Source organism: Anolis carolinensis, chromosome 6, assembly GCF_035594765.1.
Source record: "Anolis carolinensis isolate JA03-04 chromosome 6, rAnoCar3.1.pri, whole genome shotgun sequence".
Lineage (NCBI taxonomy): Eukaryota > Metazoa > Chordata > Lepidosauria > Squamata > Dactyloidae > Anolis > Anolis carolinensis.
The window spans coordinates 33,359,197-33,430,820 of NC_085846.1; the positions used below are offsets into that span (position 1 = coordinate 33,359,197).

At 42.0% G+C, this 71,624-nt stretch overlaps 2 protein-coding genes across 4 annotated transcripts; both read right to left on the reverse strand.

The window, feature by feature from the left end:
- Positions 1 to 3,381: 3,381 nt before the first annotated feature.
- On the reverse strand, positions 3,382 to 17,089 carry psmd3 (proteasome 26S subunit, non-ATPase 3). Its single transcript, XM_003222447.4, has 12 exons — positions 16,762 to 17,089; positions 13,259 to 13,449; positions 12,784 to 12,921; positions 11,711 to 11,847; positions 11,408 to 11,598; positions 8,581 to 8,684; positions 8,332 to 8,446; positions 7,029 to 7,148; positions 6,779 to 6,882; positions 5,695 to 5,850; positions 5,132 to 5,182; positions 3,382 to 3,907 (listed from the first exon to the last, which is right to left on the reverse strand). Exons 1-12 carry the CDS (start codon positions 16,946 to 16,948, stop codon positions 3,830 to 3,832), a joined length of 1,572 nt encoding a protein of 523 aa, XP_003222495.1. The 5' UTR covers positions 16,949 to 17,089; the 3' UTR covers positions 3,382 to 3,829.
- Positions 17,090 to 18,230: 1,141 nt separating this feature from the next.
- On the reverse strand, positions 18,231 to 56,148 carry LOC103279239 (gasdermin-A). Of its 3 annotated transcripts, none has more exons than XM_062983996.1 (12): positions 56,031 to 56,147; positions 33,789 to 34,025; positions 30,269 to 30,452; positions 28,772 to 28,937; positions 28,570 to 28,663; positions 27,598 to 27,657; positions 25,624 to 25,674; positions 25,119 to 25,151; positions 23,798 to 23,943; positions 22,250 to 22,400; positions 21,777 to 21,850; positions 18,231 to 19,968 (listed from the first exon to the last, which is right to left on the reverse strand). In XM_062983996.1, exons 1-12 carry the CDS (start codon positions 56,101 to 56,103, stop codon positions 19,738 to 19,740), a joined length of 1,500 nt encoding a protein of 499 aa, XP_062840066.1. In that variant the 5' UTR covers positions 56,104 to 56,147; the 3' UTR covers positions 18,231 to 19,737. The 3 variants fall into 3 exon arrangements, with proteins under 3 accessions (XP_062840066.1, XP_008111551.1, XP_062840067.1); XM_008113344.3 differs by lacking the exon at positions 56,031 to 56,147 and adding an exon at positions 37,890 to 38,060; XM_062983997.1 differs by lacking the exon at positions 25,624 to 25,674 and having other exon boundaries at positions 56,031 to 56,148.
- Between the last annotated feature and the right edge of the window lie 15,476 nt (positions 56,149 to 71,624).

The window sequence follows — 71,624 nt, forward strand, 5'->3', positions numbered from 1 at the left end:
CCTCCCACCAGAACTGCTTTTGGGAGGGGCGGGATACCAATCCATTGCCAGTCCTTATAGAAACTAACTTGGGGAAATAGTATTTTTTTCTTCTTTCTTTTAGGAACTCTTGATATTACCCCAGTTCAGTGATTTGTAATGTTAGTCCATAAATTTCAGAATGCCATCTCATCACTTTGCTCTGTACAAGGTGTAACTCTAAGAGCAAAACACTCTTTAGAGGTGGAAAAAAATGCTTGCATGCTCAGTGCAGCATATAGATGAATGCAAACAATTCATTTAGCCACTGTGCAATTTCACCTTCTTTTTTAGCACACCTTTCACTCCTTTGAAATTAGCCCTTTTCCTGGTCAGTTTAATGCTTCTGATTAATGTAAAATAATTTTTATTGTCTTACTGTTTATATTTGTCAAACAATGCACTCCTTTCTCTTTCATATTCCCTATTATCTATCAGGCCTTGTGTTCTTTTTCATTCCTTTTATTTGGGCAAGACTTCCATTTTCTGTAGGAAGTTCTCGTCTTTTATGCTTCCTTTGTTCTGCTTGTTAACCACCCCAGCATCCGCTTGCACTTGATGGTGCTTTTCCGGTGGTATACATTCCAATGCAGCATTTACTATTGTGGTTTTCAATGACCTCCAAGTCTTCAGGGGAATTTTTACGTCCCTTCCATTCAACTTCCTCTTAGCCATCCTTCTCAGGATTCTTTCCTCTTTTGAAATCAAATGTGATTGCCTTGTGCTTTCTGGGCTGTTTTTGACTCCATGAGGTTGTGAAGGCAGGGGGATGACTGATTCTTTCAGTTCTTTCATTCAATTCCACAACTCATTCATCTTTTTCTGTGTTCTATACGGCAATTACATTTGAGAGCACCTCCTCTCCAGTTGGTTCCATGGTCAACGGTTGATGTGGGTTAATTTACATTCAGTTATAAAGTATTTGGAGGCCACAGGTCATTAGATCTCTCCATTCCCAATTCTGTGATGGGAAGGAAAAAGGGAGTCCAAAGATTCATAGAATCCAACGTCAACCCTTTTTTTGTGATATGCCCCTAGAACTGACTTGAGGGCTCAAGCTGATCTTGGAGATAGTATAATTTATGTCCCTTTTACTAGACACACAAGAAGGCAAAAGATATATAATTTAATTGCCCTTAGGAAGTCAAATATTTTAAAGGATATGCTATCCTTGCGCAGAGACTATCCTATTTTAAAAAAACTAGATGAAAAGTATTTTGCCCTTCTTGGACATACAGGCTAGCACAAGCATGGTCAAACTATGGCCCTCCAGGTGTTTTGGACTTCAACTCCCAGAAATTTCAGCCAGCTTACCGGCTGTTATGAATTGAAGTCCAAAACAGCTGGAGGCTCAAAGTTTGCCCATGTTGGGCTACCACCTTGTTCATAAATTGGACTCTTGGAAAGTCACATTTATTGTTCATAACTCAAGCCTACTTTATCAACCAAGCAGAGCCCTAGGCAAAGAGTTTCTGAGATTCTAGTAAACAAAGGAGATATAGGCAGCCATCAAACTTACAAACGACTCATAGTTAAGAATAGAGGTGAGAGTACAGGAAATAAGAGAAATCTATCCTTAGGAAAGACAATTAATTCTTGGAAGAGTTATCATGGGGAAAAGGTGTCTCCACTGAAGCTTTCTCACCATTCATTGTTTCCACAACAAGCCAAATTTTTCAAAATCCAATCATTATAGGGACAGAAAGTGAGGTGAAGTCTTCTGAACAGCAGCACAGACAGCAAAATAAACACCACAGGGATGTTAACCCTTCCCTATGCTATCCAGCCTAAGAACAATCCTACAGAACCTATCTTGTTTGTAACTTGGGGGCTGCCTGTATACAGAGAGACGTTGCAGCAGGGTCCCAAGGAGTCTCTCCAGCTATTTGTTCTCAATGCACCCCATACCCAGGAAAGCTCTAGATATCATTTCCCAGCATTGCCATCTGCAGCACTTCAGAAACTCTACAGTTGGGACCCTAGCAGGATGAAAAGATAATTTTTGGAGGGTGGTACTGTCAGACTAAGTATGAAGATAGATTTCCATCATCACAGCAGCCTTCAAGAACACAAACAAATTAGAGCAAGATTGGAAAGAGAGACACCTAAAGTGGAATATATTTACAAATTCCAATCCATTAGTAGAGGTTTGAAAAGAGATAATGATTTCTTGGCACATTACATATATTACTATATAGGTTCTCACAACAACAAATTCACTTCAGCTACATTTCTATGAAAAATTGACTTTTGGGAAGCAGATTTATTGCTTTCATAGCTCTATACTAAGCAGCTGCTTGAATTAATTGTATCAGCTTCCACAGATGATCACCTTGAAGTGTTCTTATGGTATCAAAGTAGATCAAAAGATGGCTTAAATCTGAAGTGCCATTGCTGAACACCTTTTGCCACTTCTGAAGCTCTGTAGCACATCTCAAAATCTCCAGAAATGTTTGGTCTCAAAATGATCTCAAGCAAACCAAAACTGTGCATAAACAACATGGTTTACTTCCCCCCACATGACTCCATTAAATCTTTAAACTAGGCTACCAAGTGGTTGAAGTGGGAATTAGCAATAATGCAATGTCACTTTCAGTATGTCATCGATGTGCGCAAAAACTGAGCTGAATTCCACAGAGCTATCTCACCCTTGATGCCAAACAAAGAGCTGGTTGCCTTCATCATGAGTAGTAAGATGTAGTGAAGCCCATGGTTTGCTTTGTCATTTCTAACCAAAGCCTTGAGCACATGAAGAGCTTGACAATGTCACTTAACCCCTCCCCCCCCCCCCGCACCAAATGTTCATGAGAAAATGTAACAATCATGGAGCAAGATGGCAGGAACTCATCTAGGGCAGTAATTGGTTAAACAGGCAGAAATAAAGGAAGAGCAAAAAGGTGGCTCTTCTGATGTGAATAAGGACTTTATTAAAACTGATGAAATTCATAAATTATCAAAAGGACTGAAGAATAAGGTGGCTATGTTTGCAAATGACATTCTAGATTTTGAAAATCAGGTCTATGAAAAAAATGGTTTGCTGCCCATATTCATTTCTATTTTAAAGATTCCATTTTTATTACTTCAAATGTTTTTGTACATATTACAACAGAAAGTATTCTGCTGCCTGGAATTTTGGACATTTCTTACCAAAGCACATGTAGTTTATTGGAGATGGGGTCTTTCCTGCAAATGTATCAGCTACTTACAGCAATAATGAATTTTTACCTGCCACCACTGTATCCAATTATTCTTTTGTACATCAAAACTTCAGGCATTTTACTAATATTCGTCGAGTTCCCACCTTTCGGAGCTTTTCATGTGTCAGAGTGCTGCTCTTGTATTAACATTCTGGACAAAAAGGCATTCCATTTTCCCCAAACTTTTATTTAAAAGCCCTAAACAAAGTTTGACAAAACATTTCCAAGTGGAATTACTCCACCAGGTGGACTGAAAGAGGTATACCACCAGAACTGCCACTCCCCACCCAACCCATCCCTTTGTTTACTGAAAAATCAGAAAGGGACAACAAGAGGGGATGCATTCAGCCCCTTATGGGGACATTTAAACTTGAAATCCACAATGTGGGCTTCAGTTGAATAGGACCACCATCCCTTTAATCAGAGTGGGTGCGTTCTCTCTTTCAGACCAGCTAAAGGGTGGTCGGATTGTTTTCTGTTTTTTTTGTGCCACCCTCAACATGCAGGATATAGAAATAAAGGCAAGTTCTGGGTTTTAACCAGTAGACCACGGTTTGTATTGAGCAAGAAACCAAAAAAAACCAAAAAAAATAAATGCAGCAATCCCCAGAGCATCAAGGGAAACCGTCATCATCGTCCTCGGCCATTTCCTTCGCAAATTCTAGGTCCTGCTGCTCACGCTCCCGGCGCTCCTGTGAAACAAAAGTAGCCATATGGTTTAGTGCAACATCTTTGGCATGAAACAAAACTGAGCTGTCCAATAGGCTGGGATTAAAGACACTTCCCTAAGCAGGGTTGAATTTCTACAGGACAATTTGAACAAGCACCAAGTCGTTCAGAGCCACTGACTTCAAATCAGGCTAGATGATGAATGAGAGATCTCCCAGTCATCCTGTTATTAACAGTTCTGCTCAGGTCTTGCAAGCTCAATGAATGTCCATATACTTGTGTGGAAATATGGTTAAGAGCTGGTTCTAAGTAGCCATTCCTCTCTTTTAAAATTGCTTAAGTAGCATATAATGACAGAGAGCAATTTAAAAACTAATGGCAGTGATGTTTCTGCAGAAATATCATGGAAACACTTTCTATGTGGTTGAGCTACCCTACACTAGAAAACAGCAACTGTGCTACTGTCAGTATACATTTGGGCTATCCAGGACCCAAGATTATGCTCAACTGTTCAGAACAGGTCAGAATTCATACACAGCCCCTTTCTTTTAGAAATAGGAATTGTTTTTGTTCCCATGCTCAATTTTTATCATTATATAGATCACTAGATTCAACTTTTCTTGGCACAAAAATGTACATTCTTATGCAGAGTGCGAAAAAGTGTGAATAAGATAGTAAAATTTATTTATATACCGCCTTTCTCACCCCTGGGGGAGAATTGGCAGTTTACAACATATTAACGGCAGAAATACAGTGCCCACATACATATAATAGAAAAAAATCATAATAACTAAACACACTAAAATAACTAAAAATACGGCACTGGTTTAAAAGGAACTCTTGGCCCAATAAAATATTTTATGAATCTAAACTATCTGGATAGGATCCAGATTGAGTCACACTCCAAGCAGGCCTGCTGAAATGAATGAGACAGATCAGTCATATTTAACTGAAATGCCTTTGATTTCAGTAGCTCTACATGCAAGTCACTTTGATTCAATTCAATTGTCGGATGAGTTTACCACTCTGTGCTTGAATAGTGCTGAATAGGGTTGTGTAGTGTCTTAAATAAACCGAGACACTGAGACTAGAACAGAGGAAGCCTAGGTAGTACCAGGTATTGCAGAAGTTAGTGGTGACAGAGAGAGACTGAGAGGACTGCTGGTTCATGAGAGGTTTAGAACTTAAATAATAACATCTCAGAGCCAGTTTGGAGCAAGTAGCTTCTTGTCGTCAGAGAAACCTACCTCTGCAGACTCCAGGTCCTTATTATAAGACTTCGGAGGGAACCTCATAGCCTAAAACAGAAAAGGAATTAAAGTAAGTAGAAAAAATGAAGCCACTCTCACAAGACACAAAATCTAGTACTTCTGACTTTACTATTGAAGGCTTCCCTAGCTAGGCTTCTTGCTCAGAACAACAGTAGATTCAGAGGTGCCCGATTTTGGAAAGTTACTTTTGGAATTCAATCTGCAGGATTCCTCAGTCAACATGGTTACTGGTGATACTAGGTAAGGTATTTGGGGGACGGTATTTTTTAAAAAGCAACATTTCTAAACCTCTAATAGTACAATGGCACCTATGCTGTCTATGTTCTTTTTGCATATCTCAGTGATGCCTGCAATATTATTAGATAAGTGTTCTTTAGCCCCACATGTTGGCCAGGTCATCTAGTAGGCTCATGCCTCTAGGTATGAGATTTAAATTCAGAACGTTTTGATTCATAATTTAGATACTACTTTACATTAGTTAAATGCTCCCTTCTTTTCTATCTGCCCGATAATACACCAATGTACACTTGTTCCTTTACCTTGACAGACATATTGTGAATGTCGAGGCAGAAGGAGATACGTTGGTGGAAGGCCAGTTGAGGTTCCCGTGTTGAATAGATGTCTGTCATTTCCTTGGACTGGATGTAGCCCTTCTCATGGTTGATGCTGGCTTCAATCACACCATCCCGAATGGCCTGAGAATCAGAGACAAGCACAGAACCCATTATTTTCCAAAACAACATCTACAGGGGAACAAATGCACATAATATGTCTTATTCAGCATGTGCTGGATGGGGTCACACTCCCCCTAATGACACAGGTTCACAATTTGGATAGCGAGTCTGAGAGATTAATTCTAGAGAAAGGCTCACAGGATGTATGGTTGCAAGCTTATGTTCAGAGCCACTCAGTATGTTATTAGTTCCTATGAGCTGATCCCACATATTAAACATACACAACAGCCTCTGAAACTTTGGGTTTGACGCGAGAGTGGAGTGGAGGGTTTTCTATCATCAAAGGTGTTAAAGGACTACCTTCAAGGGGAGTCTTGCCATTTTCTCATTGGGCCTGGTAACAGACAGTAGATATAGAGCAGTGGTTCTCAACCTGTGGGTAACCAGGTGTTTTGGCCTACAATTCCCAGAAATCTCAGCCAGTTTACCAGCTGTTAGAATTTCTGGGAGTTTAAGGATAAACTATCTGGGGGCCCACAGGTTGAGAACCACTGGCTTTCAGAAAACATGGTAGAGTGATAGGACAGCAGTGAGACTTTATAGCCTGTTTTGCTAAAAGAAACTAAAAAAATTTCTGTTCATACATTTATAGAATCATAAAAACAAAGGGTTGGAAGAGATCACAAGGGTCAACCAATCTGATCCCACCATGCAAGAAATGTAGTCTGGATAATTGGTTTCAGGAAAACAGGATGAAACAGGACTGTGATCTGGAGCATGATGGCCCAAATCCAGACAGCTTGCACTCTCATGAAATGTACAAAGGTAAACTGTCTAATAATTCAGACACAGAACATTAAAAACATAGATAGCAATGGAACTCCCATAGTCTGCCAAAGTGACAGTACAAATGGGAATTCTCATTCAGTCCAACTCTGCAGTCACCTACCTTGGCAACAATGAATTCAGCATCCTCTGGGCTATCCAGCTGCAACTTCTGTGCTATGTCAGCCAAGGAGATCCTTGAATAGGAAAGGCTGATCATGCGAACACCTGCATAAGGGATAAAAAGATAGTCCAACAAGAGTACAAAAAGCATCGATCAGATGTCTGTGATTTTTTGCTTGCTTCTTACTGCAGATTTTGCAGGAGTAGGGAGTTATTTATTGCAAGATTGTAGGGAGCCAAATGCCTCTCACCTGTCTTGATCACATTGTGCCTCAGGCGGATGATGAGTGTGTAAGTCCCATCTGCTTGGAACTTATCGCTAAACTGATCAAGGACTTGGTTGAACTTGGCCAGGTTTCCTGTCCGAACCGCTGGGAGAAGAATGCAAAAGAAAATAGAGGCATTTTTTTGTCACTGGGACTTTAAGATGAGCACAGATTGTCAAAAAGCAATGGGAGAAAACTGGAAGTAGGTTAAAAAGCAGCAAAATAAGAGAAAAGAAGACCAGATGAATTCTTGTTTAAGTATATGCTTATATGAGCAAAGAATACACAGAATCAGAGAACTGGAAGGGACTCAAAGATCTTTCTAGTTCAATCCCTTGTCAAGTAGTATAGACAACTGCTTCTTAAACTATGGGTCCTGACCCCAAATGAGGTCCCCTTAGCTCAATGTTGGTGGCTCCAAAAATTTGACAATAGTAAAAGTTTCTGAACATCACTTAGTGACTGTTTAGACATTTATGCGAATCTGTTGTGCAGTGTTTGCAGCGGACTCGGCAGAAGATGCTTTAGCTGTATTTCATAAAAAGAAATATCAGCCTGTTTAGCAAGGCTTGAAAAAGCTGATTTATTATCAATAAATGTTTATGTTGTATACTTTTGTAGGCCTATATACCTGGGTTTACGTAAAAAAAATCAGACTGAAGGGAGTCCCGAGTGGAAAAGCTTAAGAAGTCCTGACACAGAAAACTAAAGCACCCCCGAAAGACCTCTGCTTATACATTAGAATGCAAGGAAACATGCATGTTGCGACTCCAGGCTAATCCTCTTGTACATTTTACATACTTGGATTGGTTATCTCTGCATGCAGAATGGTTCTATCTATTTTGGTTTACTGATGGTGTTTGGAGAATGATGGAAAAATGGGTGGAATAAATGTACATCACTGCTTTGCCTGCATCCCCAGGACTTTGTATTACTAAAAATAAACACTGTTATACACTGGGGCTAAATGCAATTGCTGGTCCTAACTAGAGTAGAGCCATTCAATGAACTGCTTATGCAGAATCCATTGTTTCAATGGGTCTATTCTATAGGAACTATGTGTATGATTTAAGCCTTCATGCTTAAAATAAGCCACATTTAGAACACCTTTCAAACAAAACTACATGTAAAAATAGAGATGAACAAGATGGACTGTGCTTACACAAGGATTCTGAAATGTATATGGAAAACATAAATGTATTAAAGACTCCTCCACACACTTGCAGTTCATTATCCTTGCCCACTGTTTTCTTTGGATTGTTAAGTAGGGCCCAACTGCACCACTTACCCTGTGTCAAGAGGAAGTAGGGCATGAGGGACCTTTTCAGAGAAGGCTGTCGAAACTGCAGTCTGTCTGGGATCTCACCTAGCAGCAGCTCTACCACAATCAACAGCTTATGGACCTAGAACAGAGGCAAAAGTTGAATGTATTCTGCTACAATGCAGCCCACTATTGTAGAGCAGTGTGTAAATAGCAGATGTACTCCCTTCTAGTGTGAGCTCATAGCGCCACCTGGAGGACAAAACTTCTACTCACTGTCTGTTTGAAGCCAACAGCTGTGTGCTGTGGTGCTTTCCGTAGGGCGTTTGTCATGGTCCTCCGGGCTTCAGAATATTCCAGCTGGATGGCCTTGATGCGCCCTGGAAGGGAAGAGAAGGAGTGAAATGATGGTAATAATCCAAGGGTGTCTGGTGGGTTCTGCCCAAATGGTTTCTGCACTCCAGTACTAAAATTGGAATCTGGAGGGTGAAGACAAAGAGGTTCCTCAAAAAGAGGGTGTTGAGCTAGTGAGTATCATCCAAGCTGATCCTGTCAATCCCTACTTCCTAAGTGGCTTTTTTGAATGAAGCAGAGTGTACCGAGGGTTGGAACATTCAGAGGGATACAGAGATGCTTGTTTATAAAGCTATTGTTCTTCCAACTCTATTGTACACCTTCAAAACATAGAGTGTCTACAAATGTCACTCTCAACTTCTGGAAAAATTCCTTTGAAAAACCCTGCGGACAAATGTCAGCATTTTGGAAGAACCAGAAACCATCCGCACTGAAGCGATGAATCTCTGTCATTAACTTTGCTGGGCCAGGCATGTTTCCCAAAAGCTCGAGCACTACTTCCCAAAGCAGTTACTTTACAATTATCTCCGGAACAGAAAATGGAATATCAGTGAACAACAAAAAAGATTTAAAGATGGGCTTAAAACTAGCCTTAAAATTTTGATCTAAACACTGAGAACAGGAAGCCCTGGTTCTTGAGGATTCTAATTAGACGTCAGCTGTCACCAACAGTGCTATGGATTTTGAAGAGGCATGAAAAGAGGGTGAAAGGGAGAAACGTGCCAAGAGGAAGGAGCATCAAGCAAACCCCTGTCCTCAATGTGAAAGACCATGTGAATCCAGGATAGGTCTCCACAGTCACTTACGAACCCACCACTAGACTCTACCCTTGGAAGTCAATCATACTCAGCCATGAGTGATCACCTATAGTAGTATGTGACTTTTTGGTGCATGCACTGTATGGAAGTTGAAACGTACATTCAAAATGTTACTTTTTTGGTGAGGAGACCCCACAATTGCTAGCCCAAAAATAATGTATTCATATGTACAGTGCACAAGCTAATCACAAATAACTAACAGCTGCCACAATGAGCCAGAATGGTGCAGTGATTTGGGTATTGGACTCAACTTTGGAGACCAGGGTTCAATTCCCCACTTAATAATGGAACCTGACTGGGCTACCTTGAGTGAGTCACACTTTTGGCCACAAAAATTCTGTGATATTTTTGCCTTAGAGTCAGCATAAGTCAGAAATGACTTGAAGGCACACAGCAACAGAACGTCCATAATCCCCAGTCAGCAGAAACATTGGGCTGGGTAATCAAGCAATTTTGTGAGTCCAAAAATGTAATGTTTTCAAACTCAGAGCACAGGATACTTCAACTGCTCAGAGGATGCTAATTTTTGCAAGCCCAAGTCCAACTCATATACTGGCAAATATGAATTGTCCTGGTCAAAGGTACTCTATGACTTTAGTTGAACTGAACTTCTGTTACCCAGTTCTGTCATATATGTTACTGCATGTTAGGCAAAAACACATGAAATGATAAAGAGTTAATTAATCCATTTTTCATTTTTAGTATCTTTTCACTTTTTCCCTTCTTTTTTTTTAAACAACTTCAGCTTCCAGAACCCTCAGTCAATTTATCCAATAGTGAGGAATTCTGCGAGGGCTAGAAGCTATGCAGGCCTGTCCTCAACTATCAATGGGAAATGGAAGGTTCTCCACTACATTCTCTGGAATGCTGGGGATATCACTGCTAAGATGTTAATAAACATTTGCCTCAAATGTACAGGTAGCAGCTCTTTCTTCAAGTAATGTATGCAGAACAAATATTTTAATTTTTAATATACATTTTGTTGTTTTGTTCTGTGATTTTCTTTCAATCCAACATATGGAGTAAAATAACAATAAAATGCATTCTAAACTGAGAGCATTTGCAAGAAACTGCTGAAATAATTAGCACAGAGGAAAGTGTGGGCTGATAAGATGCCTCTACCAACCCTAAGAAGGATTAGAAGGCAGGCATTTTTAGTTACTCCTCTGTAGTCAAGACTATGATTCAATTAAACTTAAATGAAAGACTATTTGGCAAAGCTATACATTAACTGGGATGACCGTGTTAGTAATAGAAAATGGATTAATAAGGGTGGAATCCAGCATTATTTTAAAAAACAAACTCAATGTCTCTAATCTTAGGGCTATATAATATCAAAGATGGAGCAAGTTTGCTTTCTGTTACTTCAGAGACTGGAGCATGGAGTAATGAATGAAAAATACAGGGAAATACAGGAAAACATTTGAAAATACACAGGAAAATAAACATTAGGAAGAACATCCTAATTGTAAGAGCTGTCTGACAGTGGAATATGTTGTCTCAGAGTATGGCTTAGTTTCCTTCTCAGGAGGTTTTTAAGCAGAGGATGGATAATGATAAATCAGGATTGTTTTGATGGTGTGTTTCTGCATGGTAGATGACTGGACTAGATGGCCCTTGGGAGTCTTTTTTTATCTCTATAATTCTATGAAAGTAAGCTTGAAAATGCATGGGCAATGGGTATACTATCTCAAAATCTAAGTACGAGATCATCTGTTCTAAAAATGTCCTGCACAGAAAAAATGCTCCTTCCCTTTTTGCTACAAGAATATTAAATTCAGCAAATAAGCAAGTAATATGGATAAGCGATTTGGATAAAGGTATTTTACTTTTTTGAGCAAAAATTGGACATAGGCAGGACTCAGAACTCAATCTCATGTTTGGCTCAGGTTATCTGGGATCTTGAGAAGGAATTCAGTTCTGTTTCTCACCTGTGTAGTAGAGGTACCTGGCCCATTCATTGTTGTTTGCTTGCTCAGGGAACACTGACTTGGAAACCAGTTTTTCTGCCTGGTCATAGAGGTCATAATGAAGGTAATTTCTCAGCAGAAGATTCAGGAGAGTAGCCTGTCCATCCGCATCATGGCGAAGCGTTGCCGTCCTCAAGCGAGCATGAAGGAAACTTTGAAAAGAGAAGAAATGAAAACAGGACGTGTCAGTAAGAAAGCTTGAAAAAATAATATTGTAGAGGAAATAACAAGATTATGGCAACTCCTGGATGTTGCCAGACCTACCTCCTAACCACATCTAGCTTGTTCAAGAACTCATAGATGCGTGCATGGTAGTAGTAACATTTTGCCACCACCAGATCAAGGGCTCGGCGGTTCTGAAGACTTGTTTTCTGCATCAGATCATCCGAAACCTTCTGGGCCTAGAAGGAGGAGAGAATGAGAATTCATGCTACGACCTTACAAGTACTGATATACAGGGGACCCCTTATTGGGTACTTGGATTTTCTGCCTCATCTACATAAAATTCATCATTTACGTCCCTCACAGATGGAAGCTAGCCAGGCTGCCGAAATTATTCAATGAAACATAGGGAAACTACTAATGTCCAGGGTAACTCATACCAGATCACTGTAACAGATGAACTTGAGAGAGCTCCCCCAACTTGGCACTGAACATACAGTGAACATCAGTTTTAACTGTCCACAAACTGTGTGCATATGAGGAGATATGAATATTTGTAAACATGAAATTTAGTGGAAAGAGCTCATAAAATATTTGGGGCAACAGGTGCACTCAGAGGCCTGGGACCAAGGTCAAAGGTCACTTTGCATAAGACATTATTTTATTAATTTAAAATTGCCCACTTCCTTCCAAGCTTATTTCTACCTACAAAGTACACAGTTGTGTAAATGCATCTCTTACACCTGATATTAGCGCAGGAGTGCACGAACCAAGAAGTACTGCATGAAGATGCTATGGCTATAGTAGTATGACCCTATTGCTGTACATTTTTGTGCTTCCCAGTGCCAAAAATATACTCTCTCCAAAATGTCAACAACATGTGTTTAGCCAACAAGGGTTAAATAACTTCTTGTCATTTTTAAAAAAAACTCTCTGGACTTATAAAAGCTTCTGGAGGACATTTTTTTGTTTGCATCCTCAAATGGGGAATGCATTGAATGTCTCCTTGGGAGCCGATGTGACCCCTTAAGTCCTGAAAGTCATCAATTCTTATCTTAGCATATCATCTACAATTCTGAGTTGGGTTTGTACAGAGTGGGAAGTAATTTGCCAGATTTCTTTCCTACATTCTGCCTTCCTCTACCATCAGCTGGGAGTTGAGAAGGATGTGTTACCTCTTGATAGCGCTTGCTATTCATCAGATGGATGACCAGGAGCAGCTGGAGATAGGCTTCTACCTCTGGCAGAAGAGGAGTGGAAGCTGCCTTGCCTGTGCGGGGTCGGAACTGCAAGTCAGCTTCTGTGTCCATAGGCTACAAAAAAGGTAGGAGAGATGTGATTAGGTCAACGAGAGGCTGTGATCTGGTCAAGGAAAGGCTCTGATCCTTGCCTCTCTGCTTCTTACCAATTCCTCACCAAAGTCTTACAAAAGGCTTCACATTCAGCCTCTGGAGAACCTATGCTGCCCACCTATTACAATTCAAGTTAGTAAGATATGAAATATAATACTGGGAAGTATGCCATTGCTCCTCGAAGGTTCAAGAAGGTCTTCAAAGAGCAGCTGCAGAAGCCAAAAAAAGTATTTTATGAAATGTCAAGCCAGCCTCTGTGAGATTTCCCAGCCACCCCATAAATCCCTCCTGGACTTGCCTCTTCCAGGAAGCTGATAAGGAAGTCTCGCACAGCACTATTAGATGTGAAAAAGCCATTGATGGCCTTCTGGAGCACATTGGGGTTGAGGCGGCGGGAAGTGGATGGCAAGGCTCTCAGGGCACGCAGGACATAGCGTGGTTCCTTCCCAGAGACAGCCTTCTCCAGCTGCTTCACATGTTCCTTGATGTCTGCAATAGCCAAAAAGGAAGAGAAAGTTTAATGCAAACAGGCTGCACTATACTCCACCATCATCAATGTGTTTACCACTGGTTGGGGCAATTAAACATTGCAAGGCATCTTGAACAACAACATTAAACTTAAACTAAGCTAAAACCACAAACCCAATCCTGATCGATGTAAACTTTGTGCAAGAAATCTCCAGACTTTAAAACAACTGCTAAAAAGTTTGTATAGTAATGTAATGAAGTCTGTGTTCACCCTCTTCCTGTTCTAGATGTCATGACATGACTGTCTGAACTGCGGTACAGGCAGGTCAAGGATGAGAAAATAATAAAGTAAAAGAGGAAACGGACATTAGCACTGGGTCTTCCTGGAGGTCTGGGGTGAGATGCTGCAGAAAACACCTTGTCCTGTAGAAATAACAGGGCACTGTGAAATGGTCTTTTACAGACCTTGAAGTACAATGCAGATTTTTTTTAGCAACATATTTAAGAGCATGTAAATTATCGTCATTTGGTTTGCTTATCATTTCTACACTCTTTAATTCTATTATTCCTTTCCACCTAACTCTAAGGAAGGTGTTTTTGGTTCTCAGCTGGTACCTGTCATCAGTAATGGATTGTATGATGGCTAACAAGCTGAAGCTTAATTCAGATAATACAATGTTATTTGCAAATTTTCCATTTCAACCATCTTTAATAATTATCCTTTGAAGAACGCCAAGCTCTCTATGCTATATTTCAGAGGAAAGCATTGGCAAACTGTTGCCAGGCATTTTTTGGCTATGAATATCCTATGAAATCCTATGAAATAAATGGACTTGCTATAAGTTGACAAGTGACTTTAAGGCATACACATACATTCAATTTGATGAGAACTTTGTTCATACTGTTCATACTTTGTTCATACTTTGTTTCTCTCTTCATAACACTCTTCTGTGGCCTATTTGTAGCTTATGCTTTTTTAAAATAAAAGCAAGCTGATAGAGGATTTTCACAACAAAAGCCAAGCAACAAGCAGTACTTAATAGAATAAAACTAGTCTTATAATTAGATACCATGTTACAAAGATTGCTTTTGCAAACAAAGTCTCTTTCTCTCTGGTGTTTGAATTCAATTCAAAATTCAAATGCAAACATTTTGTATTTGAAATTGCACATTGAGCATTTCTTATTTGGAATTCAAAATACTGTATATGCTAGAGTATAAGCCGACCCAAATATAAGCCGAGGCATCTAATTTTACCACAAAAAACTGGGAAAACTTATTGATTCGAGTATAAGACAATGGTGGGAAATGCAGCAGCTACTGGTAAATTTCAAAAACAAAAATAGATACCAATAAAATTACATTCGTTGAGCCATCAGTAGGTTAAATGTTTTTTTAATATTTACATAAAACTGTAATTTACGATAATAAAACTGTCCAACTCTGATTACCTATATACTCTAGTATAAGCTGACCTGAATATAAGACGGCCAGGACCCTTACTTGAGTATAAGTTGAGGGGGACTTTTTCAGTCCTAAAAAAGGCTGAAAAACTTGGCTTATACTCAAGTATATATGGTACTCCAAAACTGCTCATATGTGTGTCTGACACTAAATTACTGTTACTTTATATTGATTCAATAGGCACAAACTTTGTTTTATGCACATTATTAAAATTAAAAATATGGTATGAAAAATTACCTTCAGGCTTATGTATATAAGATGTAGATAGAACATAATAAATTTCATGTTTGGGTGGGTGTCCCATCTTCAAGAAGTATATGCGTGTATCTCAAAATTCAAAATAATAAAAATTAAATAAAAACCCCAAACATTGATCCCAAGCATTTAGAGTAAGGGAAACACAACCTGTGTGATGAAACGGTTCTGGTGAGTCTTAGGAAAGGAACCCCAATACTGCAGTACCATACATTGAGGTTCCCTTTTACAAGTCTGAGAGTTGAAGCGCTAGAGCTCCCTGATTGAAATTCCTAAATACTTCATGAAATTACAAACCCTAGGATTATAAAGTGGAGTTAAAATACTTCAATTGTGCAGTGTGATGCCTCACCTACACTACCATATAATCCAGTTTCTGAATACAGATTATCTGCTTTGAACTGGATTTTATGGTAACAGCGCTCCATGCAATCATGCCGGCCACATGACCTTGGAGGCATCTACAGACAATGCGGGCTCTTCTGCTTAGAAATGGAGATGAACACCAACTACCAGAGGTGGATATGACTAGACTTAATGTCAGGGGAAAACCTTTACACCATGTAAAATATACAAATGTTAAAACAGGATTAAATATGCTGATGCTTTTATGTTAAGCCACTTTGGAGTCTCCTTCAGGGGAAATAAAGCAGAGTATAAAAATATAATAATAATAATAATAATAGAAAAAAGTGGAAGCCAAATATGATGCAGTTTCTTCATGTTTTTATGATACAACCAATTAGGAAATGATATTTATAACCCAGGAATTAAAATCATGTTACATAGTGTCACTGACTGGCATCCCTCTCTTCTATATATATATATATATATATATCCCACTTTATCTCTCCATACGGAGACTCAAAGAGGCTCACAATTAAAAACATTACAATGCAACTTAAAATATACAAAAATACAATAATAAAACAGTATTATCATTGGGTTGATGTGAGTTTTCTGGGCTGTATGACCAGGTTGAAGAAGTATTCTTTCCTGACATTTCGCCCGAAACTATGGCAGGCATTCTCAGAGGTTGTGAGGTCTGCTGAAAACTAGGCAAGTGGGGTTTATGGAATGTCCAGGGTCGAAGAAAGAACTCTTGTCTGCTTGAGACAAGTGTAAATGTTGCAACTGATCACTTTGATTAGTATTGGACAATCTTGCAACTTCAAGCTCTGGCTGTAATCAGGTCCAGCTAACACAAAGGATTCCCCCAGGCAGTAAGCAACCAGACATCAAAGCTACAAGGCTATTCAATGCTAATCAAAGTGATTAATTGTAACATTCACACTTGCCTCAAGCAGACAAGAATTCTTTCTCCCTCCCTTGACATTACTATTGCAATACTGTAATAGCATCCCTTCACGGAGGCAGCCATCTTCCCTCAAAATGCTGTTATGTAGTTAGGGACCGGCTGCCAGGTATCTCACCCCCCCTCCCCTAAGACAATCCCCTCGCCCATAATGTAGTCCCGCCCACCAATTTGAATACCTGACTCCTCTGGCCAATAGGAGCGCCTCGGAATGTTCGGCAGCCACGCCCTCACCTGGGCCATACCACAATAGGATACCCCCCCCCCCCCATTCCTGGAATGGTTCATTCCGTCCTCACCTTCGAGCGTGACGGCGTCCAGCTCGCGCTGCGACTTCTCGGCCGAAGCGGGCTCGGAAGGCGCCGCCGAGGCCTCCTCGTGCATTTCGACGTCGGCGGTCGGCGGCGGGGGCTGCGGGGGCTCTGCGGGCGGGGGTTTGGCCTTCTCCTGCCCGGCGCGGCGCCTCGAGCCGCCTTCCTGCTTCATGGCTGCGCTTCTCACACGCACCGGCTACCACCGTGACAGAGCAACAATCGCGGGGGACGACGGGAAAAGACAGGCAGGCTCAGGGAGTCGACGGCCGAGAGAATAGATAGAGCGCCGAGTGAGTGGCTCGGCTTCCTCCAGGCGAGGAACACCATAGAGATTAGGAAAGATGTTTACGCATCACACGACTTCCGGTTTCCTTTTGTGAGGGGGACTATAGAGGTAGGAAAAGTTGAAAGAGGAACGCCTTCCATGACTTCCGGGTTATTTTGACGTCACAATCCAGCTGCACTGCCCAAGCTAATCCCTCTGCCATGCTACCGTAGAAGTATTATTATTGTGTTGTGGAAGGCTTTCGTAGCCGGAATCACTGGGTTGCTGTGATTTTTCCGGGCTGTATGGCCATGTTCCAGAAGCATTCTTTCCTGACGTTTCGCCTGCATCTATGGCAGACACCCTCAGAGGCGATGAGGTCTGCTGGAAACTAGGCAAGAGGAGTTTATATATCCACGGTGGGAAGAAAAAACTCTTTACTGGGTTGTTGTATGTTTTCCGGGCTGTATGGCCATGTTGTAGAAGTATTCTCTCCTAACGTTTCGCCCACAACCTCTGAGGATGCGTGCCATAGATGTGGGCGAAACGTCAGGAGAGAATACTTCTACAACATGGCCATACAGCCCGGAAAACATACAACAACTCTGTGATCCCGGCCATGAAAGCCTTCGACAACACATTAAACTCTTTACTGTTTGAGGCAAGTGTGAATGTTGCAATTGGCCAGCCTGATTAGCATTGAATAGCCTTGCAGCTTCAAAGCCTGGGCTTAATGGCATAAGTAGTCTGACCCAAACAGTCTAGGGCTTAATGGCGTAACATTAGAAAATGTTGACCATTTCCGCTACCTTGGCAACATCGACACTCAAATACAACAATGCCTGAGTTCTGCGAGTGCAGCATTTTTCTGAATGAAGCAGAGAGTGTTTGAGGATCGGGGCATTCGTAGGGAGACCAAGGTGCTTGTTTATAAATCTGTTGTTCTCCCAACTCTGTTGTTATTATTTATTTCCATCCCACTTTTATCCCGGATTGGGACTCAAAGCAGCACACATGTAAAAAGAAAAAACATAACACACAATTGAACTGCTGTGGCTCAAAACTATGGAACACTGGGAGTTGTAGTTTGACAAGGAACCAGCACCCTTTGGAAGGGAAGGCTAAAAACCTTGTAAAATGAAAACCGCAAAACATCTTCAAAGTTTTAGATAAATGCTAAACAAGTATGTGACACAGGATATTCATGCATTTAATAGAAAAATAATAATAAAACAAATTCAACAAATGGGAAATGCAGGGTACTGGAATCAGAAAGCTCAGCAGAATTGTTAGATGAGACTATGAGATATAAGTTAATTTATCAAATGACCATATTAATTCTAGTATTACAGTTCCTTTATACATTGTCTTAGTGTCAAATCCATTGGAAGTGATTGATATGATTGTGACGTGTGAGATATAGATTCAGGTTGAATATACCTTATTCAAGGTGCTAAGATAAATATTTTGGATTTTTTTCCAGATTCTGGACTACCAATTGCAGGATATATGTATCATAACAACAAATATTGGAGATGGGTCTAAACAAGCATATAAGATATTATGTTTTATGATCATCTTATACATATAGCCTGAAGATAATTTTATACACTACAGTAGAGTCTCACTTATCCAACATAAACGGGCCAGCAGAATGTTGGATAAGCGAATATGTTGGATAATAAGGAGAGATTAAGAAAAAGCCTATTAAACATCAAAATAGGTTATGAATTTACAAATTAAGCACCAAAACATCATGTTATACAACAAATTTGACAGAAAAAGTAGTTCATTACACATTAATGCTATGTAGTAATTACTGTATTTACGAATTTAGCACCAAAAGATCACGATATATTGAAAACACTGACTACAAAAATGTGTTGGATAATCCAGAACGTTGGATAAGCGAGTGTTGGATAAGTGAGACTCTACTGTACTTTAATATTTTGTGCTTGAAACAAAGTAGGCAAACAATAGGAAGCAAATATGTAACTATCACAGAGACCAAAGCAGACAATTTTGAATTTTTTGGATAATGGGATAATCAACCTATACATCAATTTGGAAAACCATAAACATAGAGAATTTTAGAAGGCCTGAAATATGTCTGAAAAGAAGGCTAAAAAGTGCAAAGAGGGTTAGAGAGTAAGGCTGTATATATAGTAGAGTCTCACTTATCCAATATAAACGGGCCGGCAGAATGTTAGATAAGCGAATATGTTGGATAATAAGGAGAGATTAAGGAGAAGCCTATTAAATATCAAATTAGGTTATGATTTTAGAAATTAAGCACCAAAACTTCATGTTATACAACAAATTTGACAGAAAAAGTAGTTCAATATGCAGTAATACTATGTAGTAATTACTGTATTTACGAATTTAGCACCAAAATATCACAATGTATTGAAAACATTGACTACAAAAATGCGTTGGATAATCCAGAATGTTGGATAAGCGAGTGTTGGATAAGTGAGACTCTACTGTACCTGTATGCAGGACAATACAACCCTATCCGTGTTTTGTTCAAAACTAAGCCCCACTGAAGAAGGATTGAAAAAGGTTACTTTTCTGAACTGCAGTTTGCCAAACCTATGTTTTGTGGGAGTTGCAGCCCAAAAGAATTTTTTTCAAGCTTGGAAAAAATTGGACTTTCCCAGATAAATGTGTACAATTTAATCATGCATCATGATTAATTAAGTTGTCTTCTGAGTTAGAAGATTGAGCACATAAAGAACCACATACAATGGCACCAAAGCTTCAGGCTCTCCTGTTCCAGTAAGATGAGCTTCATTTTTCTGAATGGTCACTCCACTCATTTCAATCATTGCTCCTGTTATAATCATCTCCTCTTTAGGTAAGAGCTGGGCATCTGCAGTAAATTTCATTTTGTCGTTGCTTAGAATATTGCCTAAAATGTTCTCAACCTTTGAAAACATAAAAGAAGCAAAATCAAAGCACACAAGTCAAAGTATTCATTGTTTAAAAAACACCATTGTTATTCTCTGGAAAAATTATAGCATACTGCCATGTATCACAATCTGAATATGGAACCTCTTTTCCATAGTTAGCTCTGCCAGTGCCAAGATATTACTCTTGCTGAGAAGCTAGCAACTAGGGGTGTGCAATTCATGTAAACGTACTGTTTTGGTGTCCTGATTTTGGTGCTGCTGCCCCCCCCCCCCCCCATTCCGTTTTTTGGGAGCTGTTTTTCGATCTGGCAGCCAAAAAATCAATTTTCTCAGCGGGAAAATCCAGCCCTTTGGTGGCAATGGGAAAAACTTCCTTTCTGTCATTTTTACGGCTATAGGGATGAAAACGGCTACACTTGGAGGACATGTTTACTACTACCAGCCCTGCCCCCCCCCCAAGTTTCAAAATGTTTCAGTCATGCCCTGACTTTTAGGACATTCTTAAAGTTTCTAGAAAAAAAACACCAAAAAGGTGTCTTGTAGGACGATCTGATTAAGATTCAGTAGTACCTCTCCCTCTCCCTCTGGCTTTTGCTCACCTGAAAGCCTGGACACTTCACCTAGCAGCACCCACACCATGGCTACAACACCTATATATATGTGTGTGTGTGTGTGTAATTATATATAAACTGGATGCGGGGAGGCTCAGACACAGAAGCCACCAGAAAAATATGAGAGAATCAAAGCATCTGGGTTGTTTCCCCTAATATTCTTCAACTAGACCTGGGTTAAGGCGTCAGAGTTAAGAAAACGTTTTTCTGGGGTAGTTTTCTCTAATATCCTTCAACTAGGCCTGGATTACGGTATTCTGTGCACATTCGGGAGAAGCCCTACAAACCACTCTAAACACCTTTGCAGAAGCATACGAGAAGCTCGGACTCCCATTGAATATCGAGAAAACAAAAGTTCTCTTCCAGCAGTCGCCAGCCGATCTCTGCAATGCCAGAAATACAGCTTAATGGTGTAGTGTTAGAAATTTTTTGACTGTTTCTGCTACCACAAAAGTCAACATTGACACTGAAATACAACACAGGCTGAGCTCTGTGAGTACAGCATTCTTCCAAATGAATCAGAAAGTGTTTGAGGATCTGGACATCTGTAGGGATACCAAGGTGCTTGTTTATAAAGCTGTTCTCCCAATCCTGTTATACGCCAGCAAAATATGGACTGTCTACAGACATCACACTCAACCCTTGGAACGATTTCATCAGTGTTGCTTCTGAAAAATCCTGCAAATCTCTTGGGAAGACAGGCAGACAAATGTCAGCATGCTGGAAGAAGCAAAGACCACTAGTACTGAAGCGATGTCCCTCTGCCATCAACTCCCCTGGACTGGCCACGATCACCATCTCCCAAAGTGGTTACTATACTCCCAACTCAAAAATGGAAAATGGAATGTTGGTGGACAGGAAAAGAAATTTAAATATGGGCGTAAAGCCATGTGATCTATTGCGGCATGGAAAAAAGGAAGCAGTGCCCATGTCGTTATGGCCAACTGCAAGAGCTGAAACAGCTCTTTTGAAAAATGGATCTGTGCACAGCCCTTCTAGCAACCATATTATATTTTAGAAAGGCACAGGTATATGAAACTTTATTACATTCATAGACCAAGGCACAGGTATATACAGAAGGCTCATATGAACGGATGCTCTTTCGCATCACACAGTTATAGCACCATAATTCCACTTTAATCAGCATGGCTGCATCCCATGGAACATGTCTGGCAAACATATAGGGATGGTTTGATTAGCGTCCTCACTTACCAGTTCCAGCTGCATGGACACAATATTTTTCCCCACAGATTCTTCCAAGAGCATCAATTGTTGTTCTTGCAGTTCTGAGAAAGAGAGCAAAACAATCAATGGAAGGGAAGGGTTCCATACTAGCACAGAATGGCTGAAGCAGGAAGCTGGCGAGATTATTCTTATTAGCTATAAGTGCAGAAAGAGTCATAGTTTGCTCTAGCATGCTGAGACATGCAAACAAAGCGAAGGCATTATCCAGTGTTCTTTTTCACTGACTTGTTGACCTCTCACAATAGTAACTGGCAGTGATTGGGCAAATCTGTGAGAAACTCTAGGAGAATGTGCCCTGGGTTACTTGCATGCTTTATCATTAAACAGATCTAGATGACCTCCAAGAGGGCAGTGGGAAATTTCAAGCAGTTTGAGATTTGAAATTCAGGACTTATCTGCAAGATCATCATCTGTACAACTGTACAATCTGTACAACTTACCATCTAAGGCTTCAAGAAAATAGACAACTGCCTCTGCAAGTTCAGTGATGATGACTCCACTGCAATCTTGTAGATTCTCCACCAGATTTTGCAATTCTGGCTCGTCTGCCTTCAATTTGCATTGGCCAGAGACTTGAAGCGCCTCCTCCAGCTAATAGTATAAAGAAAAAATTACATGGACTAAATGCAGGGATTTAGTGGCACACAAATGAAAGCATGGGTCACTATGCGATGATATTGGAATGAAGAGCATAGAGGAGTGGGAGTGATATTGAAGATGAATTTGGTTTGGTTCTGTTCTTTAAATCGTTCCTCATGTGAGAGGACTGCTGAAATATGAAATAGACAGCCACTGGCTAGTTTTAAGTTTCCTGCCAAAAAGATTATAAATCGGATAATCGCATAAACATTCCTGCCAATAAGATTCCCTTGAAGGATGTATAAAGGGGCTTCCATGGAATACTATTCTGTAAAAGAGCAGCAATGGCTGCTATGGTGCAGAGAAGAAAATCTGCACATATTTCATCCTCCAATGCAAGAACAAAACAGTTACAAATGTTTTCTCTCCACTGCTCTTTTATTCTTTTTCATGACATGTTTCAAATTGTTTTTAATACTTGCATTTTAATAAAATTATAATGTTAACCCTTAGTCCCAGGTTTAGGGGAAAGGCAGCATTTTTTTTTTTAAAAAAAAAGACTGTGATAGAAACAGTAATACTAATTTTTGCAATTATTCTTTATATATGATGATTTTATTTTATTTTTTACCAAAATTATATTTACTGGACTTTGCATGGAGAAAAACACCATTACCTTAATGCAAAGCATTTTGTGTTAAAAGCACAATGGTTTCAAAATGAAATTGTTCAATTTTAGGCAAAAATTGTTTTTGTGTGTGTGTGTGTGGGGGGGGGGGGTGTTACAAGTTAATTTTTTCGTCCTGAAATGCTCATAGTTAAGGACAGGGAAGATATAGGGAGTGAGAAAAATCTACCTCTAGGAAGAGAAATTCACTCCTGGAAGAGTTATCATGGAGAAAAGGTGTCTCCACTGAAGCTTTATCACCAATCCTGGTTTTCACAACAAGCCACATTTCTCAAAATGCAATTATCACAGGGTCAGAAAATGAAGTGAAATCTTCTGAATAGGAGCAGAAACAGCAAAACAAAATCCACAGGGTTCTTAACCCTTCCCTGTTTTGGAGCAACACTTTAAAAATGTATCTGTTTCAGCTTACATACAAATTCAAACCTATAGAACCTATCTTGTTCATAACATCGGAACTGCCTGAACTGACTGGAGAATAATAGTTTTGTAATCTGGGCTGTGTAACAAGTAATAATGCTCAAGTTTGACAATGAGAAGTGGATATCAATCTTGATTTTTTTCTAAGTATAACATTAAGCTGGGAAGACACTAATGGGAGAGACCCAGAAAGAAATATGGCAAAGGATTTGTGAAGGGAGGGTCAATGTGCTGGAAACAAATGATAAGGAAACCCTTAGGCCCAAAGGAAGGGTCTAACGCACCATGAGATTTTCCTTACCTGGAATGCTAGCTTTTGTAGAAGATCCTTGTTCCTCATTACAGCCACAAAGCCAGATAGAAACAAACCACGCAACTTTGCAGATAAGAATGAGAACTGTTCACATTCCACTTGAACCTCCATCCACATGTTTTCCTTACTGCTCACTGTAGTCACAGATAAAAGGAATAGAAAGCTCAGGATCAGATGCTATAAACCCATTTAAGGAAAATGTACCCCAGAGCTAAATATCTGATATTACTGGTATTATTTCATGCTATTGAAAATACTGTATTTATTTCACCACGCGAACCCAGCATAAAATGTTCTCAGCACAGAGCACAAGCACAAAGAGTTGTCTTACTGGTAAAATTAAATTCCAGATCTTTTAAAATAGGACAGAGTTATTTCTTGTATTGAAATAGGTTAATATTTGATTTAGAAGATCATAGGAGTGTCCAACAGGGCATCTTCAGAGGCTATTGCGGCCACAGATAGCTCTCTCAGTATCCTGTGTTTGACTGACATCATTCACCTTGATCAGTGGTTCCCAACCTATGAGCTGTGGCTCAGCAGTGGCCCATGAGAACAAAAATCCGGTCCGCTAACCTCCTTCCTCTTATTTTATTTTATTTCCACTCCTTTCTCCAGAGCTCCAGATTATTAAATATGGTCTTCTGTGGGCGAACAGATGGTGACTAATGGATGACATATGTTCTGTATCAGAAACTAGAGCTGATGTGGTCTATCCAATGCAATTTTCTGCATCAGCACCCCAGATAACCAAACCGAATCTGAAGTTGACCAAAAACTGATTTGTAACCCTTTTGGTACTAATGTTGGAGATTGGTCCCTGGTCAAAATGGTTCCTGGTCAAGTGGGACCTGGTCAAAAAAAGGTTGGGAACCACTGACCTTGACAGAAATGGGCAAAGTGAATGGCACAAATTCTTAATGTATTCATTTTGAAGCCCATGGATGTTTCAAAATGTTTTAAATCACATCCCCACCACTTCTTGGCACATGACTATCAATACAATGATTTGATGCCACTTGTTAGGGATAGTAAATTATTTTCTGCCTTTGAGTATCAAACTAGAAGATCATTCACAGAAATGATAGCAAAATGTATGCCTTTCCTTTCCCCTGAGCATTTTTAAAAATCTCACCCTACAGAAATATGTATTATTTCAAAATCCCCATATTTCTTGAAATGTTATCGCCATGTGTTGATATGTTCAGTTACAAGCCAAACAATGAACTCAGTTAAAACAGTGGTCTTCAATTGATTCATTTCAGAGCTTGCATTAAACTTTGACTTCTGAAACATGAACTCTACTTACATGTGCAAGTTTCTGGCTCTGGTTTTATTCTTACTATGGAAAAAACAAGCATAATAAGAAAAACAGTCAGGCATATAATTCATGTGATTGGCATTAAAACAGAGTGTGAATAGATCCTACCGAATTTTGGTGGAGCCCAAAGACCTTCTAGTGCAGTATTGCTGAAATGATATTTTTAGCTGTGCACTTTTGGAGTACAAAAAAAAAATGTCCAAAGCACCCATGGACCCCTCCCAAATTGCTTAGTGTGCAGTACAATGGGTTATTTGCTACTTTTTTTTTTTAAAAAAAAACCATCCAATTTTCATCTTAAATGGCTATGGAGGCTGTATTATACTACCACGCCTGAGCTTTATTTCCTTCCCCAGCATAAGAACTGCTCTGTAAATGCCATGGCACCATGAGTGTTGTGGGTCACCTCCCCAACTGAACACATAATGTGAGGTGAAAATCTCCCCCAGCATATCTATGCACTCACACCCCTTCTCTCCCTCCCATCATTTACCTTGGGGAACAGAGTTGTAAATTTTGCCATCACAGACCACAGAACTTGTAGCTAGAGAGAAAAGGAGAGCAGTGAGTTGTGTTGATGTGATGAAGTTTTGGGGAGAGGGAGAGGGAAAAATGGATAGACCCCTACTTCTGTTCACCACCGTGGCAACCGGGTTGTCTCCTGTGGGAGCCACCATATTGACAGCCTGGCAGAGTCCCATCCCGCAGCTTTCCCTCTAAGCCCAACAAAACAGGAAGCCCTGTCCCCTTAAGATAATTTGCAGCAGGGTCCCTTGTTGTTTCTGCTCCCTCCTCACTGGGCATGTGAGTATGCTTCGCTTAGACCTGTCTGGAGGGGTTTCATTCACACATTCCCATTAGACAAAAGGCAAGGAGAGTCATCTGATGTATCTTGTAAGCACCTCCCACAGAGAGGTTTCCTACAGAAAGGAATTTGACTGTTCTATCATTATCTATGTTGTGGTGACATCTAAGTTATTCCTTTATCTCATTGGACTGCTCTAGTGCTGTATTCTACTTTTAATTGCCTTGTTAGGATGCTGAGTTTCATAGTTTAGTGAGGCGCAAGAACTCCCTGGATAAGATTTCACAGCTCCTCTTTATAAACTGCACATTCCAGAATTCCCTGCTAGTTAAAATAGAATCTTCTTTCTAGCATTTGTCCCACACATTTGCTGGGTCTGTGTGCTTGCTTCATGGTCCTATCGGTCGCGTCTCTCATGGTCTTACTTCAGCCATGTTGCATTTCAAACAATCAAGACAACAAGTTTTAGGTCTGTCGCGTGGCTTGGCAACTGCAACTTCCATATTCAGTGCGGTTTTAGCCACTGAACCCTCATCACTTTGTTGCACATGTCCAAACCATCTCAGACGGGATTCCTTCATCTTCTTGGCAATTGGAGCAACTCTGAAGATGGAGTGCACTGTATTGTTTGGAATCCTATCCTTCACAGTAACACCCATTGACCACCTGAACATCCACATTTCCACAGTGTGCTTAGTGGTTGGCCAGCACTCAATGACATAAAGAGTGACTGGTATCACCACTGTCATGTAGATTTTCGATTCTAGGTGGATTGGGATCTTCTTATCACACATTACACCTGTTGTTCCACTTCATCCATGTGGCATTTACACGTTCATGAGCATCCGACAGTGCATTGCCGGTGGAGGTGATCTTTGAGCTGAGATATTTAAAGCTGGTCACTTTGTTGAGTGACCAGTGTCATTGATATTGATGGAGCCGTCCTCTACCATTGGTCCACATTCCATGTACTCAGTTTCAGGTAGTTAAAATGGAATATAGTGCTACTGATAAGGATATCAGGTAGCTGTGGATCTTGACTAAAAAGAGTGTGTGAGAAGTATCAACTGGTTTAGAATCCAGCAGTGATAATATTGATGAAAGCTATCCCAAGTCATCATGTTGTTCTTATGTGTTAAAGACTTCAATTAGCTACCAATATGTTTCCAGGTGTAATTTTAAATGGTGGCTTCTATTTTTCATTAACTAGGTCCAGATCAAATTAGCTTTAAGATACCACATATTTATTTATTTCTTTATTTTTCAAACTTATATGCTGCCACTCCCCTAGGGCTCGGGGCGGCTTACAAGAACCGGCTAAAATCAACAATTTAAAAACATCTTAAAAACATCTTTAAATATGAACTCCTATGGAAATTGGCTTCAACTACTTTCATTTCAGACTAAAATGACAAATGGGACTACCATTTATATGGCCTTCCCACCTTCTCATTTCATTAAATTGTTTTAAATTTTGAAATGCCTTTTGTCTGGGGCAAAAATCTACAATACTGGTTTAAGGAATCAGATAAAACATGACATTTGTCTCTCTGATGTGTTTCTGGAAGAATGCTGGCACTGTAAAACCACTTCTATTAATGTGTGAATGATATTGAGAAATAAAATATTGAATATTAAATCAATTTTCTATATTTTGCTTACCTGTTTTGATACCCGAAGAAAACCAAGTTCCTGATTTTTCATCTGAATAGTAGGAAATACCTGAGAAAAACCAAAAACAATTTTCATAACTGTAATTAATATGAGTTTTGAAAATGAACATTTGAGTACATACATTGCTAATAGCCTTCTTAATTTGAAAATGACACCAGGGCAGGAGTAACATCCAAAAATAGGTTTAAATCTATTAAGCTCTTATGTGGGACCAGAAGCAAGTACAATTGAAATCAATTGGATTTACTTCTGTGTAGACAGCATGATTAGGTATTTTAGTATGACCATTTTATTGCTTTATTGGTACAGGGCAATGGATGTCAATGGCTCTACAAGCCTGTTTTGTGACAAATTACAAGCTCTTGGGTGAAAAATCAGCAATATTGTCAGAGAGTAAGGGATTCCTCCAGATCAGAAAGTAAAAACAGGTGGCTTGAGAAAGGGTATATGAATTGGTCCTTCACATTCTCACTCCTACTCATACATCATACCTAAAGGCACCTTATTATATCTCTCTTTTTCATTTTGGGAAATCATTTCCTATTGCAAACTACCCTTCAATTTCAAGGACCTGCTGAATTTTTATACCTCCCCTTGATTTCCTAATTAAGTGACATCTAACGATGTTCCTGACTGTCCTGGGACCCCCATGAGAGTCTTGTTTTTGAGCATTCCTACAGCAATGCTTTGCTAACTTTCTCATATATGCAAGTAAGCAGCAGTGTTTGCCACCCCCCCCCCCACCCAATGAGCATTGAAATGAACCAAATGTTTCTTGTCACATAGAAAGGATAAGCATTTGTCAAAAAACAAAACAAAAAAAACACCGTTGTGCCCTCATGTCCCCTCCAAAGTTATTTGCAATGAATTAATTCCAAGTTCTGGTCAAACTCAGGATTAACATAAAAGAAAAGAGATTCTTCTGTTAAGGATCAGTTTGTAAATAAACATATCTATTACCTAATGATTCCTTTGCTACTTGTAATTTCTTGGCCCTAAATGCCAGAATGCAAGATTTTGGGATATGAATTGCCTTCTTACTCTTGCTGGAACCCTAGAAGATAAAAAAATCCACCCTGGATCAACTACAAGAAATGTGAAAGGAGACATTTTGTTAATTTCCTTGAAAATTGTGAACAATGGCAAGCAGTTCAGCTCTGACCTTCAGCCCCATTTTGACATAGGCTTCGTAAAAGATGCTGCCTTCCATTTCACTGGATTCCTCAAAGTGTGCTTCTTCCACAGCCTCTATTGCTTCAGTCACAATGTATAGGTTGTAGTCATGCTTCTTTGATTGTTTAATGAACTCATGATCCATGTTGATTTTTCTGAAGCAGAAAACACAGACATCCATCATCCAAAATTATAAGCAACAGCACAAGATCACAACATCAAGAACAATGGTTATATAAAAGCTAAAGGCAAGAGTTCCACAATTTGCCTGGTGTTACTGAATGGAATTCTTGGCCATCAAGGATTTGGATTCTAGTATCAAAGTATTAAAAAAACCCACACTATTTTACTATAGCTTTTTCAGATTTATATTTCAATTAGCACATTACAGATAGATAGATCTCCAACCACTTTATCATGCACTTTTAATATTCAATTTGTGCAATCTTGCTATGTTAATAATTATAATAATGATAATTTCCAATTGAAATGCAATTAATTTGTTCCCCCAAAAACTCCTCCAATTTTTTTTGTTACGTGTTTTTAAATACACATCACGAATCTCATCAATAAAAGTATTCACTCAAGCAGAACAGACTTTTATTTTAGATGTTAGAAACACTAACCTTAATTTAAATTGTCAGATAACATTCAAAACTATCTATTATGAAAATTGATAAGGGGGAAATGCTCAAAGATAGGCAGTGCTTGGTTCCATCCAGCCACTGTGGCAAGGAAACACATTTGAGGCAACAGAATGTACATTGGCCAGTGTAAGAGCAAGGCAAAACCAGAACATTGATATGGAACAGTAAACAAAAAAAATCAACTTTAAAATGGTTGAAGCACATCTGAGGCAACAAAATGTGTTTTGGCCAGTATGAGAGCAAGGCACAACTAGAACATTCATATGCAACAGGAAACAAAGAAGGATCAACTTTAAAATGGTTGAACCCTCCCTCTCTTGCTCTTTCTCCCTCTTCATGAAGTTGGGATAAAAACCACACAAAAGCAAGTTCCTCAAAGCGGACAGCAATCTTCCAAGGTAGGCAATATGATAGCGGGCAGCGGTATCCCAAAGTGGATGAGACCACGAGACAGACATACAAGGCATGGAGGCTGCTTCCTAGAAGCCTTGTGCTCTTGTATGAGCGCTCCCTCTGCATCAAAACCCTGCTCGTATGTAAATATGAATCCCTCTTTGTAGGGATGCTCGTAAGTAGAGGTTCCACTGTATTTCTGTTTGCTTTATTTAAAAAAACATTTTTTGATTTCTTCTACATTATTGTGTGGGGCTTTTAAGTTACTTTCTCAGATACATTTACACTAAGATGAGAAAGAATTAGGTAAAAAACCTTTGGAATTGGAAATCAGTTCTACTCGACTTTGGAATCAAATAATATCTGAGCAGAAATATGTTATGCAGCAGTACAAGGTATCATGCATTACTGAGTTTGAACCAGGTGCAAAAGATCAATATACTTACACCTTTTTCACAGAGTTGAGGATGGTAGGACATAATTGTATCTTTTTCACCTTCACAGACATCACATGGGTTATAATAGAATTGGTTTTTGCTTCTATGGGGGCTATATCGCGTCCAGAAAATTCTCCTTGCAGTGTTCCATCTACCCGATCCTCAATGTCAAATTGGCCTCCATCTTTGACATCTGGAATTTAAAAAGGGATAAAGTATGTGATTGAAAGAATCATTAGAATAAATGAAAACAGCTGTGAGGTCAGGAGGTCTTTTTCTAATAAAGTGTAGGAAAATGGCTGACTCTATCTACTAAGTCAGATGAACAGCCTCACACCAGGGATTTGTGAAGATGCTGGGGACAGAAGTTTAGAGTGAATATGGCTGGTAGGGACATGGGATAGGACCCTTTTGGGCGCTATGGGTTTTATGAGCGTATTAGAGCTCCAAGATCTTTTGGAAAGACCTTTCACTAACTTCTCGGACTCATTTGGTGAAAACAAGGGAGAGGGCCTCTTGGTGGCTGCTCCCAGACTTTGGGACTTCTTCACTAGAGAGAAAATGTTCAAAGCAAAGTAGATCTGACTATTATGTGAAAAAATAACGTACCCAAGGATGAAAGAGTTGAAAATAGACTCGAAGCATAGATAAAAGACCAAAGAACAAAGTTGCTTACATTTCTGTCAAATCTGAATTAACTAAAGTATAAAAAGCTATCTGTACGCTTCTGAAAACTTCCAGAGATAAGCAGCTACTGCTGACAGGAGCTGTCAGGTGTTGCCTTGGACACAGATCATTTGGCACTCGAGAGGACAGGAAAACAGTTTGGAAGGAAGAGAGAAGTTCAGAATGGCTTCAGAGACCCTCAGTTCCACTGATTCCAAGCTGGATAAAATGCTGGAAATGATCCAAGGGCTTTAAAACTCCTTGATCTTGAAGTCAAAGACACTAGAGAAAAGATAGAGGTATTCATCAAGAAAGAGAAGGGAAATCAAGCCGGAATCCAGTTTCTGGAACAAGAGGTGTAATTTTTGAACCAGACGGTAGCAGATCTGAATTGCCAAAGATGCAGAGCCATCTGTCTATTAGGCATCCCAGAGTACTTAAGTGATAAAGACTTGATCAAATCCTTAAGTGAATGGTGGTTGCAATGGGAGGTGCCAGCAACAGAAGCGGATATAGAACATGCACATAGAAAACCTTCCTATGCTAAAAATAAAATAAAATAAAATAAAACCCAGAAAAAACAAAGACTAAGAACAGTGATAATAGCCTTTGCCTAAAGGTCTACAAAGCGCTGAGAAAAGTGCAGGACTTAAAATATAACGGAAACAATGTGATAGTTTTTCAGTACATGGCAAAATCGACTAGAGAAGACAGAGCTTTCCTTCAGGGCATCACAGACAGATTCAGAAGATTATGTACACCTGGGCTTTCCCTGCAACCACTGTTATCTACAAGGGAGGAAAAAACTTACTGCGAGAACCCCACAAGAGGGAGACAAGCTTCTTAGGAAGTTCAATTTAACTTGTTCTTCACCCAAGAGACATTCAGCCAAAACAGAATTGGAAGATGGAACTGACAGAACCGATGAAGAAGTGGACAAAGGTCACTTGAAGCCAGAACATTTAAAAAAGAAGAAGGGCTCCAAGGGGGAAAAAACTGAGAAACAACATCCAAACTCATACAAATTCCAAACAAGAAGAAATTACAAATACATGAGGTATAGTTAGACTGCAAAAACTCATAAAAGTATAAGCTAAGCTAACAGTTATAATTATCAACATATTGTAATGTAACTAGGACCTGATTGATAGTCAAAGTAGAAAAGCTCTGTTTGCAACTTAAAACTGGAAAGGAGTATTTATAATGAGGTGTACTCATAATCATGGTCATCTAGAGCAGTGGTTCTCAACCTGTGGGTCTGCAGATGTTTTGGCCTTCAACTCCCAGAAATCCTAACAGCTGGTAAACTGGCTGGGTTTTCTGGGAGTTGTAGGCCAAAACACCTGGGGACACACAGGTTGAGAACCACTGCTCTAGAGATTGTATTATTAATTGTGTAAATGATCTGGAAAAAGAAGGCCGAAGCTGCTTTCAGGAAAAGCAAAAGAGGAGTGGGAACCTGGTGGATAGTAAGGAAGAGAAAGGAGGAAATACAGCAAGAGCGCAAATTATGGAGGACAGAATTTGAAGGAATGGTTGAGTCTAAGAACTGGGTGGGAATTTATAGAATAAGTGGGTTTTATTTAGGTTAAGGGTCAATTGATGGAGGGGGGAGATGCTGCAGGGGACTCTGCCCCTTGTGATACTCTGGATGGATGTGAGGAGGTTTTTCTGAGCAGCCCCTTCATCAAGGAGGGGGGTCTAGGGATCTGGGGGGGGGGGGAGTTATGTGGTCTGGGCCTGGGAACAGCTACAAATCAGATTAATATAGTGGAAGAGGCCTGGGAAAAGGGAGGGAAAAATTCATATTTTATTGATGTTGGATGTAATAAATGTTCTATCGGTTAATGTAAATGGGCTATCGTCTCCAGTCAAGAGGCAAAAAATCTGCAGACTATTATTGGAGCAGCATCTTGACGTATGTCCAATTCAGGAATCTCACCAAAAAAGGATGGTACAAAATTGCTTTAAGGCCTGAGAGAATGCTGGAACCAGATGCAGCCAAGGAGGGGGGTTTAGAGCAAGATGCTGTCTCTGAGACTCCGTATGAAAGTAGAGCTGTTTTGGAATCCAACAGCCAGGGATGTGATCTCTCACCTACAAGCAGTCCTGATAACATTAGCTCATCTGGGGGAACAGTTGACTTAGAAACAAATACGAGACTGCTTCTGAGGGGGCAGAGATTAAGATGCAAAAGATCAGAAAGAATTCATATGACAGAGAGAGAGACAGACAGACAGACAGACAGAAACGGGCCCTTCAGGGTCAGAGGAAGATAACAATAATTGGTCAGAAATCCTAAGATACGTGTACATGCAATACAGGCTACCATAGCCCAAGCATGGAGAAATAATAATGGTAGATAAAGATTTTCCCCTGACATTAAGTCTAGTCGTGTCCAACTCTGGGGGTTGGTGCTCATCTCCATTTCTGTGCCAAAGAGCTGGCTTTGTCCTTAGACATTTACAAGGTCATGTGGCCGGCATGACTGCTTGGAGCTCTGTTACCTTCCCATGACTACAGGAGCGGTACCTGTAGTCATACAAAACAAGACTGGTATAGGAAATGGTCTATTCTAATTAATAAAATAGACAGAGTTGATAGATATAGCACCTTGAACCAGACTTTCCACACGATTAAACTGATGCAATGACATCATTTGGAATTGCTGTTCCAGGAGGGAGGGAGAAAAGAGGGGAGGGTATGGGTAATGGGAGATACACATCAAAGAAATGTATAAATTGACATATAAGGCAAAGTTATTTTTGGGATAATGTATAGCAAAATAAATCTTGTATGGCAAAAGTTTGTTAATTAAATGGATGTATCAATTAAAAAATTATCACTGAATCTCAGATTTTACCTAATTTTATAGCATGATCGCCAAAACAAAGAACATCTGTTAATTTATATTCAGATTTACGAAAAGACTTAGTCTTCCACCATGAAGAATTTGCCTTTCTGTAAAGCAGGCAAAGAGGCCGATAGTGGTCATTGTCTATAATGCTGCGTACTGGGATCAAATCTCCTTCTGGGTTCAGTTTTTTTGCCAAAGATTTGGTTGTCTTGTGGAACGACATTTCAGGGAGATAATTTTGACCTAAAAGAGAGAAACAATAATAAAAGGAACAAAGTTATGAACCAAGCTGCCTTGTGCAATTAGCAGAAGAATGACTTCCTCTTTGGAAATGGCAATTCCTTCATTTCTTCAAATGAATTTAAAGAAAATATGTTGTCTTTTTTGCTTCCCATGGTACAAATATGCAGTTAATACAACGGCTCTATCAAAAGAGTTTACACAGCTTGATAACTTATGATTGTAAAAGACAGGTTCACTGAATAGTGGTTTGCTGATCTCTATTATAACTTATGCTGATACTGGCTCTGTTGCTACCATGTACCTTCAAGTCAACTGTTACTTATGTCAAAACATACATTGTGAAATATAATTAGGGGAACTTTCCAGTACATCTGTTGTATTTATGTTTTCATAGTCTTGTTCCATGCAGGAATCTATACTACATCTTCAAAACAACCAGGTCTCACTGTGAGTTCATGATGACTTAACATTCTACCATGAAGTCTGTGGACCAGCATTTTCCTTATTCAAAGTCTTCAAGCTACCCGACAGCTTCTTCCTTGCTTCTGGCACTCCAAAACAGGCAAATAATATACAGTGGTCCGTCCACATTAGCGGTTTTGATTTATGTAGATCTGATTATTCATCGATTTGATGAAAAAAATTAAATGTATATTTTTCATTAAATTTCTATAAATTTCCAATTTTCTATGATACCACACAACAGCAACAAAACATCCTAAAACTTTGCCTTTCCCTAACTACCCTCCCTCCCATGGCTGAGTCACAGATGTTTATAAACTACTTTTCTCAACCCTCTCATAAATAAATTATCCTATAGTGTCTAATTTTGTTCACAACTAGCTGTGCCCTGCCACGCGTTGCTGTGGCAAAGTGTGGTGGTATGGGAAAGAAAGTATTGAGGAATTGTTGGTAGTTTGCATATGTTATTTCCTAAAGCTTGTGAATATTCAATATTTCTGGGTGTTCCTTTTTTTGTCTGTTGGAGGCAAGTATGAATGCTGCAGTTAGCCCTAATGATTAGCATGTAATGGCCTTTCAGCTTTAAAGTCTGGCTGCTTCCTTCCTGGGGGAAATCTTTGTTGAAAGGTGTTAGCTGGCCCTGATTGTTTCATGTCTGGAATTCCCCTGTTTTCAGAGTGCTGTTCTTTGCAGTATTTTGTGTTCTTCTACTGTCTGTGTAGATGAAGAAGTACCCATATGGAGTACTTGAGGGCACACACTTCTAAAAGAAAAGCTGTGAAAACAGAGGATTTGCCAGGCTTTGATGATGCAAGGCTATTCAGTGCTATTAATGCTTGCCAAAATGGATTCCCTTAGGCAGGAAGCAGCCAGGCATTGTTGGGAATCATCCTGGACTACTCAAGTCTAGATTAGATAGATGATAGAGTTAGATTGAAGGAATCCTTTCCCTGTTTCCAAAGCATGCCTAGACAGGCTTTACTGTGTTTCACTCTATCATGTGTACGTCACATCCCTTACTTTGAAGTTAGTAGGGATGTGAATCTTTAGGGACACTAACTTCTCATTGGTCAGAATGTCTTTTATGGTCCCAATAAACTGGACCATGAGGTTGGAACCATTTTGATTCACTCTTCTCCCTTTGTTCTTCTAGCTAACAAGAAGCATCTCGCCATCTCTCCTGGCAAGATGTAACTATTTAGATGTTTGTTATTTTTCCTTTCTTATTTTTCCTTAGAAACCAATCTAGAGTAGACTAGATAGCTCCCAAGCTTTTCTATCTACAATGGAGTTCTTTTTTACCTGAATAAATCCTTTTTGAACTTTTACTGAGACTCTGCAGTCCATTGCAATCCTAAATGGTCAGAGGCTTCTCTTTGCTCGCCCCGTGTAAGTAACTGTTGCATTTGAAAGCTTTTGCTTTTGCTACTCTGCTGATTTTTGGTGGAATTTCCCCCATAGAGGGTTAAATTGAGTCTAACCACTCAGAGATTACCACAACACCCATATGGAGTATTTGAGGGCACACACTTCTAAAAGAAAGGCTGTGGCCCTTAGAAAACAGAGGATTTGACAGGCTTTGATGATGCAAGGCTATTCAGTGCTATTCATGCTGGCCAAAATGGATTTCCTTAGGCAGGAAGCAGCCAGGCAAGTGGGGCTTATATTCCTGTGGAATAATGTCCAGGGTGGGGAAAAGAAATCTTGTCTGTTGGAGGGAAGTATGAATGCTGCCATTAGCCAGAATGATTACCATTTAATGGCCCTTCTGGCTAAACGCCTGGCTGTTTCCTCCCTGGGGAATCCTTTGTTGGGAGGTGTTAGGGCCCTAATTATTTCCTGTCTGGAATTCTCCTGTTTTCAGAGTGTTGTTCTTTATTTTTAGGATTTTGTCCAGCAGGTTGATTGTGCTGTAAGAGGATAGGAAGGTATAATCATGTTGTTTTCATGTTAGGAAAGATGTAGTTTAGGTTTTTTATATATGTGTCTTCGCATTGGTTGTGGCTTGGCAATATTTTGTGTTCTTCTATTGTCTGTGTAGATGTAGAAGTAGCCATAGTAGTGCTTGATCACACTCCCAAGTAGCAGGCAACTGTGCACATGCATAGGTAAATGTCATGCGCGCTCGCTCGCCCTCCCTCCCTGCGCTGGGCTTCTCCCCGCGCAGGTGCAGTAGAAGATTCCCCCTACTACATTGGCAATGGAACGTCTACCACCGGACTACGATTCCCAGAGGGCCTTGCGCCATGGGCTGTTGTAGGGTGACAGAGGGAAAGCCGCAGTGCACGCTGGGAATTGAAGTCTATGCACTCGCCTCTTCTGAATGCCCTCGTCTTCTATCTATTTTGTTTTTTAAAGTCTTTGGCGCTGTATTTTAATGTGTTTCACTCATTGGGTTGTGTGCCATTTTGTTGCCAAATTTGGTGTGATTTGGCCCAGTAGATTTGTTGTTTACTCGGTCCTACATACGAACAGTACATTTTTATATAGATAGTCACACCTGCCTCTAGTAATTTATCCAAAATCTCACTTTATCTGAGGATTATACAATTTGCTATTACTTTGGCACATATCGCAGATAAATGGTTTCCTTGGGAGCACCTGCAGTTCATAGAATCATAGAGTTGAAAGAGACCTCATGGGCCATCTAGTCCAACCCCCTGCCAAGAAGCAGAAAAATCACATTCAAAGCACCCCCGACAGATGGCCATCCAGCCTCTGCTTAAAAGCCTCCAAAGAAGGAGCCTCCACCACACTCCAGGGCAGAGAGTTCCACTGCTGAACAGCTCTCACAGTTAGGAAGTTCTTCCTAATGTTCAGGCGGAATCTCCTTTCTTGCAGTTCGAAGCCGTTGTTCCGCATCCTAGTCTCCAGGACAGCAGTAAACAAGCTTGCTCCCCCCTCCCTATGACCTCCCCTATATAATTAATCCTGTTTGACACCACTTTCACGGCTGTGGCTCAATGCCACGGACTCCTTGGGATTGTAGTTTCACAAGGTCTCTAGCCTTCTTTGCCATTGAGTGCTGGTGTCTCCCCAAACTACAAATCCCAGGTTTCCATGGCAGTGAAAGTGGTATCAAACCACATCCATTGCGGCGCATACCAGAAATACTTTAAAGTCTTTATTTGACAGATTTTAATAAGGAGATCATGTCTTTAAATAAGATCATGTCCCTCTATAGTGGACGTTTTCTCCTATTATTTGGCTTTTGGCAACACCTTATCACCCTTTTCTTCATTTTAGAGCCTCTATTATTGTCTCCTTCCATCCTCAATGCATTCACCCTTATTTGCTTTCTCATCTCCTTTCAATCACTGAGATTTACACAGAGGAAGGAACCAGCCAAGCAATTGCTCTGCACGATTTAAAGTTCAATAGCCACTTTTAAACCAGTCTTACCTCTCGCTCTTAAAGATCTGTCAAACTTGGGTCCTCAATTGTAAGGGGGTCTGAAGCCTCTTTCCTAATTTCTACATCTCTATTTCAAATAACTAGCAGGAAAAAAGACAGCCCCCCTGCTTCCTGTTGCAACAGAATGGGATTATTTCAGAGCCTCTGAATTCCTCTGAATGTAGTTTCGTTTTCAGCTGACGGCTCAAGTCATCTCCTTTCCAGGAAAACAACTGACTACTTAGGAAAGCTATGAGAAACTCAGAACAATGCAGTTTGACAGCACATTAGCTGCCATGCCTTCATACAAGCAGTCCCCCAGTTAGAGCAACACAGGTTCTGTATGTTTGTTCTTAAATTTAGCTTGTTTGTAAGTCGAAACGTACATTTTTAAGTGTAGTTCCAGCCAAATATGTGCAACACTCTTGTGTTGTTTGTTTTGTGGTCTGTGTCTCTGTTCAGAAGATTTCATCTCACTTTCTGTCCTTGTGATAGATTTTGAAAGAAATAGTGGAAACAAGGATTGGTAATAAAGTTTCATTGGAGACATCTTTTCCCGATAACACTTCTAGAGGTTAATTTCCTTTCCAAGAGGTAGATTCCTCTCACTTTATTTTATTTATTTATTTATTTATTTATTTATTTATTTATTTATTTATTTATTTATTTACATTATTTATATTTCGCCCTTCTCACCCCGAAGGGGACTCAGGGCGGATCACATTACACATATAAGGCAAACATTCAATGCCTTAACATAGAACAAAGACAAAGACAAACACGGGGCTCCGAGCTGGCCTCGAACTCATGACCTCTTGGTCAGAGTGATTTGTTGCACTGGCTGCAGCTGGTTGCTCAACAGCCTACGCCACAGCCCGGGCCCTTTCCCTTTTCTCACTCCCATTCTTTGGCAACTGACATGCCTTTGATGTTGATTGAGATTATTGTCATAGTTTGTCCTGAAATGGTCTGTTGGTTTGTTTGTTTGGCTGGTTGCATGCTGCAAATTGCTTCAGGTATGAGAGAATCAACTGTCTACAAGCCAACGCCTTAAATCAAGAAATAGCTTCCTAAGATCTACAGAGATACTAGTAGAAACTAGGGTTGTACATTTGTATAAAATTACTACCGTCTCTGTTCCATTCATATAGCCCCATTTCTGTTTCCGTCCGCCGCTGACGGAAATGGCCACCTATACAAATGGGCTTTTCCAGTTAAGGTCCAAAAACACCCCAAAAAAATGTCAGGCCTTGTGCGGCAAAGCTCCAGGCTTTGCGAGCTGGGCCTTCGAGCGTTCGACGCTCGACTGTAAGGCCCTGCGAGCCGGGCCTATGAGACATTGAGTTCCCTATGCTCGTAGGCCCAGCAGGCAGGGCTATGAGCAACAAGCACCCAGTGCTTGGCTGAAGGTTACGCAAGCCAGGGCCTACAGCCAAGCGACGAATCAGCAGAGGGAAAAGGCTACCATTCCCCTCTGCTATTCATTTGACTATTTCTTTTGTTACCGTGGGGTTGTACCATCCCGTTCAATCCGAATGGACTAAACGGTACAAAACCATGAATGAAACATATGAAACATGATTTGAGCCCAAATCTAGTAGGAACACCTCAGCAAGTGAGAGTCCAAAAGTGGCAGGTAAAACGTGGAACCAGATGAGAAACTCCCCTCCTGGGCACACAGAAGACTGGGTGACTTGGAAGGCACTGAACAGACTGTGCTCCGGCACCACGAGATGCAGAGCTAATATTAAGAAACGGGACTACAAAGTAGAGTCCCTGACATGCGAGTGCGGAGAAGAGAAAACCACAGACCACCTACTACAATGCAGTCTGTGCCTTGCAACATGTACAGTGGAGGACCTTCTCACAGCAACACCAGAGGCACTCTAAGTGACCAGCTTCTGGTCAAAGGAAATTTAGTATAATGCCAAGTGTTTAACTTTGTAGTTTCTCTATACATTATAACTGCATTCTCAATTTGCTCTGACATGATAAATAAAATAACTTCCGTTCTTAACTATGAGTGGTTTGTAAGCACAGGAGTTGTAGTTTTACAATGTCTTTAGCCTTCTCTGCCAAAGGGTGCTGGTGCCTTATTAAACCACAGTCCCTTGATTCCATAGTGGTATCAAACTGCATTAATTCTACAGTGCAGCTGCACCCTGGGGCTCTGGAGACATTCTTAGCCTCAGAGGAAGGCAAAGTAGCACTACAATTCTCATCATCCAGGAAGGCATGGTGGGCGACTAAAACGGATGCTGTGAGACGACACATCAGAAGTTACGGCACCGTGTATGGAATGGATGTCAGTGTCAATTGACTGGAAACTGAATTTCGTAGACCCCATCTGCACTGCCATATAAAATCCAGATTATCTGCTCTGTACTGGATTATATTGCAGTGTAGAAGGGCCGTAAATTTGTGGTGTATCACAAGGATATTAACACATGAACACAAACTCCTAGGATTTGAATACAGGCAACTTTCAAAGGGGTTCCTGGGTTTATGTCTGTTTCTACTTCACATACCCCCCAAAGGGTTGAGATTCATGTTTTCAGAAAGTTGAATGCCAATTATTGTTAAGTGTCTATGTTTCCTTAACTTTATTTTAAGTGTGGGAATAGGAAAAAGAGCCCCCCCCCCCTTATATAGATAAGCTAAAGACTTGCTAGAGTCTGCAAGAAAATTTGAGTTTTGAGGTGAAGGGTATCTCAAAGGTTTTTTCAGGAATCACCGAGGAAGGAGACTACTTTCAAGAGACCCCATGGTCTGTGGGCTCCAAAGCTGCAGAACAGTTGCCAAAGAGCCTCAGAAGATGTCCCCAAGGGCTGGGGCCCCTTCCTTTCTCCCTCCCTGCTGCCCCCCCCCCGCCCCGCAAGAGCAACTCCAGGCTTGTGGTTGTTTTCCTTTGAGAAGGTTCCATTCCTGCTCAGGTTCCAAGCCTGGAGGTGTTTTTACCTGGTTGCCATGGTGACCGGAGCTCTGAAGGGCCTGGAGTCAGTTGGCTCCACCATTGCCTTCCTAGGCGCCATCATGGTCAGAGGGCTCTTCAAGCAGGTCTAGCTGGGGCTGTCCCCCACAGATGCCCCTCCGCAATCCCCCCTTGGGATGGCCCTGTACACATGGCTCAGGCTAAGGTCTACGCTCCTTTGGGGAGCCCCCCTCCCCTCCTGTTCCCTTTGGGGACTGGGGCCAGCCCTGCTGTGCTGCATGGGCCCCGGAAACACAGAGGAGGTTCCTATGGGTCTTCCAAGGTAAGCCCCTGGGGCTCCATTCCCTCCCTCCCCCAAGGAGGGGGCCCAAGCCCTGGTCCAAGCAGAAGGGAGTCCCCAGGCAGGAAGCAGCCAAGCTTTGAAGCTGCCAGGCTATTTAATGCTAATCAAGGCGGCCAATTGCCTCCAACAGAAAAGAGTTCTTTCTCCATCCATGGACATTCCACAGTTATATAAACCCCACTTGCCTAGTGCTCTCTGTACCATCCTCCAAAAAATTGGGTGCCCTGACAAATTTGTGAACATCCTGCGGCTCCTCCATGATGACATGATAGCAACAGTCGTGGACAGCAACGGCTCCCAAAGTGACCCATTTAAGATGGAATCAGGTGTCAAGCAGGGATGTGTTATTGCCCCTACCTTATTTTCTATCTTCATTGCTATGATACTTCACCATGTTGATGGGAAGCTTCCCACCGGAGTGGAAATCATCTATCAGACAGACGGCAAGCTATTTAACCTCAGCAGACTGCGAGCCAAAACCAAGGTCACCACAACATCTGTTATAGAACTCCAATATGCCGATGACAACGTAGTCTGTGCGCACTCAGAAGAAGACCTACAAACCACTCTAAACACTTTTGCAGAAGCATACGAGAAGCTTGGCCTCTCACTGAACATCAAGAAAACCAAAGTGCTCTTCCAATAGGAACCAGCTAATCCCTCTGCAATGCCAGGAATACAACTTACTGGTATAACATTAGAAAATGTTGACCATTTCCACTACCTTGGTAGCCACCTCTCCACAAAAGTCAACATTGACACTGAAATACATCACCGCCTAAGCTCTGCGAGTGCAGCATTTTTCCATATGAAGCAGAGAGTGTTTGATGATCGGGACATCCGTAGAGATACCAAGGTGCTTGTTTATAAAGCCATTGTCTTCCCAACCCTGCTCTACTCCTGCGAAACGTAGACGGTCTACAGACATCACACTCAACTCTCGGAGCGTTTCCATCAGCGTTGCTTCAGAAAAATCCTGCAAATCTCTTGGGAAGACAGGTGGACAAATGTCAGTGTGCTGGAAGAAGCAAAAACTACCAGCATTGAAGCAATGCTCCTACGCCATCAACTCCGCTGGACTGGCCACGTTGTCCGAATGCCTGATCACTGTCTCCCAAAGCAGCTACTCTACTCCGACCTCAAGAATGGGAAACGTAATGTTGGTGGGCAGGAAAAGAGATTTAAAGATGGGCTTAAAGCCAACCTTAAAAACTGTGGCATAGACACTGAGAACTGGGAAGCCCTGACTCTTGAGCGATCTAATTGGAGGTCAGCTATGACCAGCAGTGCTGCGGAGTTCAAAGAGGCATGAATGGAGGGCTTAAGGGAGAAACATGCCAAGAGGAAGGCCCGTCAAGCCAACCCTGACTGAGACCGCCTTCCACCGGGAAACCGATGTCCTCACTGCGGGAGAACATGCAGATCAAGAATAGGTCTCTTCAGCCATCTACGGATCCATCCCCAAGATAACAGAAATGGAGGACCATCATCCTCGAACTCTGAGAAAAAGTCTCCCAAAGGTCCCTCTCTCTGTCCTTCACCAGCCAATCACTTTCCACATGCAAATTCCCTTTCCTCTCACAATCCCCACTTGCCACAATTTGCATATACCCCCTCCCTCCCAGGGGCCCCTCCCTCCTCTCCCTCCCCAGCCAATTACCTCCCACATGCAAGTATCCCTCACAAGAGCTCACAATCACCTCCTCCCACCCCTCCCTTGGGGCCTGGACCCCTAACCCCGAAAGGTCCTCCCTGAGAGTTGGATTGGGACCCAAAGGGAGCCCCCTCCTTCTCTGGGGATAGAGTGGATATACTCCAGAAGAGAGGATTAGGCTCCAAAGTGACCAACATGGTTAACCAACAAAAACAATTTATATCCAAACTAGCTGTGCCCGGCCACGCGTTGCTGTGGCTTATGGGAATCATTTGTTGGCCAGGTGGAATAGCAGTGAATAGCCTTGCAGCCTCAAAGCCTGTCAGTTTTCTTCTTATGAGAATCCTTGTTTGGTGAGCTGGAATTCAATGGAATAGGGTTGCTGCTAGGAAGCCTGGGTACTTGCGTTCTAGGGAATAGTTTTTGGGGCTGCTAGAATTGCAATGAATAGCCTGGCTGCTTCAAAGCTTGGCTGCTTGCTACCTAGGGGAATCTTTGGTTAGTCAGCTTCAGTAGAACAGAGTAGTATCGCTGCTTCAAAGACTGGCCCTGATCGTTTCCTGTCTGGAATTCTCCTGTTTTCAGAGTGTTGCTCTTTATTTACTGTCCAGGTTGTAGAGTTTTGTAATGCTGGGTGGCTGGTTTTGTACATTTTCATGGTTCACAGCACCCTAATAATAATAATAATAATAATGACTTTGAGATGGAGAGTGTGCAGAGAAAGAGGGCAATTAGTATTGAATGGCCATGTAGTTTGAAAGCCTGGCTAATTCCTTCCTGGGGGAATCTTTTGTTGGGAGGTGTAGCTGGCCCTGATTGTTTCCTGTCTGGAATTCTTCTGTTTTCAGAGTGTTCTTTATTTACTGTCCTGGTTGTAGAGTTTTGTAATGCTGGGTGTGAACTCATTTCATGGTTCACAGCAACTCAATAATAATAATAATAATAATAATAATAATAATAATAATAATAATAATAATGACTCAGAAGTTGAGAGTATGCAGAGAAAGAGGGCAATTAGCATTGAATGGCCTTGTACTGTAGTTTTAAAGCCTGGCAGTTTCCTCCCTGAATTCCTGTCTGGAATTCTTCTGTTTCTGCTGCCTTGGAGACTAGGACGCAGAACAATGGCTTCAAACTACAGGAAAAGAGATTCCACCTGAACATCAGGAAGAATTTCCTCACTGTGAGGGCTGTTCGGCAGTGGAACTCTCTTCCCTGAACTGTGGTGGAGGCTCCTTCTTTGGAGGCTTTTAAGCAGAGGCTGGATAGTCATCTGTCGGGGGTGCTTTGAATGCGATTTCCTGCTTCTTGGCAGGAGGTTGGACTGGATGGCCCATGAGGTCTCTTCCAACTCTACTATTCTATGATTCTATGAATAATAATGAGAAGAAGAAAAAGAATAGTAATAATAATGATTGAGATGGGAGATGTCCAGAAAAAGAGTTCATGTTAAAGGGATGAATAATCCCTCTGAGGGGCATCTTAAAGTGCTGGGTCTGTTTACCTGTAGAAGAGAAAGTTGAAGGGAGACATGACAGCTATGTAAATAGTGGCTGCTCTCCCTCCTGAGAACAGTCGCGTACAGTAATAGTACAGCGGTATTTCCCTCAGTGCATACTCTCTCATCTGAGGGGGAAAGAAGCACAGTAAAGGGAAGGAACGGCTGTCAACTGTTGCCAGCCGCAAGCCCCGCCCACCATGGCAACGTTTTGTGGAAGTAGGGTTAGGCTCCGCCCACAGGTGCAAGGTCCTCTGAGTAATGCAGTTGTTTCAGTTGGGGGGGGGGGGGCTCTGAGCTTGCATGGTAAGCAATGGGGATTTTATTTTGTCTTCATTTTGTTGTTTGGTCTTTATTTTTTCTAGGTTTTTTTTTAAATTGAAAGACATATTTTGGATGACTATGTCTTTTGTGGCCAAATTTGGTGTGATTTGGATCAGTGGCTTTGCTGTTTATTCCATAGTAAAATGAACATTACATTTTTTTATATACAAGTTGTGCCCGGCCACGTGTTGCTGTGGTGTGGCAAAGTATGGTGGTATGGGAAATAAGGTATTGAGGAATTGGTGGTAGTTAAGGTAAAGGGTAAAGGTTTCCCCTGACATTAAGTCCAGTCGTGTCCAACTCTGGGGGTTGGTGCTCATCTCAATTTCTAAGCTGAAGAGCTTGCGTTGTCCGTAGACTCCTCCAAGGTCATGTGGCATGACTGCATGGAGCGCTGTTACCTTCCCGCCGGGGCAGTACCTATTCATCTACTCTCATTTGCATATTTTTGAGCTTTAGGGTTGGCAGAAGGTGGGGCTAACAGTGGGGGCTCTCTCCGCTCCCCCAATTCAAACCTGCGACCTTTCAGTCCAGAAATTCAGCAGCTCAGCGCTTTAACACGCTCCGCCATCAGGGGATATTATTTCCTAAAGCTTGTGAATATACAATATTTCTGATTGTTTTTTTTTGTCTGTTGGAGGCAAGTATGAATGCTGCAATTTGCACACTGAAGTGGATTATATGGCAGTGTGGAGTCAAGATAATCCAGTTCAAAGCAGATAATATAAGATTATAAATGGGTTATATAGCTGTGTGGAAGGGCCTTGAGTCTACACTGCCATATAATCCAGTTAAAATCAGATAATCTGTATTTTATAGGCAGTGGGGAAGAGGCCTAAGTGAGGCCTAACTCTGCCTGTCCCCTGGGCTGAGTGGGTTGCTAGGAGACCAAGTGGGCGGAGCTTAGCCTTCTAACTGGCAGCAATTGGATAAAAACAATTATTCCTTTCCCTCTAATTAGGACTTTATTTCTCATTTCTTTTTGTTGTATGAACGTAGAGGCATGGATGAGGGGTTGTGCTGCCAAGTTTAGTGTTTCTAGGATGTGTAGTTTTGTTGTTTTGTCCTAGGCCAAAATTTCATTACCCTTTTACATATATGGATAGACTAGCTTTGCCTGGCCATGTGTTACTGTGGCTTATGGGAATCATTTGTTGGCCAGGTGGAATAGCAGTGAATAGCCTTGCAGCCTCAAAACCTGGCTGTTTTTTGGAGTAGCTGAAATATCACCCTCAGTCAAAGGGCCGCTTTGAAGCCTGGCTACTTCCTTTGTAGGGGAATCCTTGTTTGGCCAGCTTGAACTGCACTGAATAGTCTTGGAGCTTAAAAGCTGGGCCGCTTTCTACATAGGGCATCCTTTCTAGGCCTGGTTGTATGGAACAGAGTAGACTCGTGTCTTCAGAGCTTGGGGGTTTTCTATCTAGGGGAAATCTTGGTTGGTCAGATTAAATAGCACTGAATAGCCTTGCTGCTTCCAAGCCTGGCCGCTTTCTACCTTGCGGAATCCTTGGTTGGCCAGTTTGAATAGCAATTAATAGTCTCAGTGTGGCAGGTATGAATGCTGCAATTAGCCACCTTGATTAGCATTTAAGGGCCTTGCAGCTTGAAAGCCTGTTTGCTTCCTGCCTGGGAGAATCCTTTGTTGGGAAGTGTTAGCTGGCTCTGATTGTTTTCTTTCTGGAATTCCCAATTTCCCTGCTTTCAGAGTGTTGCTCTTTATTTATTATCCTAGTTTTATAGATTATATTGTTCTCTATTATTATACCACAGTAATTATTTCATATTACAGTAGAGTCTCACTTATCCAACATTCGCTTATCCAATGTTCTGGATTATCCAACACAGACAGTCGGTCTTTTAATAGTCAATTTTTTGTAGTCAATGTTTTCAATACATTGCGATGTTTTGGTGCTAAATTTGTAAATACAGTAATTACTACATAGCATTACCGTGCGTTGAACTACTTTTTCTGTAAAATTTGTTGTATAGCATGATGTTTTGCTGCTTAATTTGTAAAATCATAATGTAATTTGACATTTAATAGACTTTTCCTTAATCCCTTATTATTATCCAACATATTCGCTTATCCAACGTTCTGCCAGGGTGTTTATGTTGGATAAGTGAGACTCTACTGTATATTTATAATCTTATATTATCTGCTTAGAACTGGATTATATGAGGCTCCTTCTACACAGCTGTATAAAATGCACACTGAAGTGGATTATATGGCAGTGTGGACTCAAGATAATCCAGTTCAAAGCAGATAATATACTATTATAAATGGGTAATATACCTTTGTGGAAGGGCCTTGAGTCTACACTGCCATATAATCCAGTTCAAATCAGATAATCTGTATTTTATAGGCAGTGTGAAAGAGGCCTGAGTGAAGAGGCCCAGGGTGCTATTAAATGGCTGAGTGGGTTGCTAGGAGACAAAGTGGGCGGAGCTTACCCTTCTAATTGGCAGCAATGGGAAAAAACAGTTATTCCTCTCCCTCTAATTAGGACTTTTTTTCTTGTTTTTTGGCTGTAAAAACACAGTCTGGATGACGATGTCTTTTGTGGCCAAATTTGGTGTGATTTGGTCCAGTACGTTTGTTATTTAAGTTAAGGGGAAAATGGTCAGAACAATTTTACATAGATAGATAATTAGGAAAAATCTTGGAAGGAAGATTTGGAAAGATGGCAAAGAGTTCAACAAAAGTGCATGGGGAAGATAGCATTGATAAAAATGATGTAAAAAGTCTAGAATTGCATACAGAAATTTAATAAACGCCAAAGATAGAGTGGCCTAGCCCTTCCAGACTTTAGATACTACTATGAAGCAGCAGATTTTAGTTGGTGAAATGGTTGGGTTAGAGTAGAAAATCTTGCTTTACTTACTTTGGAGGGTCATAACTTAAGATTTTGATGGCATGTGTATTTATGGTATGAAAAAGGTAACCTAAATAAAGAATATAATAGATGTATAGTAATTTGGAAGAGATACAAGGAAAACATGGGATCAAAGATCCCTCTATGGCTGTGTCCATTGGAAAAAGTGCTAAGTCTAACATTCAATGAGGAAATAAAAACTTACAGGAAGTACCTAATTAAAGAAAAAGATCAATGGAAATCAAAAGAGAAAGAAGAGATAGGATTCAATAACTGGTATGGCTATTCTGGAAAAAAAAATCAACTAAGGGCAGAACCATATATTCTAGGGCCGGGCTAAGATTTAAGGTGTAATGCTTATATGTCGAAGGGCTTTATATTGGAGAGGTGGTAACTGGTTACATCAAATATTTGATTTTAACTATGTTTTAACTTCTGTATTGTATGTTTTATATGTTGTAAGCTGCCTTGGGTCCGCTTGCGGAGAAAGGCCGGGTAAAAAGATATTAAAGAAACAAATAAAAAATTATATGGATTCATTAAATTAAAAAATCACATTAAAAAGGGACCAGAAGGACCGTAAGAGATTTAAAAGGTGGTCCAAGACTAACAAAATGGATTTCAATAAGGAGAACTGTAAAGTACTCAGTTTTGGCAATGAAAATGAAATGCAGAGATAAGGGATGGGTGACTCCTGACTTGAAAACAGTCCATGTGAAAAGGACTTAGGTGTTTTTATTGACCGTAACTGAACACGGGTCAAGAGTGTATTGCAACAGCTTTTAAAGTTTATCAAGTTCTAGGCTGCATCAATAGAAGCACAGTGTTGCTGAACTGCAAATCCCAGCAGCCCCTGGCAGCATGGTAAGTGGGAAAGAATGCTGGGGGTGGCAGTCCAGCACTGTCTGGGGATTCCAGTCCTGAGATACAGAGAGGGGTGAAAGGAGAGATTGTAGCAGAAGAGATTGTAGCAGAAGGAAAAGCAGTTCTTTGGTAAAGCCTTGAGTCTCCCTTCCTTTCCTTGCAGTTTCTGGGGGGAGAGAAGCCCCCCTTGGAGGTCAGCAGCCTCGTGCTGGAGAGGAGCCTCCTGTGCCCAAAAGTGTTGGTGCTTCATCAAACTACAGATCCCATCATCCCGTAGCATGGAGCCATGGCAGTCAAAGTGGGTTAGAACTGCAGCCATTCCACAGTGGAGATGCATTGCTGATATGCATATATCCAAATTTCCTGCCTTTTCAGGTCTGAGAAACATGTGAAATGATGTCTGAAGGGATGCTGAGGTTTTACTTTTGGCCTTTTGGAGAAATATGGCCCATGAATGCCCCTCTTCCTCCCTTTGTGTCCAGCCAAATCCTTTAGGACACACAACACACAACTTAGGAATTAAAGGTGCAGATGGGGAAGAAAGACACGGGATGTTTTTTTAAAGGCAGAAGCTGATAGGAAAGGGAAGGATGGGCCACAACAAACCTTGGGACATTAACTGATGGGAGATGCTGTCCAAAACCTCTGTGAGGGGAGATCTTGCCTTTCACTTCTCAGTCAAGGCCATCCTTGGAATTTGGGCCACCTGTCACAGCAAACCCAGCTTTTCTAAGATGACAATGAAAGAGCCATTGGATTTGTCCTGAAAACATTTTTCTTCCTAAGAGGTTCCCAGCAACTTTTTGAGAGCAATACACCTCTGGCCTGAGGAGTGACTCATGAAGGCATCCAAGGCCTAATAGAGAAAGAAATGCCTTATTTCAAGAAAATGTCAAAGAGCTTTCCTAAAGGGCTCCTGCCTCCATGATTCTTTGCGCTTCAACCTGCTTTGAGTCTCCTTGTGGAAAGACAAAGCAAAGTATAAATAAACATCATAATAATAACAACCTGGCAAGAAAAGCAGGTGGCAACCTTCCCTGGCCAACCCCTTCCCAAGACAAGCTCCAGGCTTGTTCCCTTCTGGAAGAGTCTATTTTTCCCTGGATTCCAGAGCCAGGTGTGTTGACATGGTTGCCCAGGAGACAAGAGGTTCCAAGCCTCACCAAGGTTAATCCTGGCGCTGGACTTGGCTCTTGGCTCACTCTTCTCAAGGGTCCCAGCTGCCCTTGGCTCCTCAATGCCTCTCTCACAATAGCTATTGCTATACAGGAAGTGGCCACACTCCCTCCATTTCGAGCCACAGGTGGGCCTCAGGGAAGAGATGGGCCAGTGGGGGTGGTCTTGATTTTTTGCCAGTTTGGGCTTCTTCCTCAGTTCTGGTTCCCTTGGGGCAACCCAGTGACCACTAGTCAGCCATGCCTCCTGTGTCACTGAGAGAGTCCCTTTTAATGCTTCTTTTGCAGAAGGCCTTGAAGGGGTCTCAATTCCCCCAATTTCCCTGTCTCCTCCAAGGTGAGTCCTTCCAGCTGCCCATCTCTTTCCTGGTTTCCTTCTCCACCTCCATCTACAGATTTCTGGCCCAACGAAAGGAGGAGTCAGAAGAAAAGAGGAGGGGAAGGAGGAAAGAAACAAGAAAGGGGGGAAGACCAGTGTAAAGAAGCAGCAATGAGCAGTCTATGGAATGTATTGTTTTACATTGTGGCTTTTCTATGGCATTGACATCACTCGATGTCTGCGGAATGCGATTCCGGTCTTTTTCAACTCTATGATTTCATGATCCTATACCCTTTGGACCCTCTTCCCTTAGTAGGTTTCCATTATCTTCCCTCCGTTCTGCCCTCCAGATCAGATTGGTGCCTTCATCATTCCTGGTTTAGGAGATGAGGAAGGCGCATGGGGGAAGTGATGCGGCACATGATATACAAGCATACCAGCTCATACAGGGAAAGGTTAAACTCACCTTTCCCTAATGAGGAGCCATCAATCAGATAATAACAAAAATAATACTTTATTTATATCCTGCTACCATCTCCCAAAAGGCGCTCAGGGCGGCTTACAAAGCACATAGTAATGCTGCAAGACATTAAAAAATACAGTAAAATACATAAACATTTAAAACAATAACTATCAATTAACATAAAATAATTTACATAAAAATGTACAAAAACCCTAATAAATTAAATAAAACTCAGTAAAACAGAGCAATAGTTGCAAGTTAAAATGGGCAGTGTCAATTTCAATTCGCATTAAAGATCACATTTCCTTTGTGGGATGTATAGGGCACCTAGTTCCAGCTGCACTTCTCCCACCAGAGGCCAATAGAAAATGGGCTTCCAAAGTTATAAAGCACAGAAGCAAACAAATAAATGCAGAAACCTGACTCCTTTCCCCTTTCAGTTATGAGAACTGTCCAAGGTAGAGAAACAGAGAAACATCCACGCCCCCATACTTCTTAGCCTTCACATCTCCTTCCAGCCTCAGACTGCAAAGGGAGTGCAAAAGGGATCAAGAATGCTCCCTAATACAAATGAAGATTACCTTGCCACCTGAAAATGGCTAATCATTGGCCATGAGGGGAAGAAGGACTCAAAACCCATCTGCCTGGCAGCAGGAGTCCAGTTGAATACAATCTTACATGGACCATAATTGCAGCAGCTACTGATGCTTCCTTACTGATCTATCTGTTACAAAATCTTAAGCACCACACCTCATGAAAAGAAAAGGCAGCATAGAATATACAGTGTGAAAATGTTGCTTTAAATCAAAGGAACCACATGACATAGCAGGCACAACAGTATCTAACAGCATAACTCAACATGGGGACTGCTTATAGCGTTATTATCAACCAGGTCAGTTTTGTAGGCAGGGTTACAGTCAAACCAAAGCCCTCTGGGGTGTTTTGGGGGCTCTGGGCCAGGGACCTGGGAGCATACAATCTTCCTGGAGGGACTGGTCTGGCTTTGGTAATTTAAAGCAAAACGGGGAGAGTGGCCAGGGCTCTGGCTGAACTCTTGCTCTGACCTTGGGATTGTGGGCTCTTCTCCCAGGTTCCAGAAGCCACTAAAGATAGTCCAAACATAACAGTGTGAAAAACACAGCATTTGGGTGAGGAAGGGAAGGGGGCCATGAAAGGCTCCTTTCTCTGGATGATTCCCAAGCCATCCTATGACTATGTAGGGAAGAAAGGCACCAAGGACTTCCTGGGTGTGTCCTTGTTCTGACCTTTGGTCTGTTGACTGTTTCTGCTCAGAGTCCACAGTCCTCCAAAGTAGAAGGAAACATCCAGTGAAGGAAGAAAGGAAGGGGGTTCTAAAGGGGGTGACATGCCTCTCTCCTTACTTTAGGAGACAGATTTTGGCCAAAGAGGCTCCTCTTGGGTGGGATCCCTGCAACCGTCAGGCATTGTTGGACTGCAAATCCCAAGAGTGTAGCAGGATTGGGAAGCCGACCCGCTTCTGCTATGTAGGTCACTTTCTATGAAGCCTTTAAACCACTAATTCCTATGTCGAATGGCTCAGGGAATAGGGTAAGTTTATCTTGGAGAAAAGAAGGCCGAGAGGGATATGAGAGCCGTGTGTAAATATCAGAGGGGAAAGCTTGTTTTCTGCTACCCTAGAGAGAAGGGCATAAAGGAGCAATGGATTCCAACTACAGGTAAAAAGATTCCACTTAAACACTTGTTTAACAGTTGATTTTACTGCCTGGGCGTTCAGTAGGGCTTCGTTATCTGAAGGGCTTGGATTGTGTCTTCCTGAATGGTAGAAGAGGGTTGGACTGGATGGCTTTTGGAGGTATCAGCCAACTTTGAGTCTATGAATGTATGAATTTGTGCTCCAGCAGCAGCTATAGTCACAGAAATCAAACTTGCCTCCTGCCCAATGGGACACCCTTCCAAATATTTAAATATGTCCCTCAGATCCCCTCTCCACCTTCTCCTTTCCAAGACAAATATTCCTGGTTTCCCCTGCCGCTCCTCAGAAGGAGTCATGGTTTCCAGACCTTTCACCCTTTTGATCGCCCTTCTCTGGACAGAGGACACATACCAGTGTGTCCATATCTTTCCTGACCTTTGCTACCCAGAACTGGACATAGTCTTATTCCAGGCAAGCTGTAACCAAAGCAGAAGAAATGCCCACCTTCAGAGGGAGACAGAGCTATAGGGACAGGAGATGATTTTTTTGGTTGAGTGTCCCATGTGGCCTGTGACTCCTGGAGGAAGACTCTTTACCCTTGGGTTCCTCGATCCTGTTTGCTCCTTGTACCTCAAAGAAGCTGGGCCAAGTCAGCAGTCAGCATCCAAGAAAGTAGGGTGATTCCACTTTGAGTCCCAGGTGGGCCTTCCTTGAAAAGGGGTGGGGATCCGGGAGCCCTCAGGTGTTATTGAATGAATGAATAACTGCTTTTTAAAAATCCTACTCCATCTCCCAAAGTGATTCAGAGCAGCTTACAAGAAAAAAAGGTCAAGAGGGATATTAGAGAATATCAGAAGGACTGTTACATCAAGGAGGGTTAAGCTTGTTTTTTGCTGCCCTAGAGAAGAAGGCATAAAGGAGCAATGATTCCACTTCAGGAAAAGAAATTCCACCTAAACATTAGGAAAAATTCCTGATGGAAAAAGGGATATGATGGACTGCAAATCCCAGCAACCCCTGGCAGCATGGTCAATGGAAAGAATTCTGAGGGTGGCAGTCCAGCACACTCTGGGGAGTCCAGTCCTGAGAGACAGAAGGGGGGGGGGGGAGAGATTGTAGCAGAAGGAAAAGCCCCTCTTCGGTAGAGCCTTGAGTCCCCTTCATTTTCTTGCAATTTCTAGGGAGAGAAAAGTCCCCCTTGGAGGTCAGCAGCCTGGTGGTGGAGGGGAAGCCTAAACATCTCTGAGAGTTCAGAATGGTACCTCCTGTCCATGTTTTCAGGGAGAGGATAGGCTAGGGGTCTGGGGGATTGCGGGTGTCCTAGGATGTTGCCTTCTTCCTAGGGCTGGCAAGGTCCTTGGGATGGGGCTGGCCTTGGGGCTCTTGGGGGGAATGGAAGGGAGAAGTAGAGTTCTTCTTCTGTCCCTTGCCTTTCTAGCAGCTTCCTTTCAGAAAGAATCACAATTCCTCCAAAGAAAGAACTACCTAGAGAGTTGGTGAGTGAAAGAAAGGAGCTGTAAAAAGGGGAGCTTGCCTCTCTCCCTCCTTCGCGGAAACAGATTCCGGCTCAGGGCCACCCTAAGAGCCCTTGAGTTCTGGGTGACCCTTCGCCGAAGAGGGAATCCCTCATGTTGTTGGAATGCAAATCCTAACAGCCCCAGGCAACGTGGTCATTGGGGAGGAAGGCTGGGGGTTGCAGTCCAACCCTGTCCAGGAATTCACCTGAGAAAGAGAGAGGAAGGGTGTGGCAAAGGGCACAGCACACACTTCCTTCTTCTTCCCCGTCAACAGAGCTTAAAGGAAGTTGGGATCCCTTGGAAGCTGTTCCTGCAGGAGGGGGCAGCCCAGAACCTCGATAAGAAGAGGTACTTCCTTACTAGGTTCAGGGGCACATGGTAGGCAGAGATCCCCTCCCTCAAATGAGGTCAAGGGGGCCTTGTCCTGCATCCTTATTCCAGGCGGGCTTGGGGAGCTCTACCTGAGAGGGGAAGACATCATCTGACCTGGCCTTGTTGTCTCTCTCTCCTTGCAGTGTCTATAAGCACCTTCAGAAGATATCAAAGGCCAGGAAGGGAAGGGGCAGTAAAAGGGGGTTGGACTCCTTCCTCTGCATCCCCCACCTCTTTTCCTCTCCCTGCCCCTCCTTTAACCTTCTTCCTACTACTCTGGTCCTCCTCCCCTGGGTTGTGTTCCTATTTCTTTTCTTTTGGCCGCATACCCACGAGGGAAGGGGACAGCCCCTGTTTCACTGTTCTGCCCAAATGTCTTTTGCAGGACCCTGAAGAGATGGTGCTGGAAGACATCTCCAGCCTGGAGGATGAGGTTTGGGATCCTCTCCCCTGTTCCAGTAGGTGTGTTCCTCTCTGACGGGAGGGATGACCATTGTTCCCCTTCTTGTCCTAGAGCAGTGTTTCTCAACCTGGGGTCCCCAGATGTTTTTGGCCTACAACTTCCAGAAATCCCAGCCAGTTTACCAGCTGTTAGTATTGCTGGGAGTTGAAGGCCAAAAACATTTGGGGACCCCAAGTTGAGAACCACTGTCCCAGAAGAGCCTCTTGCCTGTCTTCTTGTCCTGCCAGGCCTTAACTTCTTCTGCCGTTCTTTCAGATCTGTGGGCCAAGGGAAGCAGGTAAGACCCACATTTCTCCCTGGCAAGACCTGTGTCCACCATCAAGGAGGCATCACCCAATCCTTCCTCGGTACGCGAAGAGCGGCATCCTGTAGAGACCTTCTGGGTAGCAGGTTTATTTCAGGAGGTTGATGCTGACTATGGCTCCCTCTCCCTTCTTTTCATTCACAGGAATTGTGGTGAATTGATATGCGCCATACTCAGTTCACCTTATTGCAGCCTGGAGATGGCACTCAATCTCTTCCTAGCCAAGGTGAACAGGGGACTTTGGCTGGCCTAGGAGGGCAAGGAACAGGGCAGCCCTACTTCAGATGTGGCAACAATAAGGCCCCACCTGCGCCGAGTCTTTTGGGGGGGGGTTGGGGCTAGATAGGGGCCTCCTCTTTCCTGATCTTTAACAAGAGTCATCCTTGCATTTAACTCTTGTTCTTTCTCTCCGCAAATAAGTGACATCAGCCATCAGAGGGATCATTGGCCACATCAGGTACAACATTTGCCCACCTTTTTCTTTCATTTTCCTGCAGAGAATTGTGAAGATCATCTTGATGCTAGTTAAAAGGGTGGCCTGGGTAGCCTTCAACCAAATCTCCAAGAAAATGAGGGAAGAACCCAGCATCTGCCCTGAGGGAATGGCCCTGCATTTGCAGTAAGGAGCTAAGGGCTGGAGGAGGTTCAGAGAGAAGGCACGGCCTGGCCTCTCTGGCTGGGTTTCCTCACGAGGGTCCCTCTTGACTTCCAGGAGCCTCATCAAGTCCTCCTCCACCCTGCTCCAGCACCTGTGTTCCACCTGAGAGCATTGGGCCGGAGTGGTGGCCTTCTACATCCCGGTGGAGAGTACTGGTCAGCCTGGCTTTGGGACTGGAAGCAGGCCTTAGGACAAAATGGAGAGGCAAAATGAGGCAGTTCTTCCCTTCCTGGTTCCAGCCCTTCACACGTCTATTCTTCTCTTTCAGCTGCTGCACATTAGCCAGTGCACAGTTTCCCCGGAGAAGACCTGGACGCTGCTGATGGCCTGGTTTCAACATCGCAATCCAGCTGTTCACCCTCTTAACAGCCTTCTCTAGCTATCCCCTTACTCCGAATAAGAGATCAGGCTTTTGGGTAATCTTCCCCTGCAGGAGAAGAATAATAATAACTTAATTTTTGTATCCCGCCACTGTCTCCTTGAAGGGACTCGGGGTAGCTTACAAGCGGGACCAAGCCAAATAAAACAGACTTAACCAAATAAAAACACATTTAAAAATGCAAATAAACACATAACAAGCTAATCAAGCAACCAAAACCAGTAAAGTATTAGATCATCATTAAAATCATAACCAATCTTAATAATAAGAACCAGGATTATAGTGGGCATATCAAGACTAGAGAGGGTGGAGTCAGGCATGGTATAGTGAACCTTACCTATTAGGCCTAGAATGAAGCGTTGGTGGCAGTGAGTGAGGCAGCCTCCATTTTGTTGAGGAAGGCCAGGCATCCATCTTGAGTGTGGTTAGAAAGGGGGAGGAACTTAGAGAGAGATTCTTAGGATTGGCCAATCAGAGCAGATGGGAGGAGCCAAGTCTTAGAGTGCAGAAAAAAAAAGGCTCCAGGCAGTTCTGGTTTGAGGTTTGAAGAAGAAAGTTCTGTTTTGGGGTTTGAAGAAGAGAGTTCTGGTTTGAAGTTTGAAGAAGAGGGTTCTGTTTGAGGGTTTGAAGAGAGCAGTTTGGTTTTGGAGTTGGGAGAGTGTGTGTGAGAGAGAACTGAAAGCTGTGGAAACTGACAGGATAAGTCAGGCAGTTTGGATCTCTTGGGGGAGATAACTCAAGTGATTGTCTCTCAATATTGGGCTGGTTAATAGAAGGACTCTAGGTTAGAGTTAATTAACAACCATGGGGAACTTGTGTCTATTCTCAGCAAATAGAGTTTTTGTGACCAATAGATAGATAGATTGGGTGGAACTGTTTGAAACTAAGTGAAGTAAATCTGAAACATACAACTAAGTTAAGCTGAAGAACATCTGTAACCAATTACGCTTATGAACCTCTCTGAAGTAATCATTTACCTGTTTTCAAGAAAAATAAATTGTTATTCTATTTTTCAACTTTCAAGAGCATCCACAGTGTATATTTTCTATCAAGAAGTCTTAATAGAAGTTCCAGCAATACAATAATAAAATACCACAGAAAAGCCTCATAGTGAACATAATCAGTTTGGGAGCCTGGGGCGAGAACGGTGTGGGCAGAAAATGGGAGAAGTTTGCCTCAGACACATTTAACAACAAAAATCCTAAAGACATTTTAGGTTGGTGGCAGCTACCAGTTTTAAAAGCAAATCTGTTATAATTATTCTCTCAGCCTAGCCTCTCCCCGCTTTGCCTCCATTTCCGTTATATTGGTGGCAGAGGTGGGATACTATTATAAAAGATATTCCCCCTCCCCCCCCCCCCCCAATATTCCTTTATATTGGTGGCAGCGGTGGGATAATATTATATAAAAGATTTTCCCCACCTTGCCATCGTTTCCGTTATACATGGGCTTGTGCAAAAATAGATTGTAGGGCCAGGACTGGGGTAAAGTGCTGAATTCAGTTTGGCAGTTAATTGGATCTGGCAATCATAGACAGGGCCTAATCATTTCCAAATGCGCCGTGGAGAAAACTTTGAAACATTTGTACTTGGACATGCCTTTTGTCTTTACAAACAATGACTCTCCAGGGCTTTCTAAACAAATTCCTGGGGGGGGGGGGGTTCTTTCCCCCCAAATGTCGACATTTTAAGCGTATTTTAAGCATGGGGGCCAGCATTCTTTTCAAACATTTCAGGAAGTGGTAGGAAACTAAATTTTTGGTAATCATCTGGATGTTTGGCCAATTCTCTAATGTGATGGCATTTGTTGCTCCCAAGTTTAAAATGAAACATTTCCCCAATTTCTGAGAGTGGAGATTGTGGGAAGAGCCAAAACTACCGTTGTTAGGGAAAGCATTATCTTTTGCTCACCGAATTTTTACTTTGCCAGAACAATTTCTTTTTTAAAGGAAATAGTCTTTCTGGGTCCTTTGCTTCCCTTCCATTCCTTCTGTGATATGTCTGTGCCTTGTGTTGCATGGGAAAGCTGGAAGAGAAGGATGATGATGATGATTATTATTATTATCACTATTACTATGCCATAGATCCATATTGTTTGGTCCTGGGAGTTATAGTTTTCCAAGGTCCATGTCCCTCTCTTGGTGCATTTACACTATGGATTGAATGCTCTTGCACTTTAAATGCCATGGCTCCATGTGATGGAATCCTCCTGGGAGTTATAGTTTCCCAAGGTCCATACCCTTCTCTGGATGCATCTGCACTAGAAAATTAATGCAGTCAGGCCCCATTTTAAATGCCATTATTATTGTTGTTGTTGTTGTTATGTCATGTCTCCATGCTGTGCAGTCCTGGGAGTCATAGTTTCTCAAGGTCCATACCCTTCTCTTGGTGCATATACAGTATGGAATGAATGCCCTTGCACCCCACGTTAGATAGCATAGCTCCATACTATGCAGTCCTGGGAGTTATAGTTTTCCAAGGTCCACACCCTTCTCTCAGGCAGCCAAGAGGGGGGGGGAGGGAGAGAGGGAGGGAGAGCGAGAGAGAGAATCACTGCTTTCCCTCCCTCCTGGTTTTCAAAAATGAGCAGGGAGAGGGAAGGTGAACAGGGCCAAATCTCTGCAATGTGAAGGATGAAAGAATATAGAAAGGAAACAGAGACATTTAACAATGTGATAGAAGGCAGAGAAAACATCAGTTTCATTAAAAAACGGAGTAAGACTGAGTTCTTCTCTTCTCTGCCACACACTTCCCTGCCTAATGTGATGAAGTGGCAAGTTGGATAATAAGGCAGGAATGAAGGGGTAGGAGGAAATGGCCATATAAGGAGGTACGAGCAGGCCAGGAACACAGCCGATGGGTTATCACATGGTTTCCCTGAAATCATGTGTTTTGAGAGAAACGAAAGTAATGAAATGTAATACTGCACCACAAATATGCACCAATGGTTTGATATGTGGGCGGTCGTAAACTGAACCCACTGAATTGTATAAATAGACACTCGACCCTGTCTGCGGGGTTCTCCCTTTTCAGCATCTAGTTGTGCGTGGGATGAACCTCTGCAGCTGCAGGAAACTTTTAGTAAACTGCTTTCTTTGGAAAAAAACCTCCAGTTGTCTGTCTCCTACTTCCACTGCGTCCGCACAGACACACAAGCCGAGAAGAGGGGAAGTCTGGTTTCCGCTACATTTTCTGGTGACCCCGACGTGATTCCACAATAAGACGGGCCAGGAGATCGGAGACGGATCCCGTTGGCGGGACGGTCCCAACTCGGCGGTGGGGGCCAGAGGCAACTACCGTGAGACGAGAAGGGGCCCCTGAATATTGTAAGACCGGCTGCGGTACTTGCCTCTGATGCCAACGCCGGCCGACGGTGGGAGCCGCAACGACAGCGAGGTTCCAAAGAAACCAGGCAGGGAAAAGGATCCAGGGAAAAGTCCAGGGGCGAAGGTTGGTCCGACGTCTACAGCAATCTGGCAAGTATAGTGGTTAAAATGAGACACTAAGGGAACAGCGCCGGGGGGGACACAAAGGTTCCCAGGGAGGTATAAAGGGGTTCTGTCTTGTGATTCCTGACACACACCGTTGAGTGTCCAGGTGCCCAGTCCAAGGCAGTCCCCTCTATTAGGCAGGATGGGAGGCAGTGGGTTCAAATCCACCACCCCATTACAGTGTATGTTAGACAATTTCGGCTCAGTTGCAAGTAGAGCCGTAGAAGGAATTCCCCAGAGAACAAGACTTGTGAGGGTGCCCCAAGACCAAGTCGTGCAGGGCTCATGAGGAGTCGCAACTCCCGGGGAAAGGAAAAAAAAACAAAAAACTGTTTGATTTCTTTGTCATGTGTGGGGAATAATGAGTTTCAAGTTCTGCATGTTTCGTGGTAATATTGAAGTGAAAATGAAAAATTAGTCTATAGATTTACACAAAAAAATGTTGAGCACAAATATCTAGAAATGTTTTATTACGGTTGAAAAAAAAATCTGATTCGAAGAGGGTCTGTGTTAGTTTGCTTTTGCTGACAAGCTGCAGAGAGGCGAGAAAAAGGGAGGGAGTTAAAGTGGTGTTGAGGCTCAGAAAGTTTTTTTTTCCTTGTTATTTCTGAGGAACAAAGGCTGTTTTCTTAAAAAGTTTTCCTTTGCACCTGGGCCTCATGCCAAAAAGATAGTGGGAAAATCTTGGCAACAGTTCAAGGTAAAAACTCCGTTATTCTTGTTAAAACTCAGGCGAAATGCCCAGAGAAAGATAATGGAATTCCAGTGGACAGCCAAGGTCAATGAAAGCCGCTGTAAAAATGTAATGTGAATTTAATATGAAAAAAAGAAAGAAAGAAAATGATGATGTAAATGTGTGTATATATATATATATATTGGGGTTCTGTCTTTCACCTGGATTTTAAATCCTTGCTTTTGGACTTATTTTGGGACAACTGGGTGAGAATGTTTCATGAGCTGAGATAGAGTGTGTGACTTTATCTAAACAACTAACCACTAATCAGAATTCCTGTGGACCTTGTGTGAATGAGATGTATGTGTTGAATTCAAAATGCATAAAGAGTTATAAACAATGTTAGTAGATTTGTTCAGAAGCAATTCGGAAGCTGTAGATATTTTTTTTTTGGAAAAAAAAAATGGTCTTAGGCTTGAAAAAAAAAAATCCTTGTTTGAAAGAAGAATGCTTCAGTGTTTTTAGAGAACATGGTGCTACAGACTTTAAACCCCTTACAGGTTATAGGGAAATGTTGGAGGTTCTTTTTTTTTGCAGCACTTTGGAATACAAGGAGAGGAGTTATTGGTTGTAGAGACTTTGTATGGAAAACTGTCACAAGTTGGCAGTGCAAGAAAAAATATATATATATATTTGTTTTTGAAAAAAAATTGACCCCATATTCCTGACACAGAAGGATTAAGAACTGACATTGATTTTTAAATTTTTGATTGACATTTTATTCAAAAAGGGAGCTAGTGCCCAAGTGATAAAAAGTTATCCTTTTGAGAACCAAAGACATGATATAATTGGCTACGTCTTATGTTGCTTCATAATAATTTTGTGAGATTTGGATTCTGGACTTTGTGATTTTGGCCCAACTCTTTCTAAAGGTTACGGAAAGGAAGGACTAGGACTTTTGTAAACGGGACATTAGATCATGCAAATAGGGGCATTTTTTTTCCCATCGCCCCCAGCCTGGATTTTGCCAGATTTGAGAAGCGGCAGGAGGCTTTTCAACGTGTGTTACTAACAAATTTTGAGCTGTTCAACGAGTCGGTGTAAAAGGGGAATTGAGTAAGTTTAACACTGCAGCAGGACTGGAGTGGAAGATTGCATTGCAGCAAGTGGATACACGATTGTTAAATCGTTTGCGGAAAGGAAAAGAAAAAGATGCGGAGAAGAAAGATTTTGTTGGATTTCAAGACAGATGAGTGTGTTGTCAAAGGGACAACCTCTGAGGAGGCCTGCCTTGGATGTGAGCGAAACGACTAGAGAGAGTGCTTCAAGAGCCATACAGCCTGGAAGGATGAGTATTTCCCTCCCCTTCTTTTCCCTCTCATTGTTTTTTGCTACAGGTCCTGAACTCCTGTATGGGATAAACCCAGAAGTCTATGAGACATGCTTATTGAGAGGCCTGGGAAGGCCTATAGGTGTTGCTGAGTGCTAAGGCTGTGATGGAGTGTGGCATCAGGCTGGAGGCTGTAAGGGCTGACCAACTCAACAACATACAATTTTCTATTTTGACCCAACTCTCCTGGATAGGACCTTTTGTAAATGGGACATTGCAAATAATTCGGATTTTTGACGGATTTGAGAGACAATGAGGGACTTTTTCATATGCCATCTAACAACCTTGCTTTTTAAGCCAAAAGGAGGATATAGCACGGAGGCAATGTGATAAAGAATAAAATAAGTTAACCATTGCAGCAGGACCAGAGTAAAAAGGATTACTGCAGATCGCGAAAGAAGGCCCATGGAGGAATCATTTCTCAAGAGGCCATGGAGGGGTCGTTTGGGAGCTGAATAGTGGCCTACCTGCCCCACCCGTGGAGAGACAAGGGATTTCAACAAGATTGGCTGAGACAAAAGTGATGCCGAACAGGATGATCGACAGATGGGTAATCCGTTCCCCCTCTCCCATTCTCTCTCACTGTCTTCCTGCTTTCTTTTTCAGCTTTTTTTTTTTGGACTCCTGTTCCTAAATTGGAGATCCATAAGGCATTGTTACTGAGAGGCCTGTTTTCCAAAAATGGAGATCCATAAGGCATTATTACTGGAAGGCCTGTTTTGGAATCCAAAACAGTTTAAGTCTACCCCACCCACACGCTGGGTATACTAAGTATGACAGCTAAAGCCCTGTGAGAGATGGAGATTTTCTTTACAGACTTTTTTTTACACAGAGACAATTCTTAGAGACTAGAGACTTGATTGGACAAAGAGACTTTCTTCAAATTAACTGAACATTATTCCTTTGATCAAGGAAGAGGAAACACACCCCCAGTTTGACTTTATGCCAAAGACTGAAAAGACCTGAAAGTTGGACATGTATGTGAATGGCCACCTCTGGCCATAGCAACAAATCCATCATCGGAAGAAGCCAAATGACTGGGCTAGATCAGAATTCTACTGTGGACTATGTCCTTTCTAAAACCGGATTAATATTTTTAATCCTCATGTGTTGTTTACCTCTGGTGATGAAACTATGTACAAATGCTATTCTGCGCTCATTTTCCACTGAAAAGATAGCTTGGCTGCAAGCTAGAAGGGATTGGAGGGACCCATAAGTCTGCTCATTTAGTTTGCTTCAGCTTTTGTATACACGCTTCGCAAAAAAAAAAAGGGGGAATAAGGCAGGAATGAAGGGGTAGGAGGAAATGGCCATATAAGGAGGTACGAGCAGGCCAGGAACACAGCCGATGGGTTATCACATGGTTTCCCTGAAATCATGTGTTTTGAGAGAAACGAAAGTAATGAAATGTAATACTGCACCACAAATATGCACCAATGGTTTGATATGTGGGCGGTCGTAAACTGAACCCACTGAATTGTATAAATAGACACTCGACCCTGTCTGCGGGGTTCTCCCTTTTCAGCATCTAGTTGTGCGTGGGATGAACCTCTGCAGCTGCAGGAAACTTTTAGTAAACTGCTTTCTTTGGAAAAAAACCTCCAGTTGTCTGTCTCCTACTTCCACTGCGTCTGCACAGACACACAAGCCGAGAAGAGGGGAAGTCTGGTTTCCGCTACAATATCTTTTCTCCTTTAGCCTTTCTTTCTGTTGCTTTCCCTTCTTTTGCAATGCCCCTTTGTCCCATTTTAATGGTTAGAAACATTATAAGCCACTTTTCCTGATGAGACTCCAAGAGCAACGTCCAATTTTAAATACTTGTACAGACATGACTGGGGCCTCTGGTGGTGGCGCAGTGTGGTAAAGCGCTGAGCTGCTGAACTTGCAGACTGACAGGTTCCAGGTTCAAATCCCGGGACCGGAATGAGCGCCTTCTGTTAGCCCCAGCTCCTGCCAACCTAGCAGTTCAAAAACATGCAAATGTGAGTAGATTAATAGGTACCACTCCGGCAGGAAGGTAACGGCGCTCCATGCAGTCATGCCGGCCACATGACCTTGGATGTGTCTATGGACAACGCTGGCTCTTCGGCTTAGAAATGGAGATGAGCACCAACCCCCAGAGTCAGTCACAACTGGACTTAACATCAGGGGAAAACCTTTACCTTACCTACAGACATGACTCCCTCCTACAGGCCGCCTTTCATGAGGAGGAACAGACTGAAGCTCTGACATAGTTTTGAAGCCGCTCCTTAGTATTGCTCAGGATGTGTCTCTTAAACACCCCAGTCTTAGTATGGTGGGTGAGTCTCATTTCCCTCTGTGACGCTGAGGATCCCCTGTGGTTGGGCTTCCCCCAAATATACATCTCCCTTTCCCAGATACTCCTTCCCCTCTGAAACATGGAGACCCACCTCTCTTCCTGCCCCTCTTCTTCCCCTAAAAGGAAGGCCAGAGGCAGCTCCTTCCCAATGGCTTCCTTCCTACCTACCTTCCTTCCTGCAGGACAAAATGGCTGCTGCCTTCAGGGGAGATGGGGAACAATCCCAGGATCCTCCAGGCCTGAGGAGGAGGGGCTGCCAGGAGCCCCAGGGCCCTGAATGGGGAGGAATGGAGGCCTTTCATGCCCACATATTGGCCTCCATGGCCTTGAAGGCCTCACAGCTCTTTCTTTCCCACTTGCAGCAACTTTTCAGCCATCCTGAGGAGATGTTGATGTCATTTGGAAGTTTTCACACTTTTAAGAGAAGGGGGCCCTGTTCTAGAGAAGGGTCCGGGGCCTCTCTTGGGCCCCATCCGGAGGCTCTTCATTCTGCCTCGGTCCCTTCAAAATGGTTGCCGAGATACGGCATTTCCAGCCAAGGCTCCTTCCTTGAGGAATGGTTCACATTCAACACAAAGATAACGTCCGTATTTATATTTCAAAGGCATCTATGTTGTTTTAAGTTGCATTGTGATGAAGGGACCCTAAGCCAGAAAATAGTAAACTTTTGCCCATGTAGCTTTGCCTCTGCATATGCCCCTCCCTTCCTGTGAGCTGGTGCCTTTCTCCAGGAAGTTCTAAAGAGAGAAGAAAGCTCAGAGTAAACAAGTGAGGTCATTGATATTGTCATGCCACGAGAAGGCAGAACATTACCTGCTGTCCTGTCTCTTTAAGATTCTAAAAGGCCGGAGCTTAGCCTTGGCTCCTGCCAGCCTGAAATGGCAGTTATTTTTTGTCAGTTAGATTTTGTCAGTTGGTGAAGCACTGGAAGGAAGTGTAGGAAGCAAAAGGATCACAGAAATTCACGTCACGTTGGAACTGTATTCAAATTAGATTAAAAGCCATAGACTACAGCAATAGAGAAAGCCATGTCAATATTGCATTGAAGTCATCTCAAAGATACAAAGAATCCAGTCATAACAAGACTTTATACTCTGTGGCAATATCTATCCAGAACTGCATAGACTTAAAGATTTCTTTCCTCATGAGAAACTTCATAGTGGCAACAAGAGGAAAAGAGATAAATTTTGTCTATTAATAAAAATATTTTGTTTCACCAAATACAGTCTCCAATCTGTCTTTCGTGCTATGGTTCCTTCCAGTTCATTTAGTTAAGCATGGAGGCAGAACAGATATCATTTATGCTAAGTAGGTGTGGAAGGTGAGGAAGACCCTCAGCCATTGGTCAATTTTAGATAAGCCAAAGGTATATATTCTTTGTTTGTGAGCTGGTACCTTTCTCCAGGAAGTTCTAAAGAGAGAGGAAAGCTCAGAGTAAACAAGTGAGGTCATTGATATCATTTATGCAAAGTAGGTGTGGAAGGTGAGGAAGACCCTCAGCCATTGGTCAATTTTAGATAAGCCAAAGGTATATATTCTTTGTTTGCTATGCACATGTTGCGGCAGCCATTTGCATGGTACGGGACCCATTGAAATGGGTGCCTACGGCTATTTGCCTTATCATAGCTATGATAATAAACTTTGCTTTTTGCATCTCTCATGAGACTGAGTTTTCTGCCTGATTTCCCTCCTGAGCCAGGACCCTTTGAAGGTAATTGTCTTACAGTGGTGCTTTTTGACAGAAGTCTTGAGTGAAAATCCAGGAAATAAATACTTAAGCAAACAAACCCCTCAGAGGAGAGCTTTTTCAGACTTTGGTCAGGAATGTGTGGAAACTGTGACCTGAAATTCCTTTCTTCGAGTGTGAAGCAGACTCCTGTTTCCACCCAACGCTTTACGGCACCTGAGTCCCGGGAATAAGGTCTGGATTTGGGGCAGAAAGGAGTGTGAGGGGAACATTCATGGAGGTTCTGGAAGAAGGATCCTAAACGGGTGGGTGCGGACCTCTCTGGAATGAATTATATGAATAACCAGCGTCATGACTAAGGGTGCATCTACACTGTACAGTTAATGTTGTTTGGCACTACTTCAACTGCCGTGACTCCGTGCTTTGGAATCCTGGGAGTTATAGTTTCACCAGGGCCCCGCAAAGAGTGCTGGTGCCTTGATAAATTACATCTCCCAAGATTCCATTGTATATTACAAGGATATCAACATATGAAGACAAACTCCCAGGATTTGAATACAGGCAACTTTCAAAGGGGTTCCTGGGTTTATGTCTGTCTCTACTTCACATGCCCTCAAAGAGTTGGGATTCATGTTTTCAAGAAGTTGAATGCCAATTATGGTTAAGTGTCTATGTTTCCTTAATTTTATTTTAAGTGTGGAAATAGGAAAAAGAGACCCTCCTGTATATAGAAAGCTTAAAGACCTGCTAAAGTCAAGACAATGGGAGAGTTGGAGTGAAGAGTATCTCGAACGTATCTCAGGAATCATTGAGGAAGACTTCCTTCCAGAGACCCCTTGGACTGTGGACCCCAAAGCTGCAGAACAGTTGCCAAAGAGCCTCAGTGAGAGGAATGTGGGTTTAAAAAGAGAATTTTCAGAGATACTTCCAATGACTATAAGTTCCATATGTCCTGATTTACTGCTATTTGACCTAATTTGCAAAAGGCCGATGTGAGGCCTATGTTTGAGAGAAAACGCTGATGTTTGGAAAAAGTTGCTGCAGAAAGGATAACAGAACATCAGGATATAACTGGTTAGATAGTACTTCCCAAGTTTCCCAGTCATTTTAAAGTTATTAGGCATGAGCAATCAATGAAAAAAGGTTTCAATTCTCGCTTTTAAAGTAGGGGGCACCGGCGCTTCGTTTTAGAAACTATTTCCGATTTTTCCCCTCAAAAATTCCAGACATTCCTGAAAATTTGTAATGCTCTAAATTGGTTCGTTAATGGCAGATGCGCATGCACAGTCGCAAAAAAAACCCAAAAAAACCAAACAGCACCGGGGCACTTTTACAGTGCTCTCCTGCCCTCATTTTTTGAGATATCCTGATCAAATTTGGCACAGTGGGAGAACACATTCAACCCTGCTTGCTCACCAAATTGCAGAACGTTTCCTGCATCCCCTGATTTCTGGCGAATTATCATAGCTTTTATAATAAACAATTTTTTAATAATTAAAGATACTTGTTCCTTGTTTGAAAGTCTTATTTCCTGTTTCATTGGGTTGTCTTTACTTTGAAAGTCATTGTTCTAACTTGAGAAACTTTGTTTTTGTGGCTGAAACTTTGTTAAATTGATGGACAATGTCCCAGGAAATCATAATGTGCTATCATAGCATCATTATTTATGTATGTATGTATGTATGTATTTATTTATTTTATATACCGCTCTTCTCCCCCAGGGGGACCCATGTTCCTTGCACAAAGACAAAGTTTTGGCTGTGTAAAGTTTTGCCATGTTTCTATGACAGAACCAAGTAGGAAATGACATTTATCACCCAGAAACAGAAATCGTAGTATACCATCAAATCACTCCTGACAGATGGCCATCAGCCTCTGTATAAGGAAATCTGTTCCTGGTTTGAAACTGTTTGATTGGGTTTTCTGGGGCTGAGAGTCTGTGACTTGCCCAAGATCACCCAGTGGGTTTCCATGGCTGAGTGGGGAATGAAGCCACAATTATAGTCAACTCTCAAACCACTACACCAGGGCCCCCCAAATTAAGGCCCTCCAATGCCATTCACCTGGCCCCTGTCCTAAACATTAGACCAGGAGTTCCCAAATTACGACCGGGCCCACAGGCCAGATGCGGCCCTCCAATGCCATTTACCTGGCCCCCGTCTTAAACATTAGACCAGGAGTCCCCAAATTACAGTCGGGCCCGCAGGCCAGATGTGGCCCTCCAATGCCATTTACCTGGCCCCTGTCCTAAAACCTTCTAATTAGGGTTGACCTAAGTTTGAAACGACTTGAAGGCACACCACAACAACAATCCTAATTTTGGAATATTTCACCACAGCCTGGCCTCCCAACAGTCTGAGGGGCTGTGAACCAACCCTCCACTTTGAGGACCCCTGACCTACACTATATCCCTGGGTTTTGCAACTCTTCTGCTAAGGTACCCAACAGCATAACTGATATCAGGCCTGGAATGATTTGCAATGTACATTAAACTTCCAATTACAGAATGAAATAAATCAACTTCCAATTACAAAATGAAATAAATCAAAGAAGAGAAAAGATGAAGCAAAGTTCAGAGAACTTTCATCATGCCCAAACGTGTTGGCTATAAAAAAATACACTCACCTCAATTCAGTAAGGTGACTTGGCCTATTAAACATGTTGCAACAATCTCCTGCCTTCAACGTTGAATTGAAAAAATGAACTCTGAAGATGTTTGAAATAATTAAGAAGAGGAAATGGCAGTGAGTCTCAAGAACGTAGCTTTGTTTTCAGCTGAAAAGCTTGAATCATCTCCTTTCTGGGAAAACAACTGTCTTCTTAGGCATGCCATGGCCAACTCAGGTTGCATCAACATTGTAGAACTAATGCAGTTTGACAGCACTGTAGCTGCCATGCCTCAATAAAGGCAGTCCCGATTTATGAACAAGACAGGTTCTGCAGGCTTGTTCTTAACTTGAATTTGTATGTAAGTCGGAATAGATACATTTTAAAGTGTATCTCTAGCCGAATATATATATTTCTTCTTCGGGGTCTCTATGAATCACACAATTGGATATTTTCTTGCATGCGCAGAGCACTAGGCAGAAAAGTTCAGTCGATAACCCTGCCCACCATCCCAAGGCTATATGAGGTCCTGTTGCTAGCGAAACCCCTCTTTCAAATGGCACTGTTTGTAAGATGCACACCAATTTCAGTACCACCAACAGAAAAAAAAGCTTTATTTCAAAATCAAATCAAAATCTTTATTACAGTCATAGACCAGCATAAGTGGGGTACAGTCTCGTAGAAGCATTGTACATTAAAATCTTAAAAGCTAAAAAACACAGGTATGTTGAAGGCTAAAGCACAAGACTAATTAGAGAAGGAAAGGGACTAAAAGGGGATGGAGTGGGAGGGAGATTGATGGAGGAGTAGGAGCATTGAGGGCATAAGTCTAGGGGACTGGGGTGGGAAGAACTAATTTATATTTCAGTTAGCTGATAATTAGATTGTTAACTTTTGGATCCAGTCATCACAGTGGATTTTAAGTGCTACTACACAAAACTCGGCAGCATTGTAGGTTATAACTGGATTGGTATCAGAGCAGCAGGGTGGTTTAAAATTGTCCTGAATGGCCTGGGTAATTATATAGCAAAGGCAGGATGAGTCTGGTTCGAATGTCCCTGTAGAACAGGCAGTGGGGGAGCACATGCGCAGTTGTTTCTATTTGACCCGAATCAAAAGGGTAGAATCTCTCTGCATAGGTGGTCTTCTGGTATTGGCCTTCGAGTACAGCTGATGGAAGCGCGTGACATAGAGCCAGGGTGGAGGCCCTCCGATGACTGGGAACTTCTAGATTTGTTAAATATGCCATAGGGGAGGCAAGATATCTGCTGGCTTCGTTGGCAATATAGGTTTGGGAGTGGGCTAGATCCAATTGACACTCTGTGTCTGAGATATGTTGTTTGATGAGTGCTTAGGCTTGATCGGGCTCCATACTGAGTAGCAGCCTTGGAGAGAAGCCCAGTGATGAGATTTTTGTTGCTGCTGCCTTTTTCCATGTGGAAGTCATCCTTGATGCTTAGTGGGGCAAGACCAGGGGGATTGCAGGATATTCTGAGCCAGTAGTTGAGTATGACCACCCACACTCTGGACTCCACTTTTGTGAAGTCTGTCTTCAGTCATGAAATCTATCTCCAAAAGCTTGATTTATATATTCAAACAAATATACAAGCAAATGTAAAATGACTACACACACACACACACACTAGCTGTGCCCGGCCATGCATTGTTGTGGTGAAGTATGGTGGTATGGGAAATAAAGTATTGAGGAATTGGTGGTAGTTAAAGTAAAGGGTAAAGTTTTCCCATGACATTAAGTCCAGTCGTGTCTGACTCTAGGGGTTGGTCCTTATCTCCATTTCTAAGTCAAAGAGCCGGCGTTGTCCGTAGACACCCCCAAGGTCATGTGGCCGCTGGCATGACTGCATGGAGCACCGTTACCTTCCCGCTGGAGCAGTACCTATTGATCTACCCACATTTGCATGTTTTTGAACTTCTGGGTTGGCAGAAGCTGGGGCTAACAGTGGGGGCTTACTCCGCTCCCCCAATTCGAACCTGTGACCTTTCGGTCCACAAGTTCAGCAGCTCAGTGCTTTAATACGCTGCACCACCAGGGGATATTATTTCCTAAAGCTTGTAAATATACAATATTTCTGATTGTTCCTTTTTTTGTCTGTTGGAGGCAAGTATGAATGCTGCAATTAGCCAAAATGATTAGCATGTAATGGTCTTTCAGCTTTAAAACCTGGGTGCTTCCTCCCTGGGGGATTTTTTTGTTGGGAGGTGTTAGCTGGCCCTGATTGTTTCCTGTCTGGAATTCCCTTGTTTTCAGAGTGTTGTTCTTTGCAATATTTTATGTGCTTCTACTGTCTATGTAGATGAAGAAGTACCCATATGCAGTGCTTGAGTGCACACACTAAAAAAAGAAAAGGCTGTGGCCCTTAGAAAACAGGATTTGCAAGACTTTGGTGATGGGAATACTTTGTTGGGAGGTATTAGCTGGCTCTGACTGTTTCCTGTCTGGAATTCCCCTGTTTTCAGAGTGTTGTTCTTTATTTAGTGTTCTGATTTTAGAGATTGTATTGTTCTGTTTTATTATACCACAGTCATTTTTATAAATTCTGATTTTAGTGTTTTTGAATACTTGGAGCCAGATTGTGTTCATTTTCAAGGTTCACAGCAACACAATAATAATAATAATAATGATTATGATGATAGTAATAACAATGACTTTGGTAATACACACTGCTTCTCTCCCTTCTCAGCTTTCTTTCTGGAAGAATCCTTTCTTGGGAGGTGTTAGCTGGCCCTGATAGTTTCCTTACTGGAATTCCCAATTTCCCTGCTTTCAGAGTGTTGATCTTTATTTACTGTCCTGGTTTTAGAGATTACATTGTTCTATATTATTATATCACAGTAATTATTACACATTATATTTATAATCTTATATTATCTGCTTAGAACTGGATTATATGAGGCCCCTTCTACACATCTGTTTAAAATCCACACTGAACTGGATTATATGGCAGTGTAGACTCAAGATAATCCAGTTCTAAACAGATACTGTGGATTATATTCTGGGTAATATAGCTGTGTGGGACGGCCTTGAGTCTACACTGCCATATAATCCAGTTCAAATCAGATAATCTGTATTTTACAGGCAGTGTGGATCAGGCCTAAGTGCCTGTCACCTGGGCGCCATCTTGGCTGAGGGAGTTGCTAGGAAACAAAGGGGGCGAGGCCTAAAGGCAGCTGGCGGCGGGGGGGGGGGGGGGGGCTAAAGGCAGCAGAATCTACCTTTCTAACTGGCAGTTAAGGGGAGAAAGGCTCACTCTCATTCTCTGTAATTTGGATTATTTTTCTAGGTTTTTTTAACGTAACAACACAGACCGGATGACTATGTCTTTTGTTGCCAAATTTGGTGTTATTTGCTCCAGTAGTTTTGTTGTTTAAGTTAAGGGAAAAACAGTCAGAACATTTATATATATAGACTAGCTGTGCCCGGCCACGCGTTGCTGTGGCGAAGTCTGGTGGTATGGGAAATAAAGTATTGAGGAATTGGTGGTAGTTAAGGTCAAGGGTAAAGGTTTTCCCCAGACATTAAGTCCAGTCATGTCTGACTCTGGGGGTTGGTGCTCATCTCCATTTCTAAGCCGAAGAGCCGGCGTTGTCCGTAGACTCCTCCAAGGTCATGTGGGATGACTACATGGAGCGGCGTTACCTTCCTGCCGGAGCAGTACCTATTGATGCACTCATATTTGCATGTTTTTGAACTTCTGGGTTGGCAGAAGTTGGGGCTAACAGTGGGGGCTCTCTCCGCTCCCCCA

Coding starts and splice junctions, on each gene's coding strand:
- LOC103279239 (XM_062983996.1), bottom strand. CDS start 56,103: ATGCCTGGCCTTCCTCAACAAAATGGAGGCTGCCTCACTCACTGCCAC. Junction 34,026..56,030: donor CTTCATTCTAGGCCTAATAG/GTAAGGTTCACT, acceptor TCTCTCTTTTAG/GTCAAAATTATCTCCCTGAA. Junction 28,664..28,771: donor ATGTCAAAATGGGGCTGAAG/GTCAGAGCTGAA, acceptor TTTATCTTCTAG/GGTTCCAGCAAGAGTAAGAA.
- psmd3 (XM_003222447.4), bottom strand. CDS start 16,948: ATGAAGCAGGAAGGCGGCTCGAGGCGCCGCGCCGGGCAGGAGAAGGCC. Junction 11,599..11,710: donor AAGCTAGATGTGGTTAGGAG/GTAGGTCTGGCA, acceptor CTCTTTTCAAAG/TTTCCTTCATGCTCGCTTGA. Junction 8,685..11,407: donor CAGGTACCTCTACTACACAG/GTGAGAAACAGA, acceptor CTTCCCTTCCAG/GGCGCATCAAGGCCATCCAG.